General features: G+C 46.6%; 5 protein-coding genes and 2 non-coding genes across 17 annotated transcripts; 2 read left to right on the top strand and 5 right to left on the bottom strand.

Moving 5' to 3' along the window:
- Positions 1 to 6,716: 6,716 nt before the first annotated feature.
- RPS15 (ribosomal protein S15) lies at positions 6,717 to 9,062 on the bottom strand. The gene is made up of 4 exons (XM_013945255.2): positions 8,996 to 9,062; positions 8,466 to 8,551; positions 7,943 to 8,177; positions 6,717 to 6,886 (listed from the first exon to the last, which is right to left on the bottom strand). The coding sequence occupies exons 1-4, from the start codon at positions 8,996 to 8,998 to the stop codon at positions 6,773 to 6,775; spliced, it is 438 nt and encodes a 145-aa protein (XP_013800709.1). The 5' UTR covers positions 8,999 to 9,062; the 3' UTR covers positions 6,717 to 6,772.
- A 3,463-nt stretch (positions 9,063 to 12,525) lies between these two features.
- DAZAP1 (DAZ associated protein 1) lies at positions 12,526 to 40,215 on the bottom strand. 6 transcript variants are annotated; one of them, XM_067312866.1, is made up of 13 exons: positions 38,005 to 38,075; positions 33,701 to 33,741; positions 33,109 to 33,275; positions 32,702 to 32,767; positions 31,939 to 32,049; positions 28,900 to 28,948; positions 24,283 to 24,365; positions 20,791 to 20,944; positions 19,248 to 19,277; positions 18,712 to 18,852; positions 17,875 to 18,057; positions 15,788 to 15,876; positions 13,437 to 13,520 (listed from the first exon to the last, which is right to left on the bottom strand). In XM_067312866.1, the coding sequence occupies exons 1-12, from the start codon at positions 38,034 to 38,036 to the stop codon at positions 15,797 to 15,799; spliced, it is 1,137 nt and encodes a 378-aa protein (XP_067168967.1). In that variant the 5' UTR covers positions 38,037 to 38,075; the 3' UTR covers positions 13,437 to 13,520; positions 15,788 to 15,796. The 6 variants fall into 6 exon arrangements, with proteins under 6 accessions (XP_067168964.1, XP_067168965.1, XP_067168961.1 ...); XM_067312863.1 differs by lacking the exons at positions 15,788 to 15,876; positions 38,005 to 38,075 and adding an exon at positions 40,064 to 40,215 and having other exon boundaries at positions 12,526 to 13,520; XM_067312864.1 differs by lacking the exons at positions 15,788 to 15,876; positions 38,005 to 38,075 and adding an exon at positions 40,064 to 40,215 and having other exon boundaries at positions 12,526 to 13,520; positions 31,939 to 32,046.
- Positions 40,216 to 41,227: 1,012 nt separating this feature from the next.
- GAMT (guanidinoacetate N-methyltransferase) lies at positions 41,228 to 44,393 on the top strand. Its single transcript, XM_067312662.1, has 6 exons — positions 41,228 to 41,485; positions 41,686 to 41,831; positions 42,645 to 42,708; positions 42,938 to 43,005; positions 43,250 to 43,360; positions 43,465 to 44,393. The coding sequence occupies exons 1-6, from the start codon at positions 41,302 to 41,304 to the stop codon at positions 43,603 to 43,605; spliced, it is 714 nt and encodes a 237-aa protein (XP_067168763.1). The 5' UTR covers positions 41,228 to 41,301; the 3' UTR covers positions 43,606 to 44,393.
- An 826-nt stretch (positions 44,394 to 45,219) lies between these two features.
- Positions 45,220 to 49,295, bottom strand: NDUFS7 (NADH:ubiquinone oxidoreductase core subunit S7). The gene is made up of 8 exons (XM_067312917.1): positions 49,234 to 49,295; positions 49,093 to 49,129; positions 48,750 to 48,818; positions 48,164 to 48,281; positions 47,192 to 47,371; positions 47,063 to 47,109; positions 46,094 to 46,182; positions 45,220 to 45,430 (listed from the first exon to the last, which is right to left on the bottom strand). Exons 1-8 carry the CDS (start codon positions 49,247 to 49,249, stop codon positions 45,333 to 45,335), a joined length of 654 nt encoding a protein of 217 aa, XP_067169018.1. The 5' UTR covers positions 49,250 to 49,295; the 3' UTR covers positions 45,220 to 45,332.
- A 188-nt stretch (positions 49,296 to 49,483) lies between these two features.
- On the bottom strand, positions 49,484 to 49,557 carry TRNAN-GUU (transfer RNA asparagine (anticodon GUU)). Its single transcript has one exon. It is a non-coding gene; the product is annotated as a tRNA-Asn (tRNA).
- A 155-nt stretch (positions 49,558 to 49,712) lies between these two features.
- TRNAF-GAA (transfer RNA phenylalanine (anticodon GAA)) lies at positions 49,713 to 49,785 on the top strand. Its single transcript has one exon. It is a non-coding gene; the product is annotated as a tRNA-Phe (tRNA).
- Positions 49,786 to 50,228: 443 nt separating this feature from the next.
- On the bottom strand, positions 50,229 to 61,423 carry PWWP3A (PWWP domain containing 3A, DNA repair factor). Of its 6 annotated transcripts, XM_067312622.1 has the most exons (16): positions 61,359 to 61,423; positions 60,951 to 60,993; positions 60,340 to 60,435; positions 59,840 to 59,931; positions 59,422 to 59,492; positions 58,012 to 59,031; positions 57,059 to 57,181; positions 56,651 to 56,721; positions 56,039 to 56,115; positions 55,458 to 55,518; positions 54,859 to 54,934; positions 54,677 to 54,727; positions 53,817 to 54,247; positions 52,875 to 52,963; positions 52,536 to 52,620; positions 50,229 to 50,383 (listed from the first exon to the last, which is right to left on the bottom strand). In XM_067312622.1, the coding sequence occupies exons 3-15, from the start codon at positions 60,394 to 60,396 to the stop codon at positions 52,542 to 52,544; spliced, it is 2,298 nt and encodes a 765-aa protein (XP_067168723.1). In that variant the 5' UTR covers positions 60,397 to 60,435; positions 60,951 to 60,993; positions 61,359 to 61,423; the 3' UTR covers positions 50,229 to 50,383; positions 52,536 to 52,541. The 6 variants fall into 6 exon arrangements, with proteins under 6 accessions (XP_067168723.1, XP_067168725.1, XP_067168721.1 ...); XM_067312624.1 differs by lacking the exon at positions 52,536 to 52,620; XM_067312620.1 differs by lacking the exon at positions 50,229 to 50,383 and having other exon boundaries at positions 51,933 to 52,620.
- Positions 61,424 to 62,318: the final 895 nt, after the last annotated feature.

The raw sequence follows: 62,318 nt of genomic DNA, 5'->3' as shown, positions 1-62,318 counted from the left end.
GAGGCGTCCCCCGGCGCGGGGCCGGCGTCTCGCCCCACGGCCCCCGCCAGCCCCTGCCTCATCTCCATCCTCGCCAGCAGCTCCAGCCCTCCGCTCCCTTCCCCCTTTGTCTCGCTTTTGTCTTCTCCTCCCTTTCTAATTATCCCCCGCTTTGTTCCCTCCCGCAGCGGGGACGACCCCGGCCCCTTCCCAGCGGACCCCCGGCCCCAGCCCAGCCCTCGCCACCCCCCCGGCTCCCCGGCCCCCAAGCCCAGCGGCAGCTCCCGGCCGCAAACCTCCTCCGCGCCGCGCCGCGCCGGCGCCCGCAGCCGCCCCTCGCACCTGCGGGGGGGATGCGCACGGCGCCGGCACACGTGTGCGCGGGGGGGACGGGGACGGGGGGCCTGAGCGGGTGGCGGGGAGCGCCGCTGCCCCACGCTGCCTCCGCTGGAGCCAGGTGTGTGCGTGTGTGTGTGTGCATTCGTGTGCTGTGCATGCATGTGCATGTGTGCATGTGTGTGCAATGCATATGTCTGTGCGTGCAAGCATTCATGTGCATGCGTGTGTGCACGTGTGTGTGCACGTGTGTGTGTGCATGCATGGGTGCACGCGTGTGCAGGCACAGCAGGGCGCCTCCCCGTCACCTCCCTCCCGTCGCACCCCGCTGCCCGCACCGGCTCGCTTTGCTCAGTGTGAGCGAGCATCCAAGGGCTCATCCTGCCCTGTGTCCCGCAGCGCTGGGGCCGGCTCGGAGCCCCTTGCCCGCACGCAGTGTGGGCTCAGGGATGGTGGCGGCAGCCCCCTCCGCCACGGCCGCCCTGGGAGCGGCAGCAATTGAGTCCCACAGAATGCTGCCTTTGTCCGTTCCCAGGCAAAGTTTCTCAGGGGCTGCATCGGTGGCTTTTAAACAGCTCCCAGAATCCCTGATTTTCCCCTGGCCACTGCTGTCCCCCCCAACCCAGGAGACAGGGAGAAGGAATGCGGGATGAGGGATGGGGGATGCAGGATGAAGGATGCAGGATGAGGGATGAGGGATAAAGGATGCAGGATGAAGGATGCGGGATGCAGGATGCGGCCCGTCTCCATCTCCCGTTGCTATGGAGACAGCCAGCGTGGCCGCGGCAGGCGGGTGCCGAGCAGGGCGGCTCCGGGCCCTTCCCAGCGACCATCACCCATCACCAGGGCTCGCTAACGTGGCAAACGCGCCGGCAGCGATTGCATCAACGAGGCTGGGGAGGAGGGAGACCGGCCGCGGCAGCAGAGGGGAGCTGCCGGCGCCTGGACCGGCGCCTTTTGCCTGGCTCCTCCATCGCTCCCTGCCCTGGCTGGGGGTTAAATTGTGGTTTGGGGGGAGGAGGGAGGGTCCAAGCTCCCGGACTCCTGGGTCCCCTTGCAGGGAGGGCTCGATGCAGCGGCCGCAGCGGTGCTGTGAGCCTGCAGCCCGCGGGGGGGGGGCACTGGCGCTCCAGCACCTGCATTTGCCAAGCGTCTAGACAGCGCCAGGGAAGGGGGAGCCGGGGCTGCGGCTCGGGCGCCTGCCCCACGCTGCCCCACGCTGCTCCGGCCCCGCACCGGCCCCCCCGCAGCCAGCCCCTCCGCCGCGGTGGTTCAGGACCAGGTCCCAGCCAGGGCCGGGGGTGCAGCTGCCCCCGCTGCCCATCCACCCACCCGCGGGGTGCCATGAGGCTGCTCCAGGTCTGGTCAGGACCCTGGATCCAGCCGGCAAAGTCCCAGTGGGCCAGAAGCTGCAGGAGACCAGTGGGTGGAGAAGCAGCATCTGCACTGCCCGTTGCACTGCACTGTCCTCCGCACTGTCATCCTCTGCGCTGCCCGTTGCACCACACCGCCCACTGCACCGCGCTGCCCACTGCACCGCGCTGCCTGTTGTACTAGTCCTCTGCTCTGCACTGTCAACCTCTGCACTGCCCATTGCAGTGCCCAGTGCAGCGCCCATTGCAGTGCACTGCCTATTCCAGTGCCCATTGCTCTGTCTTTTGCACTGCCCATTACACTGCTCTGCCCGTTGCAGTGCCCATTGCAGTGCCCATCGCAGTGCCCTGCCCATGGCTCTGCCCATTGCCCTGTGCAGCCTGAGCCAGGGCTGGCCTGGCCGGGGAGAGCAGGGCAGAGCTGGGGGGCTGCGCACCCTGGGCAGCCTACGCGGGGCTCAGCTCCCCCCCCCCAGCCTGGCCTCAGCGCCAGGGAAGGGGCTCGCGGCCCCCAGGGCCCCGCCAGCGCCCCGGCAGCACCAGGGGAGCCAGGGGCCACGGCCAGTCCTGGCCCCGCAGCGTGAGCCCGGGGCCGCAGCCGTCCCGATGGCAGCAGCCACATCTGAGGCCCCCGCGCCGGCTGCGGCTGCCAGCCCCGCGCCCCCGGGGACATTAAACAAACAGCGTGTTGTCACCAGCGCCTCTAATTGACCCGGCGACACACGATGGCCCGGGGGAGCCACAGCCACAGCAAAGCCGCCCCGAGGGAGCGCGCGCTGGCGGCACGCATGGACACGCACGGACACACGCACGGACACACGCGTGAACGTGCACGAGCACATGCATGGACACACATGTGAATGCGCATGAGCACACGCATGGACACGCGTGAACGTGCACGAGCACATGCGTGGACACACATGTGGACACACGCGTGAGCACGCAGCCCCCTGCTACCTCCCCACACATGCCCTCCCCCCCCCCCCGGCTGCCGCGTGCACCCGCCCCGCGCACCCATGCGTGTGCACGCACGTCCCAGCGCCCGCAGACAAACCCGGGGCCGCGGCAGGGCCCCGGGGTGGTGATCTCCGGGGGGGGGTCTCCTGCGGATTCCCCCCCCCCAGCCCACGGCGGGACCCCAGCACCTGCAGCAGGACCCCCAGTGCCACCCGCGCCGGCCCCGGCCGTGGGAAGCCGGGCAGGATGCCGGGGGCGGCTGTGGGAAGGCACCAGGGCCGAGGGCAGGGACCCCCCCCCGGCCCCAGGGGCGAGAGTGGGGGCTTGGACAGGGGCAGCAGCCCCCAGGCACCGCGGCCGGGGGGGCAGCGATGGCCCAGCCGGAGCCGGGGGGGCGGCGGAAGGGGCTGCTGGTGCCGCGGGAGGCAGCGGCAGCGGCTCTGGGGGTGGGGGCAGGTTTTGGCGGGGGGGGGGGGGCACAGGGATGGAGACGGGCCCGGTGCATGACGGTAGACCCACCGCAGCCAGGTGCCACGGTGGGGGCCACACCGCCCCCGCCCCCCCCCCAACCACCGCCGTGGGGCCTGGCCCAGCCCAGCTGCATCCTGCACCCCCGGGGGTGCCAGCTCCGGCATCCATGCATCCCACCCCATCCCCATCCCCATCCCCATCCCCATCCCCATCCCCGGCTCGGCAGCACCCAGCACCCGCCGGCTGCAGCCCCCCCCGGGCTGCACCGAGCCCCCCAGCAGGGCCGCGGCCGCCCCTGCCCAGCGCCGCAGCCCCCACTCGCGATGCAGGGCACGTCGGCAGCACGCAGGCAGGGAGCCGCCAGCAGGGCAGGGAAGAAAGGAAGAAAGGCGGGGAGGGGAAAAAAAGGAAAAGCAGGGAAATAAAAATAACCCTGCTGCCAAGCGGCCCCGGCGCAGGTGCCTGGCCCCGGTACCTCATCGCCGAAGAAGGTGGAGTGGAGGAAGGAGAGGAGCCAGAGCAGCCCCATGCAGCCCGCATCCTGCACCGGCGCGCAGCCGCTGCGCCGCCTCGCGCGGCCCCTCCTCGCGCCGCTCCCGAGTGGGGTTTTTCCAGCCCAGCCGAGGCCGCAGCCGTTAGATGGCAGCAGCCGGGCCGCGGCGGCGGCGGCCCCCCAGGCCCGCGGGGTTCGCGCCCCAAAAGCCTCGCAGCACCCCGGGTTTGTGCCCCAAACCTTCGGGGTTTGCAGCGTCCGGCCCCTGCTAAGCACCACGCTCGGGGGGGGCCGCGGCCCCGTTAGCGGCGATTATCCGGCACCGACGAGCCCAGGCCCCGGCTGGGTGCTTTCCCGGTGCCGTAGGCAGTGGGTTTGGGGTCCCCCGTCTTGCACAAAGTCCCTGCATACGGCCGGGCTCGTCCCTGCCCTGCCCCGGTGGCTTTGCGGGGCTGCAGCCTCCCGTCCCCGTTCCCGGCGGTGTGCAAAGCCGCAGCGGCAGGTACCGGACCACCGCGCACCTCCCCAGCACCACGTCCTGCTCCGAGCCCCTTTCCCCCCACCCTGGGGCCAAACCTTCCCGGTGCCGGTCGGGGTTGTGGGTTGGGGCTGTCGCGGTGCTGGAGGGGGCTCAGCCCGGCGGGCGGCTGCACTCTGCCTGGTGCAGGGCACCCGCGGACGAGTGACACCCCCCGGCATGGCGATACCCCTGCACTGGGGACCAGCAGCCCAGGAGCATCCAGCAGGGTCCGGCCGGCTGCAAGCTCTGACTGTGGCGTCTCTGGGGCCAGGAGGAAGGTGCTGCCGGAGGGGGGTCTGCGAGGGCAGAGGGATGGACGGACAGACAGCTTGCTGCGCCATGCAGGGCTCCCCACAGCCCCTGGCTGCAGCACTGCCCACACCCCGGATCGCCTCCGCCGGCCGTGGCAGGAGCAGACCCGCTCACCTGGCTGCGGAGTGGGACGGACGGACGCGCTGGGGGCCAGGACGTGGGGGACCGAGGCAGACGCTGCTCTGGCAGCAGCTTCCCCAGGACCATGCGGATCGCAGTGCTCAAACCCCGGAGGCTGGGGAGAGGGGACCTTCCCTAAAGGACACACGGCCCTGGCTGTGCCATGACGTCTCCGAGGGAGGAGGCGAAGGGCTCGTGGGTATCCGCAGGCTGCAGCCGCGGGCTGCCCTTGCCGCTGGCCACTGGGGAAGCCCGAAGGTGGCGAGGCTTCGCTAGACCCCCTTGGGCAAACACCCCTCTCCGGGATGCCCGCTAGAGCCGTGCAAACGCACTGGGCTGGGATGTCTCTACTGGCGCAGGGGTGACCATGCTGCAGAGCCAGCGAGACCCACCACCGCCGAGGCGCCTTGGGACAGCGTCCGCCGGGGAGCCAAAGCAGAGGAGGGATGTGCCAGGAGCAGGGGGGGGTGACAAACAACTGCTCACCCGCCGCTGGCGGTCACTTTGCCGGAGACTGTCCCCGTGCAGCACTGCCAGACCCTCATTACGACTGCAGACATTTCTCGTGTTTATTCCCCGGCAGGCCGAGAGGCATCGCTCCGTACCTGGAGCACACGCTGCTGCCGGAGACGCTGCAACGGCAAACGCTGGTCCCTGTCCAGCCCTTGCCAACATCAAGGCTGGTGCAAAGCCTCAGCCTGGAACAAAGCCACGAAGTGCTCCGTACCCTGAGCTTCCCGACAAGCGAATCATTCAGGGCCGAGCGGGAGGGAGGGAGGGAGGGAGGGGGAGAAGCTCTCTGAATCCAGGATGCTGCCAAGAGAACAAAGCCTGAGGAGCCGCCTCGGAGCCGGGCCATGGAGGTTCCTCCCTGCGGGAGCGGCTGCAAAGCAGCTCTGCAAGACACCACCGCTAACAAAGGCGAGGGAGCGCGGGCGCCCGGTGCTGCTCACCGTGGGGCAGCAGCGACCACGAGCCCGGGAGGAGGCCGGCGGTGGAGGGGACGACACGGGCCCATACGGCTCCTCTGCTAACCGCAGCACAAGGCTCCCGTTCTCACAGCCGAGGACCGGCTCACGCAGGCTGCCAGCGCCCTCTTTTATTCCTGTTTTTCCTCCTCTGCTGTGCAGCAGGGAGGCTCCGGCAGCAAGGGCAGAACAGCCCCCAGCCCCGACTGCCGAATTCGCACGCTCCAGGGGCTGCGCCTGGCTGGGAGCAACCCGGGACGGGCTGATCTAAAAAGGCCAAGGTGGGTCACAGCCCGACAGGGGCGGGCGGAGGCGGGGGACACTGCCACCCCTCCGGCAGAGCCCCATGCCAGGCCCTCGCCCCAGGTGCTGGCAAAAGCTTTCAGCTGCCTCCTGTTCTGCACACTCAGGCGTTTCGCTTTTGTGTTTTACTGAGCTACGCCCAAGCCCGGGAGAACCTCCCGAACCGGACAGGATGGGCCGCTTATTCTTGAAAAGCGGCTTCCCCTCTGCTGGGAAACGTTCATCCCTCATCGCAACACCAAGCTTTTGCAAAAGGCGTTATCCAGACACAGGGACTGGGACTTGGCAGACTCCCACCACTTAACTTGAAATCCCCATTTTAAGGTCAGAAAACAATCTATTACAATCTCAGCATCCTCTGATCTGTCCTTTACAGCCTCTGCGCAGAAGAGAGGATGAGAGCTGCTGGCCCTGAAGCATGAGGGAGCTGCACCTCAGCCCTCCCTTCTACTCAATTCCCGGTTTTTAGTTGTGTTGATGTCTCAGCTAAGCCTCTCTTTGCATTTGCAGCAAGCTTCATGAAGCGATGGTAGCAGACACTTAGCTGCAATTCCCAGGTCTAAGTGTTGCCTGAAATATCATCAATAAAGTTAAATGTACAGAAGTACCATTCATCACCTGCCCATGAAGAATATGAAATGTCATGAATCTAAGGAACCCACTTAAAGAAAAGTGTTTATTAAACCTTGTGTGTTTACCAGAAGGGAGAGCTAAAAAAGGGAAATAATCTTTAGGAAAAGAGCAAATCAAGATCAGGACCGACGTGTTTTGCTTGCCGCTTTAAGTGACTCTACCCTGGCTACACACAACCCCCACCTGAGCTAGTGGCATCCGAGGCGCAAGAACGGGTATTTCACAACGACACATCTCCAAGACAGACCAAAGACAGGTGGGAGAAATTTCTTTATTTACACATAGAAAACATTTTCCCAAACTCTGTTTATTTTAGAGGAATGAACCTGGAAGAGTGAGTGGCACCGATACCAGGTCGGCCGTGCTTCACTGGCTTGTAAGTGATGGAAAATTCCCCCAGGTAGTGACCGATCATTTCAGGCTGGAAGAGGAGGGAGAGAGCTGTTAGTGACAGCGACGTGAGGGGCTGCGAGGGGGGCAAAGAGCAGCCTGGGGACACGGGAAGGACGCAGACGTCACATCGCTAAAACTATCGCCCCACACGGCTGCATTCGTTAGGAACAGTTATAACCCGCATCTCTGGGTGCTGGCAGAACTCCCAAACGCAGCCGTTTTTTCCGGCCGTGCCATAGCGTAGCTAATCTGGGAATGCTGCGTGTGAACAGGCTCTGCCTGCGGGGACCAGGCCTCCTGCAGCAGCCAGGGCCTTGGGGCAGCAGCCGCTGCCGCTTCCGTGGAGCCGAAGGAGGGTTCGGAGGGACGAGGACACCTTCCTCGGAGCTGGCTCTGCCTCCGCAGAGCGCTCCCGACAAGCACCACACTCCCATGAGGGAAGAGACACAAGTCTCGGGGTCCTTCAGCACGTTCTCAGGCTGGTCTAAGTGTCAGGTGCAAACAGAGCCCTCAGAGAAGATGCCATTTAATCCCGGCAGCAGGATCAGGTCACGCCACCCCACGCCCCATCACTGCTGGTTATTCCACTCCCAGGAAAGAGATCCTATTTCAGCTGAAACCCTGCTCCGGCGCGAGCGGGCAGTGAGCCAGGGTTAAGCGCGGTGAGCGCACACCTGCGTTGGCTCTCCCTGGCCCACCTCTGACGCAGCAGCACCTCGGCACGCATGCTCACAACGGCCAACGGCTCTTATTTTGTTACCTCAAAGCTGCGCTGAAGTTTTTTAAGGCCTAGAATAAACCTCCCTTGCAAACAGGCCACCTTCAGAAGCGCAGCACACTTTTACATGTGCTACCCAAGCACAAACTTCAACTCCCCCTTCCTCAAACACAGGGCTGGATTACAATTACGCAGGGCTTTAACGAGGTAACACAGCAGTGCTTAGGATGCCAACACGCTACCACAGCTCAGCTCGGAGCAGGAGAACACCAGCAGCTGTCCCAGACTCGCCACCTTCCCAGAGACCAGAGTTCAGAGGGGACGGGCCACCGCCCCGCTTCCAGGAACCCCCTCCCTGCGGCTCACCTTGATCTCCACCTGGTTGAAGGTCTTGCCGTTGTACACCCCGACCATGCTGCCCACCATCTCGGGCAGGATGATCATGTCACGCAAGTGGGTCTTCACGACCTCCGGCTTCTCCATGGGAGGCGCCTCCTTCTTGGCCTTGCGCAGGCGCTTCAGCAAGGAGTGCTGCTTGCGGCGCAGGCCCCGGTTGAGACGCCGGCGCTGGCGTGCGCTGTACAGCTGCATCAGCTGCTCACTGGAACGGAGAAAAGACTTATCCTACAGGCCTGCTCGCACGAAACTAACTGGGGGCCACTCAGAGCACTGACTGCATTACCTACTCGGGGGTTTCAAATGATTTATACCCACCCCAGCAAGAAACTACAGAATCACTCCAAAACACCCAGCTGAATTATTTCCGTTATGCTTAAACACAGCATCGCCAAAAGGCGACCCAGGATGCCCGCACAGCCCGCGGTCACGCACGACCAGCCGCTGGCGCGGGCTCCGAGCCGGCCCTCCGCCCCCCGGGAGCGGCTCTTACTAGGACATGTCGAGCAGCTGGTCCAGGTCCACCCCGCGGTAGGTGAACTTGCGGAAGGTTCGTTTCTTCTTCTGCTCCACTTCCGCCTGCAGCGCGGGTCGCGGCGGGGGAAGGAGGAGGAGGAGGAGGGAGGCGTCAGGAGAGCGGAGACCCCCGCACCGGCCCTTCCCACGCGGATAGGGCCGCTGCGGGCACCGAGCTCCATCGGGCGCCCCGCAGCGGAGCCCGCCCGGCGCTGCCCCGGCCCCTCGGCCTGCCACCCCCCAACCCCCCCCCCCGGCTCGGGCCCCGCAGCCGGCGGCGCCCCGCTAGGCCCGGCCCGGGGGAGGCTCGGCCCCGCCGAGGCCTAGCCCGGCCGGGGTATCCATGGCACCGGCGGACCCCAGGGGGGCCGGCCGCCCGCCGCCCCCCAGCCCCGCGGGGAAGGGGCGGCGCCGCCCCGGGTAGAGGTGTCGGCTCGGGCCGCGGGGAGCCGCCGCGGCGGAGGATGGAGGCGGATTAAAGCCGCCGGTCCCGCCGCCCGCACCCACCATCTTGGCCGCGTCTCCTCGGAAAAGGCGGAGCTTGCAGCGGAAGGGCCGGATCTCGCGAGACCGTGAGAAGGGGCGGAAGCGGCGGCAAGCCCCGCCCACCACAACCTCGGCGCGGCGCTTCCGCCCTCACTGCCATTTAAAGGGGCCACAGCCCCTCTGGCCCCGGGCCCTGGCTGGGGTGAAATAGGTCGGTTTAGTGGTGGGAGCAGCCTCTCGAGAGTGACAGGAGCTCCCCAGGGTGCCAGGGCTGCTGGGGAGTGCACAGTCACCTCATCCCCTCAGGGCAAGCACTATGTTATACACCAGCTACATCAACCCTTGCAGGGAGGCTGAAAGGCATTTCAGGAGGGGAAAAGAGCAGGATGGGAGAGGGCAGAGCTGCCCCAGGATGAAGGAGAGGCTACGGGGAGGCAGGCAGAAGATGCAACATGGGAGCACTGTTTACCAGGAGAAAGCCGCAGGGAAGGGGCAGGTGCAGGATGCACAGCAAACCCATGGAGCAGAGCAGCCTCCAAGGCTAATCCTCACCAGGGAGCTGACCCGCTTTAGGAAGCGGGCCTGTTTCAGGGCTGGGAGAAGACTAGGCTATTTCCTTGTTCCTCCTGGGACCAATTCCTGTCCAAGCCAGACCCTGGGCAATAAGACAAATCACAAACCTCTTATTCACAGCCCTTATCTTCCTCAATTTAAATGCAGAAGAGACAAGGAAAGGAGCATGAAAGTGAGACAGGCTTTGAGGAAGAGAAGCAGCCCGGGAACAGAAGAGCTGAGCCTACACAGGTTTCAGACCTGACCAGCTTCTCATTTTCCAAGGGGTGGCACTGTAAAACTGTTCCTTTTCTGCTGGTCCAAGGTGGGGCAGACACAGGACTAGCCCCAAAGTCACCTTCACCACACAGGTAACCTGGGCTCCAGCTCAGTAGGTGCCCCACCTGCTGCACACACAAACCTCACCCCTCCAACCTAGCAGCACCTTAAATGCCAGGCACCCAGCCCTGCTCAGACCAAAGTCCACATCTCGCAGCGAGGCAGCAGGCATCATCTTTCAGTGATCAATTTTCATCTGCCAGTACCTTCCCACATTAGACAGACATGCTTTTCCAGCTCGGAGAGAATCTGAGATGTTTCAAGCAAGGACAAACATAACACACATGGCCCCGTGTCCTAGTAGTCCTGCAGGACAGGAACAGCAGAAAGGACCACAGTCTTCAGCAGCTGCTCACCTGCAAGCTAGGCTCACCATAGCTAAGGCCGCAGCAGAGATACTCAGTGCTCTCACATAAGATGCTTCTACCCCATCACCAGGACACTGCTCTCTGCTGCAAGCTGCTGAAAAGCCTCCAAGCCATTCTATTCGCAATCCAATTCATATGCGAGCCTTAAGCCAAGGTGTGGCAGACAAGTGCTGGCTCATCTCTCTGCACAGGCTGATTCAGTTTGTTACTAGGCAGAGATGCATTTCCAAGGACCTAATGGTCTATGCTAACCTGGAAAAGCTGGTTCTGTACAAAAGGTATCATCAGTTTCCAAAGACCTTATAAAGACAAATTTGAAAGCAGGCAGGGTAGCAACTGCCTTTAGGTCTGCTTCCATTTTGCATGCCTTTAAAATGCCATGGCTTTGTATTTAAGCCATTGTCCATGGTATACTTCATATAGCAATAAATTAGAAAACAAACCTCAACTGGAAAGTCAAAGCAATCACACCACACTGAAGCAGAGCATGAACTGATAAAAAAATTACACCTCTGCAAAGAAAACATAAAATAATAAAATAAAGCTTCCATTTTGGCATGGAAGCACTGTGTACTTTGCACTCATGTAAATAACTAAACAAGGAGCAGAACCAAAAGGATTCACAGCAAGTGTAACTGGTATGATCCAGACAAACTTGTAACTATGGAAAAAAAAACCCCACCCACTAATCAAGGTTCTTCCAAGAGCAACTTACTGATTTCCATTGCCACACTGATAAATCCTAACAGATCCTGAATTTCAAGTAGCACTGAATAATTCCACTTTAAAAGAATTTTTTTTCCCCCTCCTGGGGCTAAACTTGAAACAATTAATGGGCTACACGTTCCTGTAGAGTTAAGCCCAACTACCAGTGATCCTTGACAGCAAAGAGGACTAACAAGCATTGAGGCATGTCCAGCAGTACACTGAATCCATGGGGCAATGCTCCTTGGACAAGGGTGCATTCAAAATAACTGCAAAACTAAGTTCAAATCTTTGAAAAACAAGCCAGTTCTGCAGTCCTTTCTCCACTCAAAGAAGCAGCGGCTGCACATGGCTGGCTGAACTCGTTACAGTTCATCTCCTGTTGACAGCTGTCATTTCGTGGAGTTGAAGCACCAATGACACCATATCCAACAAAGATGCATTTTCACTCCCAAGCCAAGAGCATCTAGACAGTTACCTGAACTAACGTTCAGAGAAGCACTTTCAAGCCCGATTTGTTAATTTTGACACTGGGGCTTGCCTCAGAATCATGTATAAAGCACAGACAACACGCAGTACGTTGCTTCCTGCTTGCACCTCTTGCTTTTGAACCAGTGACTAATTTCAGTACACAGTGCCCATTTATCACATTAGGATGGTTCACTTCTCATGAGTCTAACCCCACATTTAAATATGAGACAAATACTGAAGTGGTATTCCAGAAGACCCCAGGCCAAATAGAGTTATGGGCACTCTAAGCACAGGATTCAAATCTACACAGCAAGATGCTTGTAAACCCATGTGTTTTACCCATCTTATGGTAGCCTCAGCCATTAGAGACCATCCCAAAAGAGGAGTTACACAGTGGAAAGTTTTCTTAACTAGAACATGGATTTGAGGCGGTGAGAGTGCACTGTCTTACAAGATAGAGAAATTAAGAATGTGACTCTTGGGTAGACACCTTTAGATCATTTCAACAGCAAAATTACCTCTATTTCAAAGGTGAGGAAAATGGAAAGAAAAAGATGAGGGGCATTTTCCTGGAGGTGAACAAATTCTTCCATTAGATATCTGTAAGTGCCCCTTGTAGCTTGTAAGAATGCATTTTTAAGGTGCCTTGAAGATCCAAGGTCAGATGAACAGCAGCATTCAATCAAAGCCCATCCCTGATATCCACATGCAAATGACCCAATGCATACAGACCCACCTGCAGTTCTGATGACATGCAGGCCAATACATTTGGGAGACTCAACGCAAGTCTCACCAGGTCAAATCCAATCCAGGTTATAGCAAACAAAAGCTGTGACGGCTTCTCAGTCTCTGTGAAGTGAATTTGACAATGCCATTCCCAACCTTTCATCAGCACAAGTTACTCTCTTATCAACAGGCTACAAGTTGAGCAGGCATGAAGAATTACTGACTTAAATCCATGGCTAGTAGCTTAACAGTCCACTGAGGCACAGCATAAGCCTGTAATACTGACATTACAAGGATATGATTTTCAAGGCTGCCAATTGATTTCTCATGAAAACCAAAATTCAGAAGGAACTTTTTTGTAAAAAGAAAAAAAAAAAAATGGAGACAGGCTTGTGTTTCTAATCCAAATGTACTTCTCTTTATTCAAACCAGGGGTAATCACTGGTTAGTGCAAAATGCACCTAAACCTTTTGCCTGAGGGAAATCTACATCTTAACAAGGCCTCCGTTAACCCCTAATGAAATCCACAGAGGATTTTAAAGAGTTTGAAGCACAGATCTAACACTGCACTTCTTAAGTGACTCTGTGCGTCAACAAGTCTGCACCTGCCTTGTTACCAGTTCTATACCATCAGGTAACAAAAGCAAAATACACTCAGTAGATTTCTTTTAACTCCCAGAGTTTCTGAACCATCCGCCCCACCACTAATGTCAGGAGCAAGGGGGTTGCAACTTACCCTCACTTCCAACAGTGCTAACGGAAACCCTGTTTTAAATTAAAAAATAAGCCAGCATACATAGTAGAAAATTTCTCTTAAAAATTTCACAATCTGTAAATGTATATATTTTTTCTTTAAACATAAAAGTTTACAATATACGGTAAAACAAAGGCTCAGGAAAAATAATTTCAAAAAAAAGAAACCTGAAGTTTTGAATTAAAGCTGAAGACATTTTTAAAACCCTGTAGTTTGAACCAGTGACATTTTCTTTATTTGTGCTGATGGGTTAGAGAAAGGAAAATATTTAAAAACTGCAGTCCAAACACCCACAGCTTTGCCTTCAGAAGCCATCTCCCCCACCCCCCAAAAAAATGTTGTTAGGTTTTTCTTCCATCAAGTATGTGATTGTCACAAGTTCAGAAGTCTGGGATTCCTGGGTTCAGCTGGTACCAGATATCCCCATGTGGACAGAATTCCCTGATTGCCAGCACATGCTAGCGCCTGTAGGGGTGAAATCCTTGCACATTATGGTTCTGTCCTCGTCCAAAACCACTTCCTCCTGCAGGTGGGCCACTTGATGGTTGCACCGAGGGGCCTCCATAGGGAGGGGGTTGCTGGCTGGGATCAGAGAAACCTTGTCCAAAACCACTCAAGTCTTGTCCATATCCTGGGGAGAAGGGGAAAAAGGCAGCACAGTAAGCTTTCATTATCATCTACGCACGCACACACACAACAGCAGAGGCGCAAATTCAAAACCCAATGCCGCTCCCTCCCCACCATGCACAGCCTTAGGAAAAAAAAACACAAACACCTTGGTCTAACATGTTAAGATAAGCAGCTGCTTTCAGTTCTTGCACTTATCTGCATTCACATATAGAAGAAATAGGTAATAAACAGAAGTACTGAGCAGGTATAAAGAATGGTAGTTTTCGCTTTTGATAAAATCTTACCCAGGCTGGTAGTTAAACTATCATATTACTGCTGTTCAGATGTTTACGTAAAGTGGTTTGCTGGTTATCTGTCAATCCACTCCAAATAGCAGGTTCTTCTGCTAAAAACTAGCACTGGCAGTTTCAGCAGAGATGAAGATGTAACAGATGTTTTTCAGAAAATCTCACAGCTACTAAAACTGTAGCACCTCAGACTAACTGAACAGAGTTATTAGACTCAGACTTTCTACCGTCAATTTCACCATCTTCCCTGGGAAGCCAAAAACTTCCTTTGCTGAAGAGACACACTGGAGAAGGCATTCTTAAACTCCCTTTTAAAAAGTACTGCTTCCTGAATATATATTTTAATTAACTAGTCAGCCTCTCTTTCAAGAAAGACTCAGTTTCCAAAATTTGAACTGAAATACAATGGGGTAAAATTGGTAGAGCAGAATCCAGAAGACTGCGAACACTGCACCCATTAAATACTTTATAATGGAACCTTTGATCCAAAGTTGCCATTAAAAAGAACCAATGTGCTTCCCCTGAAACTTATTACACAGAACAGGCTAAAGCTTATTTGCGGCAAGTTCAAAGAAACTCCATGTCAAAATCTGACCCCTCTATTGCTACTGCAGAAAGTGGCCAGTACTTCTAACCTAGCAAAAGATAAGCAGCAATAAATAAGCAACAATAAATAAGCAACGGTATTGCCATTCTCCCAGATGTCCACTACCATGACAAACTGCATAAGGTTCTGTCAGTTTTAAATCTGAAAGGGAACCATATCTCAAAGTTTATGCTAATGTATGCTGTAAATCAACAATTCTCTCATTTTCCTCCCTCTACAGAATTAGAAGACTTCTACTCTCCTGTCAAACTGTCCTTCTGCCTATTCAGTGAGGCTGGGACTAACATTCTGCAACACAATCCGTATCAAAGATCAGATTTAGAATAGGTTTAGAGTAACAGTTGGGGGATAGGGAAAAAGGACGAAGATGAAAGACTTGCTGGAATTCTTGCTGCCAATATGAAAGACAACTAGATGTGCATTAAGAACACTGAGGAATTCAGAAATTTAATAAAACTACCTTTAATTAAATACAACTCTTAATTATAATAGTGGCATCAGTGCAGGCTGCTTTTATAAAAGATGGTATTAAGAATCCTAATTACTAAGTACATTTCTGCAGTTCTGCTTCTCTCTGTGCAGGCTTAAGCAGGTTTAACTCTCTTAATCCAAAACAAAGTCTCTTAGCATGTCTTCAGTATTTCAATTTCAAGCTCTGCCTGTCTCTCAGGACTTGCTACCACTAATGAGCCTTAAAGCACATCTATCACAGGCTTCTTCTATTAGCTCAAAATGCTAATCCAGTCATTTTTTCATACAAAGATAAGAAAGTAACCAAAAATACAATTTAATTGTATAGCAAGGGGTGGGGCTCGGAGTGAAGAGAAAAATCAAGTTATTCTCACTGTACACTATAGTGCTATGGCATATTGTAGTAGAAACCAGAGCTTTCAAATTGCTTATCACAAAGGAAGCCTACAGCATAAATCTGTACAAGTAAAGTACGTATTCTCTTGCTCCGTTTTCGTAATTCCTCTTACAGCTCTTAGATTGCACCAGCACTTCCCCACAGTGAAGCACAGTTCACCTGCTGTCACAGAGCACTCGCCTTTCTAAATAAGCTGTGCCAACCATTACAGTTACACTTTATTGCTTATGGAAACTGAATTCAGTTTGATTACACAGGATAAAACCTTGCTAATGCAACAACTGAGGAAGTAAACAGCAGCATCATTTGCATTTTAGTCATAAGTTTTCACTTCAGCCAGCTAACAAATATATAGAACTATATCGCCCTTACTGGCAAAAGTAAACATTTTTGAACCACATTACTTCCCCCCACCCTCTTAAAAGAAGAGACCCTGCAAGAAACACAAGTTAATTTCCCAAATGCAGATATATTAAGAGCATTGGTTGTAAATAGGCACCACCTACCTAGATCTCTCACTGCTCAGCCTGACCATAAGAGTGTAAACAAAGTATTGGCGCGTAGCCTGAAGGGTCTTGAGAATAGGTACCCAGCCCTAGTAAGAAATGAGGAGACCAGGGTGACGAACCCCAAGAGAGCCCTGTACAGAGATAATTTTTTAGGGTGAGGGAGACACACCCATGTTAGTGTTTAATTTACTAGTGTTTACATTCATCCTAGCTGTAAACATAGCAGCATTTAAGATGCTGTCAAGCCAGGACAAATCTGAAAATGCCACGACGATTAGATAACTCAGTGCCTGTTTAAAGTCTCTAAGTTTTATGCATTTATGTAAATACATGCAGATAAGCTAGACTGCCATTTGTACAGCAATGCTGCTAACTAATTTGCAAACACATGAGGTGCTGAAGCTCTTTTAAAAAAGTTTAGAAGATTTTACACGCAGCTTTATAAACACGTTGACAATTCTGTTGCAATATAGAATATTAAATACCCCTATCCCTGTTAGCACTCTTGTTCATAAGCAGTTTTCAGGCTAGGAAAGCACTCCTGAAGTGAGAAACTAACTCCACTTACAGTATTAACAACTAACCTTCTAAACCTCCTCACTCAAAATGCAGTACTACATACCTCTTCTTCCCTCCCCCCTCCCTCCCCACCCAATACTAAGAGTGTAACTAAAAACACTTGAAATGTTTCACTGGGAAATATGGTTTCTAAAATACGCAAAGGCAAGTGGTACTACACACGCCATATATTGGAACCCAAAAATTTTTTTACAATGTTGAAAAACAGATCCTTTTTAAACTTCAATCACATCCAGAATCTTGGCTACCTGCTGAGTATAAACAATTGTGTACGGGTTCGTATTTTATTTATAGGGTCCACCCTCCTTCAAAAAAAAGTCTGCAAAGAGACATGTTCTGGCAAAACAAGAAAAACTTCCTCTTGAGTCACAATGGCAAAACTTTCTATGACAGCAACTGTGTTTATAACATAACCAAATTTAAAAACATTTCAAATCCATCAACATAAGAACATATGCTTGCTTTATAAATACTTCTGTAAGGCTAACCTTTCTTTAAAGTCTTCTATTTTATGTTTTTTGGAATTATGAATAATATATATTCAAATAACTTTATGAAGTGTTCATTTCATAACAGTTTCTGCAGGCACTTTAAATGAAACAATAAGGCATGCACTAACATAACTGGAGAACTCATTCAGGTGCAGGAACAGTAGAGTCTTAAACCATGGGCCTTTTGCATGCTAGAAGTCAACTTCATAAAAATGACCAATTACAATGCCTTCAAAAAAGGGAGTATACCACAAACAGCTATTTGGACAACACTGCTTAAAGGAGGACTGGGTGGAAGAGCAAAATAAAAACTCCCAATTTTTATAGAGAGGAAGCAGAAATTTTAGTCAGGAGCACAAACACCTGTCTTGTAACTTTTTTTTTCAGTACAGTCTGCCTAGCTTAAAACATGCTGTATCAATGTCTTCTGTCAGCTATCTGAAACCGTTATCTGTACAGCACAATTAAGTACTGCCTAAACATTATATACTTCTGACAAAACTACAACTTGAGGTAGACAGGTAAGCAACAGGGGGCAAGGGAGGAAAAAGCATGCAGCTTGGATTCTTACCAGTTTTTACAGTCACCCTGTACTGCTTTCCTCTCAATCAATTCTATTCTACTCTTCAAAAGTTATTCTCCAATCTGTACAAACTCAGTTAAGTGGAAAAGTTGACTACTAGCTCCATGAAGCTATTACAGAAAATAGTTTTAAGTACAGACTCAGGGAGAGTGCAAATCAGTGACTTATCCTACCACCGCACAAGTCTCTGAAGACCTTTTCACAGGAAACAAGCAATGCCTTATAGTTAAGAAAATACCCTCTGGCCAGAATACTGGATGATTTGAGGATCACTTGAGAGCTGGCAGCTGGCATTCTCATCCTTTATAAAAGTGCCTTCAGTGTTAGTAAACTGTTTCTAAACACTGACTTTTTACCCAAGTATTATGATAAAAGAAAAGCAGGAAGGGGAGAGGGATCAAGCTGAGTTTATTTTACATGCAGTTACTTACCAAACTGACTATAAGGGAATTCTGGCTGAGCAGTTGGGGGTTTGCTCATGTCCTGAGTTGCCTGAGATGGTGGCGGTGGTGGTGGAAAAGCTAGTGGTGTTGCCCCTGGAGTGGCAGGTGGAGGGGGTACTCCAGGTGGGGCAAACTGGTCAGGTGGAGGAGGTGGAGCACCGTAACCAAAACCTGAAGCAGGAGAAAACAGAATGTGATAAAGTAGCACCAGGTACCAAATTTTGTGCATGTGAGAGAGATGGACAGACATGACCAGGAATCCACAGAGATCCAAGATCTTGGCCTTGGCAGCAGGGGGGAGATATCCTAAACAAATGGTTTCCTTACAGCAGAACAAGCAACTCCGGATAGCTTGGTGATATTTTCTGCTTTCTTTTTTTAAACCAGGTTTGTGACTAGCCTTTTCAAAAGGCAGCCTGAGGGGGTAGGTGCTCAAATCCTATTTACATTTCCAATGCCAGTTGTGACCTTAATTCCTTAAGCTTCTCTGAAAATCCCAGCCTGTGTCTAGCCCAGGTCACTATGCAGTAATCTCAACTTCTCTCACAGATGTCACAATAGGAGTACATAATAAATCTGAATTCTTTTAGCAATGCAGATTTAAACTAGAAAGCATAACATAAATTATTATTGCATCCAAGAAAAAAGTAACCCAAGTAACCGACAAAAACACTGATATTTGGTTATAGCTCAGAACACCCAGTCTAGCCAAAGCATCTAAGGGTAGATAAAACACAGAGGAAAAAGCTCAGCCGAGAGAAAGATGAGCAAAGGACAAACTGAATTCAGTAATGGATTGTACTCAAACTCCTGACCGTCACTTACTAAATGGTGGAGGGGTGCCATAGCCCTGTGGAAATCCTTGTGGAGGCGGGAATCCTCCAGGAGGTGTAGAGACTATGTATGAGGTAAATGGTGGTGGTGGTGGTGGAGCTCCTCTTCCTGGAGGAGGTGGTCCATATCCACCTAGAAAATTAAGAGAAACCAAGAACTAAAGCAGCTTAATAACAAAAAGTTGTTAAGTCAGCATTCTCCAGATGAGGTAAAGCTGTTTGGTAAATTTCAGACACAGTCTGGGCCTTCTATGAATTCTTACTTTGGGAAATACGTGTCTTCTGAGTATCCCTACTGCAAATAATTTCAGTTTAGAACGTAATTCCTGGACACCAAATTAACGCAGTTGGCAACAACGGGACGTATTTCAGCTCCCACTACTGATTTGTTAAGAAAAAACTCCGTCTTTTCCTGATTCTTTCAGGACAAATTACAGAAATCCACAAATCGCTATGAATTCTTAAAGGAACTGCACCCTCACTCAGTAGGATTTTGTCTATTAAACCAGTCCTGCATAGCCTACTTACCAATTGCCTGTCCAGCTGGCACCCACATCCCTAAAACAAAACAAAAAATTGATTTATACATGCACTGACACTGTATTACGAATCAGGAATGGTTTAGCAAAAGTTGAGCTTGCTCTGGGCAGAGGAATAGACTGGATAACCTCCCAGTGTCCCTTACATATTTATTTTTTATGGTCCCAGAAATGGTGTGTATGCAATTCTGAAAAGACTCTTAATCATTCAACAAAATGCATAAAACACGCAGCAATCCCCAAACTCAAATTAGATTCAGTGTTCAAGAACTGAGAGCACACCACATGTAAAACTGTAATAACATAAAAAATACCAAAAGACTAAGAATTGCAACAGGCTATACATCCAAAGCATTTTTAATACATCGGCTTTATCATTCAGTTATTTTTGAATTTTTTGAACCATAAACATCTCCTTTTGTATTTGTTGCAGCATTAAGATAGATAAATGCATTTAAGTTTTACATTAATCTTTCCCATAGATTGCGTATCACTTTCTCTACAAATAACCACACTGAAAAATCTAGTTTCTCAATTTGTGCAGTTGCAGATTAGCACATCTGTGCAGAATGTCAAAGCCTCAGCTGCAGCTTTCAAGTTAATAAGCACCATGGGGAAACAAGCAAGCCCTCTGCTGGGGTATCATCTATTGTAGCAATAGATGAAGCGGTGACACTCCCTTTCCCCCGACGGCTGAAAATTTCTCATGCATCAGCGCAAGCAAGTTCTAGTCTGTCAAACGTAACTCATTTATACCACTTTATTTCTCCATAAGTTATCAAAACAGTCTTTGGATGAACTCAGCATAGTTATCCTGTCTTCAAAATCTTGGGGGGGGGGGCCCCCCAGTGGAGATGGGGGGGGGTTATGGTAATCAAAACCAAAACAAGCAGCTGCTCCTTTTAGCCCTGAAGGGTTCAAGCTAAATCAAGAAAATTATATGCAGTAAGTGCTCCCCTGCACCACTGCTATCCCCATAGCTGCTTGTTATTTTTCCAGGCTACATTAAGCAATAAAATTCAAAGACAAGACATCCATTTTTCTCCCATCCTTTTCAAATTTTACTTATAATGTCCTCTGAAACTCACTTTAGACCTCATCACTGAAACCCCATGTTTCATAAAAAAAGTTTAATTACGGTCCCAGGAGGGTCCCTTTCCCACAGCTGCAGAGTCACAGCTTTCTCAACACCTTCTCCATATTACTGAAAAACACGCAGATTACATTTGGGGAAGGCAGAACCAAACGGAACAGGTAAAGCACTTTCTGGGACATTTGCTAGACTCGGCACAACCCACTGACTTCTGCCCTGTGTAACAAAGTTTTTTGGGGAAAAAAGTGAAGGAACAATCTCAGCAGTCCTTGGAAGGACTGATGCACAGAATTTTAGTGCTGCACCCAGTAATCCAGCACAGAGATAGCATTGATAAAATTGGAGATACTATCATTTGCTAGTAAAACCAAATTATCATTAGGTTTTAAAAGATGAGAATCTCATAGGACAGCGGTTCTGAGATGCCTAAAGAAAGTACCTTGAGGGCCATATCCTTGCTGCCAGGTAGGAGGGGGTTGACCTGCCCAGCCATTGGCAGCACTTGGCATGATCCTGCTTCCCCACTGACTGGCACCTGGTGGCCCTGGAGTTTGGCTTTTGCTATCACGAGGTTCTGCACGTTTCACCTCCACCTAAACAAACAGAGTTACCATTTAGGAGAAATGGTGTAGGTTAATATACCCCCCTTCCCCTCACACACACCCTTAATTACACTTAAGACTACACTTAGCATCTTATGACTTATGTCTAAGTACTTAATAATTAAACTTAAGGCCAGTAATTTAAAATGTTTCTCAGGTACAATATATATGATGGTAAGACATTATAAATCCTACTATTGAGGTATTTCAAACAAAACACATCCTACAAATCATTTATGTTCCATCATAGTACAGTATTCATTTGCTTTAATCTTAAAACAGCAGTACCCTCTTACAACGGCTCTTCAGTAAAAAAAGCATAATCTTTTAAATTTGTAGACTATTTTAACATTTAAGGCAGGAATTGCAAAGATGATATTTTCCATTAAAAAAAAACTGAGTAAAGAGTACGCTCTGAAAAAGGGTACTAATGCTTTAACCATTCAAAAGATGTTTGGGGTTCATTTGAAAGTTACAGTTTAAACCCACCCCATCTAACTACAATTTCAGTTCTGCTCATACCTGAGAAACACACATTTGTTTTTTCTTTTTTTCTTTTACTTAGATTTTATTTAAATGTCTAATGGAAGATAAAGACTTACCTTCCCCAGGCTAACGCTTAAAGAATCTCAGTTAACTCAAACAATGTCAGAGGGAATGGATGTGATAAGAGAATCTTACATTACATCTAACAAAAAAGTAAACAAACATGCAAGTAATAAAAATGGACAGTTGAGTCAATAAGAAGCAAATCTTCATACTGTGTTAAGTCAGTGACAAAAGCCTTCCTGTTTTTAAAATTAGTAAGCCACAGTGCTTAACTTATTTTATTCAAAGATAAAATGTCCTAGTGTTCCAAGCCATCGAGTAAGTGCATTTGACCTACTTAAAATAAGCTGCACATTCAATATAAACCTCTCAAAAAAATCCAGTTTCTGATTTAATGAAACACTCTCAGCACTCATGCATGCTGAATTAAAGTCTTTTTTATTTTATGATTAATTTTAATGGGTGCCAGAGTACAAAGAAAATAAATCTCAGTCATCAATGGGCCTGAGTAGTATGGAAAAATAAAGTATTCAGAATTCTTCCTGCCATGTCTTAAAAACCATTCATGTCAGAGAACAAACAGGAAATAGGCACAAGGCAAGGACAAAGCCCCCCACCCCCACCCTACTGCAGATGCCCCAAGGACATTACACATGACAGTAACCAAATCTCTGTCAGCTGAAGGCCCTTCTAGAGAGGAACCAAGGGAATTTTTCAAAGGACTCAAATTAATGAGTCTTAACACATTTGCCTTGAGGGAATTCAGTTATTGCTTACAAAAGCAGAGTCCTCCTTGCAATTTTAATTTTTTTTTTCCTTTTAACAACATACGGATTCATTTCAGCAATACCTTTTTAATTACCAAAAAGAAAGAGATAGCATTTTTAAAGCAGACAGTATTAGTCAATGAAGAGAGTGGAATATCAGAAGTTCATTAATCTATGCGGAAGAATTCCATTAATTTTTCAGTGCACATTTGGAAGCGGTGAACTGCCAAACTGAAGACTGGAAAATCCTTGTGCAATATTCATAGCATTGAGGCTAAAATTCTACACCTGCCTAAAATCCAGTTTACCCCCCAAAATGAGATGTTCTCCATTACTCCTATCTGAGGAAACACTGCATATTTCTGCTTTTGTTTGTCATTAAAAGGAAGAATAAAAGCAACAAAAAAAGCTGTTTCACTTTGGTACTGAGATTGTTTGGGAAACACTGGAGAACTCTGAAGTAGCACTGATACATTCTGAGAACTGGCAGCTTAAGAGGTGACATTTTGAAGGCTTACAAAGAGGTCTCCGTACTTTCCCAGAACCATTACGCTATCCTTTGTTCCTGTGTATTTTTAGCACGCTTTCTGGTATGACCTCTCATTTAAGTGGTTCTTGTAAGTTTGAGGAAATTTCAAGAAAAGATCAGAGGACGTACACAAGATATATTCATACACATACAAATGTAAATTTACTCTTGTCAGTACATCTACACACAAATGGGAGTGCTCAGCTGCTCAAAAGAGGAAAACACTAGTAATCAAGAACACACACACTGTGTTCTTGATTACATAAGCACACTGCTTCCTTTGCTTTATTTCCATTTACTAAGAAATTAGCCCACCCCTCAACCCCAAGACATGTTCTTAGGAATAAAAAGCAATCTGTTTTGAATAATTAACCATACAAATTGCATTGATATGCAAAAACATTTCATCTGCCAGCTAAATAAATGCTTATGAAATACCAAAATATAAAGACTTTAACAGACAATGCAAAATTTTACATTGCAAGAATTTAAGAAAAAATGACAGTATTCTTGGGTTTCCTTGAAATATCTTCACTCTAAGTTTAACAGTTTTAATGCTTATTTTAAAAATTCTGGATAAGCTGTAAAGCTACAAGGACTTATCTTTTACCAGAATTTCCTGCGGTTAACTTTTTTTTCAGAAGTTATGATTTTCCCTATATAAAACTTACGTGTCCTCCAACAATTTACTTTTGCTTTTATTTTTTTTCCACAGGTATAAGCATGTTCCTTGCTGAGTAACATCAAAGCAAGCCTAAATGCCTCCCTATCAAACATCCATTTGCTGACAACACAGTATGAAGATGAAACAACCAGAGGTCACTTAACTGCATTGTGGTTAAATACTATATAGAGTACGTGGGTTTGTATCAAAGTTTCACAGTAAGTGACCCAATTTTTTTTTAAAAAACCAATCCTTCATGATGTTTTTCTCTTTTGAAGTACAAGATTATATAAGTAGATTGTCTCAAATAGCCTCGAAATTTGAATATCAAACACACATCTGAAGGAGTGGTATCTTAAACCAAGCCTTGAACAACTCAGATTTCACTGGGATTCAGAGTTTCGAACAGCTGGGAACAACAACTAACTTCTATCCTTGCACGTAAGCAGCACATGGCAGTGCTCAAAACGTGAGCAAGTTGTGCTCAATCAGAGCAACCCCCAGGTCTGTAGCACAAGGCCTCCCCAATTTGTCAAGGGAAAAAAAACAAAACCCCAAAACAAAAACCCCAAAACCTACCAGCCTAAGTTCTCAGGCTTTCAAGATCTAGGTCCCTTCTATGGGCTAAGGCACAAGCTAACTGCTTCTCTTACCTGTTTTAAGCAAACTCAGAAGACTTTCCCCATCTTCACAGGCAAAGCCTTGAATTTGGATTTACACTCTCTCCTGCTTAACTAAACAAACTTTGTTTGCCAGTGAAATTGTCAGTTGCCCAAGACTTGGTTCTTTCTTAAGGTAAAATAAAACTACAACTACACACTTTTTTGCCCATGATGTCGTGAAAATGCATGTTGACAGCCTGGTCCACTGATTGTTCGTCCTCGAAAGTAATAAATCCAAAACCTAGCCAACGACGAAGAGTGAATCAAGGTAGCAGGGTGTTGTGACACAAAACAGGATGATGAACAGTATTAGGGGCGGACCAAGGGTTCAAGCAGGGGTTTCAGATAACCAAGACTTGTGTTAAATTTTCAAAAAAAAAAGTCAGTCTGAGAAAATTTAATGGATACTGTCTATAATTAGGCAAATAATGCCCCATCTTGGTTTCACACATGCAACCTACAAACTGAGCTAGTTAACTGTTTTTTAGCTTGATTTTATTCCTAACCCACCTGTCAGGAGATGGAAAAAAAATGCTAGTAGTCCTAAGTGTAACTGTGCCACATGATTAAAAACAAGGTATTTGTGGACAGCAGATTAAAGTCAAGCAACTTTGCTGCTCCTGTCTTTGAATCAGAATTAGGATACCAAGGAAAAAACCTATCCTATCCGTTACCCAAAGCTGCAAAGCAACTTCCTCCCATCCCTCAACACACTCTTTCAAATTAGGGAATATTGCCTTGGAAAATAAGAGTTACTTTTGAAATGGAGTTGTTAAAGCATGAAAAATTTTACCACTCCATGGATGAATGAGAAGCTTCAGAAACTAACAACCTAGATCAGAGGTTCTCAAGTTTTTCCACATCTTATTATAGAAAGCACTTAAGGACATTACTCCTTCCAAACATGGCATCCTCTGGCAAATAAAGAAGAGTTGCTTATATAGAGCACAAGACTTACTGTTATGTCTCTCAATCTAATTTATTTCTCATCCCTCTTGCTGCTTTTCTCTTCAATACGTATGTATACTTTCCAGCCCCTCTTTTTGCTCAAGACCTTGCTATGAACTGCTCCAGATCCCCAAGGGTGTTTCACTCCCTTGTCATTTATGAGTAGCCCTAGTGATGGCAACTCAGCTGGTTCCTATCTCCAAGTGGCTTTTTACAAGACAGTGGGGGAGGGGGGTGTGATGCCTGTAGAGGATGCTGGAAATAAGACAAAGCCACGTGATTAGATCACTTTTTGCAGTCACCCTTTGAGAACCACTGCATTAGGTTGTAGCTGCTGACACTGCCGAGAGAGTGGCAAAATAGTGGTTAATTTCACAGAACACTGAGGCTGGTTCATGCCATCAACCACTCATTGCTGGTGTAATAACCAAATCCCAGGAAAGGTAGGAATACATGCAGTACATAAATTGTGCCATTCTTTAGATTAGCTAAGGGTAGAGCAATAAAATTAGAAAGAAAAGAGGTGCGGCATCAAAAGCATATGGAACATGGGTGCATTTCTGCTTTTCTGAAACCCAAGATTTCCCCCTTGGTTTGCATTTTGCTTTGCAGCTAGTGCTGACAGCAGCCATATATTGCTCTAAAGCGTTAAACAGAAATACATTATCTATAACAGTTAGTGTCTCTCTAAGCTTATCCAACTGGGTTGGGTAAGCCCAAAGAGCCTATTGTAGAGAAGGTTTATATATAAAAAATACACAAAGATACAGGCCAAAATAGATTCCAGCAGGTCAAATTCTGCTGTCAGCAACAAGAGCAAAAGACATCACTAAAATAAAATAAAAAGGAAAAAACTTAGCATTTCCCACACACAAGAGACTGGCAGTATAAACGAAGTTTTGTTGATCTGTGATGAAAGCAGCCTCACAACTGAGGGCAGCATTTCATCACAATATATTTGTCTGAGGTTAACTAGAATTCTAAGTATTAGAGCAAAAAGAAAAGTATTAATATTAAAACACACATTTAGTATTACAGCATTCTATCTAAAAAGACATGGGAAAGAAAACTGATGGATATCATCTGCACATGAAGGTTGCTCCTTTAGCTTTTTGCAGAGAAAATTCAAGGAGGGGAGTAGACTGAGGTATTGGGACGTGGTTTGGAAAGGGAGAAGGAAGGAGAAGAGGTCATTGAGGAAGCCAGTAAAGAAAAAAAAAAGCATAAAAAAGGGCCAAGCACCACAAGATAAGGAGCAGTGAAGAAATTAGAATACAATACACAGTAAAATTCCAGGAGCATGAAACTTGACAAATTTTAAATACTGTAAAAGTGACAAAGTATATCATACAGTAGCTTTATTTTTTGAAGAACTTTATTGAAGACTAGAGTAACAAATTGCATTTAGAAGGAATCCAAGTGGACTAAAGAATAGAACAATAAAACTGGATTGGAGCTAACAGGAGGAACAGAACACAGTAAGAACCTGTAAATTACTTCACTGTTGTTGGTTTAGCCAAGAATAGAAAACATGAAAAGCAAAGACTGCAACAAACAAAGCTAATATTTTTTTTAAGGTGCAACAAGTTTGGCTGTGCTTTCACTTGGACTCAGAAAGAATTCTGATGAAATATAGCTTGCAGGAGAGCTAACCTGAGTAGGTGAGGGATTGTGAGCAAGCAGAAACAAGGCTTGGGTACTGAAGATACAAAATCACCTCAAGTGTATCACTGTAGCTCAGACAGTAGCTGAGGATCTGGTTCCCAGTGTCCTGGTAAGAAGCTGAAGGTAGAAGAAGATTGCTACCAGGGATTAGTAAACAGGGCTAATTTTGCCCTCCTCCTATCAGCAAACTAGTAAAATGGCATGCAGTAAATCTGTTCAAAATGTAAGGATGGTAAAGTTAACAGGAGGAGGCAAAAATCAGAATGATACGAGTGGAAAATGGCAGTGAAGTGGCCTTTTAAAATTTAATATGTAGTCATTGAAGGCATCACATTCAAAGGACAAGTGTACAGACTGAACAGCATTCTACCTATAACAGAAGGCAGAGTAGAAAGAGAAGGCAAGATAAAATGTGTTCTGGGATGCACAAACAGGAGTACTGAGTATAAACTGAGAAATTTTTTCCTAGCTTTCTCTGAGAGACTAGCAAAGCCTTTTTGGAGATGATGGCTAGTTACCACATGATGAAAAGTAATCTAATAGAACAAAAATGAAAGAACAGGATTCAAGACCACTGTTTAAGAAGTCAGAGGAATAAAAGAAGAATATTCTGCAGTACATTGCACCCTTCAATGACTGAAGACAGGCAGGTTTTCAAACCTGAACACATCTGTCATTTCTGCTTTAAACTACAATTTTGTGAGTGGACCAGAAGCCTTCTAGTACATATACGCTTTTTTTTTTTTAGTAAAGCTTTAAGCAGGAGAAGCCATTAATCCAGACCACGCATGACGTTTTAGTACCTTTTTCTCAGAGGCTGCAAGGCTGGGATAAGTATTACAAAGATACAGATGATGCAACAATTACTGAAGTATTTCAAAACCTTAGCCACAAATTATACTCAGATGCACTTATCTTGGTCTCCACTACCTCCCCTATTTAAAATGAGATGCTCTAGAACATTTAAATGGATGAATTTATGTTCTGCTTAAATAGAAGACATCTGTTGAAAGAGGATTAAGATAGCTAAGGCAAGAAAACAAAAAACAAATATATTGAAACTTCGTTTACACTCCAATAAAAGACAAAGCCCGTCCCTCCTCTGACTGTGGAACTGGCCTGTACCTCTGTGATAAATTATCACCTAGAGAGAAGAAATCTAAAGAGATATCGTTAATCACAGTCAAACAATTCACAGAGAGAAAAGAAAAAAAAAAAGAAAAAGAGAACTTACTTAACATTACCATACTTTACTATGAAACACTTAAATATGTCACTAAGGATGTATGTCTAAATTAAAAATAAAACTAAGACTTAACAGCTTAATAAATATGAAGTGAAGAATATATTCTTAATAATGAGTCAGAGGAGAAATGAAAGTTCAGATGGCAAACTATTCTCTAGCATGTAGAACATGCTACAAGGTGGTCAGTGCAACTAAGCTTCATGTACTTTTAAAAATATTGCCTCTTAATTGTCAAACAGATGACTGATGCAATGAAAGGTGGATGACATGAAACTTGCTTCATATTTTGACCAAAGGTTACAGACTTGATTAAATAGCCTAGTGAAACTTCCAGCTGATTATTTTTTTTCCCCTTTAAAAAAAAGCAGTCTAGCATACAGGCACTACATGCCCCATTCAAAATACACATTTCAAAAGCAATTTTATGTAATTTTAAGAAGTGCTTTTCTTGAATTTCAGGTGAAGCCATTTAACCAAAACAAAAAGCATTATGGATGGATTCTGTTCTAATCTTATGTTCAGAAATACTCTGAACTGGAACACCATCACCCCCCATGCAATTACAGACATCAACATACCTTTAACAGGAGGAAAGTCAGTTTGCTGATTTCCCCCCCACCCCCGCCAATAGTACCTTAAACCACAGGAGTGGCTCAAGTATCAAATTTCATTCAACTAAGAACCAGCAAAGAAACAAAAATGAACATGAAACATCTGACTTTAAATGCACAGATACCAACTGAAGCTGTAGATGAAGTGTCTATACTTAAAGTGGTATTTGCCCAGTGAAGTATTTTTTTTCCTGAGGCAACACAGAAAAAAAAAAATCTACCTTTTCTGATGGTGTGAAATAGTTTGCCATCTGACTATAGGAGAGTATGAAGAAATTTCAAGGACAAACTAGATCAGCCTTTACCTCGGGGCCTCTGTTTCTCTGCGTCATAGATCATTACAACTTCAGTGACCTGGAAGAAAGAAGAGAAATTCTACTAACTATGCTACCAGGGGAGTGTTACAAGTAGTTACTACAGGCTGGTTTCCCACACTCTGTCCACAAAGTGCAATTAAATGCTCAATGTAGCCATCGATACCAGTCTGTCATAGCACAGTGCAAATAAATTGGAAATGTTGCTCTCTGAGTTCATCTGTTCTAAAAAGCCCCAAACACTGCTACATTTTTGCTTTTTTAAGGTCTCATCACACTTCAGATTTTAATCTAGCATTAAGGTTGTTAAACTGTTTATACTCACACTATAGCCCATAGAAAACCCCAAAGGTATGTTATTCAACACTCTATTCATCAGTGTAACTTCTTAAAAGACTACTTTTTCAATTTTCATACATTTTTACCCTCACCCTGAAAAGCAGCTTTTACTACAAGCACATTAAAAAATTTGCCCAGCTTTTCTGAATTGCTTACTTGCAAAACAGTGTGGGGCAGAGTACCAATTAGAAACTGATGCCTTAGAACATTTTTTGTAATGCTATTTAAGCTACAGATGATCAGTATCAGCATGTATTTAACTATATTAAAGAACCACAAACACAAAAAATAGGAACTGCAAGTTTTTCAAGGACTTAGTACAGCTCAAGACTTGAACAACTACTTTATGTGACAAACGGCCCATACTCAAGTTTTAAGTCAAAAATGAGCAAGTATCCAGTACAGAGAACAGGTGCACAGCAGACCAATACTTCAGTGATGTACGCTTGAATCTGTCTCCTCAGTGGGCTCTCAAGCCAACAGACTTCTTGATTCGTGAGCCAGGGTCTACTCTCCAAGACAGAGACAAAAGCATGAGCAACGCAAGAGGACAGCTTCCCAAAAGTGTCCCCCACAAACTTAAATGTGTCAATAGTAACTCAAAAAAAAAAATCCAATTAAACTCTGCAGAGTTATCATGCAAAATTCAAGCAGAATGCATGGAGTCCCCACTTCGCACTGAATGCAAAGCCTAGGACAACTGTACTCTACTGATAAGACTGCTCTATTTTGCAATTTATAAAAAAATACTGGAGTTTAAAAGATATTCCAGGGATGCACAACAAGTCCAGTTAGCTAGTTCTGTATTGTCTTGTGTCTAATATTTAACAAAACTGCTTCTTTCTCAAAAATGTTTTCAGAATAAGTATGACTATGAGCTATAATGTAAACAAAAACAGAGATGCAGTGTTTATTTCAAAGGCAATCTTAAAATAGCTCAAAGACCTTTAAAGTTTACAGATGCAGAAAAGCTGTCATAAAATGCATATGATCTCATAGAATCATATCTTCACCTTAAAGTCAATTTCTCTTTGAATATTTTTACATGAATCCCCTGAATTACCTTAAAATCTGATGCAAATCCACGTTTTACTGACAACTGAAAAACATACTTTTCAAGTTCTTACACCACACATACTCACTTGAATAGATGCTACTGGATGCTAAGGACTGAGATTTATCCCCATTTGGGGCTTAACTGAGTTGTTAAACCATGTGGCAGTGCTAGACTTCCCCCCCTCCCCCCTTTGGATCCCCCTCCTCACATAGGTCTTATTTATCAAACAATTCCCATCTCTGAGAATCAGAAGCTGCTTTTGTCTCTTCACTGGGGTGGCCACATAACATCTAAGATCTCCTGCTTCAGAGAGACTTGAATGAACACAACTCATTAAGAACGCTAAATTGACTTCCCAATTTCTATACTATTGTTAAAGTTCTACTACTTACTTTTAAAGGCACTTACACTTAATGGCTGCTGCCTTCTATAATTGGTGGAACTTAACCCTGTATCTCCCAAGCCATCCAGAGGTCAGAATTGGAAAGCCATAAGTCTGTGAGGAAGAGCCTTTAGAAATTATGCTCCACAACTGTGGAACATGCTCCCCATTTTTATTTATAACACTCAGTCTGTTGCAGCTTTTCAAACTAAAGAAACAGTTGTTAGCCATTGCCTTTTATAGGGTTTTTGTTTTTTTTTTTTAAGATCTTAATCAAATTGTAAGTACAGTACTGTTGATATCCACTTGAAACAGAATCAACAAATCCTTTGCTACTGCTAAGAAGAGATCATAATGGTGATTTTTTTGACTTTTAAACTCAAAAGAAAATACCAAAAGCCACTCAAAAGATGGCAAGCTCACTCCCATTGTATAGTAAGATTGTCTGAGTTAAATTCAAGATCGCCAATCTAAGTATTTGAATTTTCTTTTTATTCACAGCCGAGTTCAGCAATTTCGTTTAGCAATTTACCTTCTTAAAGGAAAAAGGGGAACAATAGTAGGGATAAATGGGAAACTAAGACTAACCAGAAAAAAATCTGAAGATATACTTCTCTCAGCCTGAGGTTATAAAATGAATTAAAGACAGTTATATGAAGAGCAATAACATGAGTAGTTTATCATTTGTTTGAATGAAGATTGTAGGGACAGAACAGAACTCAGCTGATTTCAGATGATGTTTTAAAAGCAACCAGTGTTATCAAAACAATGGCAGGAGACTGCAAAATTTAGCTTATCTGCACACTTAAAGAAAAGGATCTTAGACATAAGCTCAGTGAAGTATTTACTGTTCCAAGGATTCAACAAAAAGTTTTCATAATCACAGAGCTGTAAGTTAGGTAACAATTCAAAAGAGTAATAACTATTCTCAAAGGCAACTGAACTAAGGAGGGTTCTTCCTTCACAAGATGGGGACAGAGTAATGTAGCATCAGGTAGACTTAAACTAGAGGAGACAGAAGATGTAAAGTAAGTTACGTGCATCAGAGCAATAGATTTTGACAAACAGCAAGAGATACTTCAAGATGATGAATGGTTACTACGCTTTATCACAAAACACTTCGCTATGTCACTGTAGTAGCTTGTATAAATTAAACCAAAATTTGACAGCTCGACAAAGTCTGAGAAAAGGCAGTGGGGAGGGAAAGCCTCTTGTAACCAATTGATAAATGCCATCCTTCTGAATGACTCACCACTCCGAATTTCTTGAAGTATTCCCTGAGCTCAGTCTCGCCACAGTTATGAGGAATCCCACCAACAAAAATTTTATTTGATTTATTGTTATCGCTCCTGGATCCTTTCTGCTAAATCAAAGAGGAAAAAAAAAAAACAATCAGAAGGACAATTAAGTTGGCTACTTTATTCATTTTACACTTAAATTGACTTGGGGGGGGGGGGGAGAGCAATCTCCAGGCTTGAAACCTACTACTTGTTAAAGTGAAGGAACTGCATGTTCTAAGTTTAGAAATTTAGTGTTTCCAGCTATAACCCACTCTTTTCTTGGGAAGGTCAGAGAACTAGGAACAATATTCTGAGGCCATTTACTCACTTTCTAATGAACTCATATTAACCTGCAGGGTGCAAAGTAGGCTAAAAGAGGATCTCAGTCCTGTGAGTGGACTTCCAGACACTTGTTTCAGAATTTGAGGAACTCAGCCAAAAGTATTGATGATAGAAAACAAAAACAAACAAAAAACCCACCCCACACATCACCCTGAGTTTTGATCAGCCATCATTAACCCAAAATGTTCATGAACAATTGTATTATACTTGCAGTCTTACAACATCTAAATAAGAGTTATTTTTCAGAATGACAGTTTACATTTGAGGCCTGCACACTGACTCTCAATTTTAAGATAAGGATATAATCCAGATGAATTCACTTCAACTGCTGGAAGCCTAGCCAAAACTTGGGAAAGAGGTACATATCAATGCAACAAAAGTTTCTTTCCTTACCCATCCTTCCTTCGGTCGTGTCCTTTCTGGTTGCATCCCCCTAGGTGTACATGGCTTTGGATCAATCTGGAAGAAGTTGCAGTTTGGTAAGTTCTGAGCTTGCAGAACATTTTGTTCTATAAAGTTATGTTTAAGGCAGCCAAAGACAGCTCTGCTAAAATTCAACTCCTCTGATAAAAGCCATCCCCATACATTGCCTTACAATGTGATACAAATCACTGAGTTAAAGCTGTCTTACAATAAATAATTAAAACTAACAGCCAGATAACTTTTACATTATCCAGCCTGCAAATAAGAAGTTACAATTTAAAACAGATCTTTGAAGCAGTTACAAAACAAAAAAACAAAACCAAACAAACATCACCACACACAACCAAACAAAAACCAAACAACAACAAACAACTTACATTTCGGCCATCTAACGTATGAGGTCTACTGGCCAGTACTGTTCCAACACAGTTGGGGTCTTTAAATTTGACAAATCCAAATCCTCGAGATTGGTTTGTCGTTTTGTCTTTCATTATTACACAGTCTACAACTTCTCCATACTGGGAGAAGTAGCTCCGAAGAGTTTCTGTTAGAAAAAAAAAAAAAAGATATATTAAACAGAACCAGATATTAACTTTACCAGGCTATGTTCCTAATTATCTTTTAAAAAAAGATTCAATTTTACTTCCTCTAAACAAATGGTATATACTTCTTTAATTCCATTCAGGCAAGAGAAAAGTAGCATCCTAGTAAATCAATGCCCTAATAGTTGTCATTTTCTAATGAGCTGACAAAAACTTCAATACAAACACTAGTAGAAAATATAAAAAAGTAATTAACATACTTTCCCATTCTGTACAGAAAATTTTATGATTTAACACAGAACAGCAATAATCTCATCCAAATTTTCTTTTTCCTACAACAGCATTATCTGATGAAAAGCTAAATACACATACAATATTTTGTTCTTCATAAAGGATTGGCTCAATGACTGTAGAATACATAGCTTACCTTGCGTTGTACTCCAGTCCAAGCCACCCACAAACAGTTTTCTGCAATTGAAGGTTGAATAGGGTGAATAGGGTGCTACACAGAAGATGCATCATTTTATGTAACAAAGTCAGCTATTCTGAATAGCTCTGGCAGTCCTGAAGCCTCCAAAATATACTGTAAGGCCTATTCTTCACTAGAAAGACACTATTCTTTGCCACAACTACCTTCTGTTTCATGAAGATTCACATAAAACTCAGGCATTCATTTTATGTACCACAAGCATGAACAGAGGATTGTACGCTTATTACAAGAATACATTTTATTATTTTATGAAAAGAGATGACAAAGACATCAGAAAAGCAGAAGTTCCTCAAAGTTCTTATTTCTAGGTATTTGAGGAAGCAGGGTTTAAGAAATCATTATAGCAGCCAAAAAAAACCCCAACATACAACATCATCCTAAGTACATTTACCTGCTCTTTTGGGGCAGAAGCGAGTTCCCGCACAGAACACTTCACAGTTCAGAATGTACTATGTATCACTGAAATTTATTGAAAAATGATCCAAGAACAACTTTATAATGAAGTGGCTTTACTGGGTTAATTTTTTTTTTCCTATCCCTCTTCCCTCAAATCCAAAATGAGATGCCTGGACTCCTGACAAGGCTTGGATCATTAGCTCCAAGTTACTTTCCCAACTTCTCTTAGCAACAGAACAAACAAGCAGCTGCAGAGTCCACGCAGTTCCAATTCAAGGACCAAAACAAAACTCATGACTTCCGATAAAGCAAATTCACAGAAAACCAGATAGTTTAAGTAACTAGTTCCATTCACTATTTGAATCCCAGATTAATGATCAAGAGGTGTGTATGTGTTAGGCTCTGAAACTGAGTTCAAAGAATAGCAGTTTGGGCCCTCCTACATCCGTTTGCTACCAAACATTGAACATTATAAGAAAGATAACCGACAACCTAATTAAGTGAAAAATTATTTTGCTGTTCGGGCATACACCAGCAGTGCAGTTACTAAAGCCCTTTGTAACATGTATTGTAGCAAAAACAATGCCAAATGCTAAAATGTACACGTTTGCTGTTTTCATCTCCTACATTTAGAGGTACCAGCATACAAAAAATAATGTTAACAGTTATTAAACTTATTTTATACCAACTTGAAAGCACTAAGCAATCAAATGTATCTGCCCTAGAATATGATTTGGCAAATTTTCATGTGCCTTATGGTCAAAGCCCAATGAGAATCACAACTAAAAGAAATTAAGACTCCACAGTAAAGGATGCTGAACTAGATGCAGTAATTAAAGATTCAGGCATATACTATACTTTCTATACTTCCTTTTCTACCCAATTATACAGTTAGAGAATATTGAATTTCTTCCATCCTCAGATGAAAAAAAAAAAGCTTAAATTAGCCCTCAGGCTTCCTTCCCCCTGCATTCTCCAACAAAGTAGTGACCTGGTAAAGAAAAGTTCTCAAATTGCTAATTAAAACAAAAACAAAACTTCATCCATTCCTTTTATGTGTTACTTCTTCACTCATCTAGAAAGACAAGTCAGATTTACTTTTGTTTACCATCATCTTCTAGTTAAATGAAAGCAAAACTACCAAGTCCAAGCCTAAGATGGCAGGAAAACTTGTGAGGCAGGCACTAAGTAACAGAATAGCATTAATTCAGTAACTATTTGTGAAACCATCTTACAATCACTAGTTCAGAGATATCTCTAAATATACTAGAAAGTCATGGATAAGCCTGAAACACACACCACACTTAGGACAAATCTGAGTCAATACAATCTTCTTTAAAAAAAGGAGTCTAAATCTGCACCCCATATCATGTTAGAGCATGCCAAAGTACTTGGATAAGCGTACAGAAGACAAGCGGTAAAATGCTAGACTGCCTGCTTTGCAATTCTTTATCAACTTTATTTTGCATGGAAGTTTTGTCCCACCCTAATTTACTCTATAATTAAAAGTTATTTCAAAGCCAACTCAACATTAGGCCCTTTTTAGTAAGAAGCACCAACTTAAGAGCTCTTCTCTTAATAGTTTTACAGGTCTGTATATAAAAATGCTGAGATAGTTTATCTTTGTAGGATGCCCTCTATTGCTTTTCTTCTGCTTTTGTCTTCTACTCTCCTTCAGACAGAGTATAACTGCAACTGAGCTGAGGGTGAGAAAACATGTACCTTAGAAGGGGTAATTAAGGTGCTCCCTTTTTCATTCACAGCTAAGAAAAACACTGTCTCAATGAAAAATAAACTTAACTTCTTCTCACCTGGCTTTTTTCAGAAGCACCTAACTGCAGTAAGAAAATAGCCGCTCCCTAACAGCAGTGGTCATCTTAACTATGGCTAATTCACAGAACATCAGTCAAGTGAAAGCCTTGCAACTAGGAGCTCCTGGGTAGCAGGGCAGCTTAAAGAAGAAACCAGTAGTCCTTTTTCACTTTGATTCATTTTTCTGTGACATTTCATCATATAATGACTGTAATGCAACAATCAACAATGAATAAAACAATGTCTTAAGAGTGCAGGTTTACTACATATGAAAATAATGGATGACTAGATTTAATATTACATGCTACATACAAGTCTTGCTCTATCTAGGCAAATTTTATTTCTAAGTCACTACTTGATAGATGACATAAGCCTCATCCTTCCAAAAAAAGGACCAACTGTTAAGCACAGATCATCAGAAGGTCCTCTTAAGCAGTGCAGAAAATAATTTAAGTGATAATATGCAATGGACAGTACAATTTTTGTATTGTTGTAGAAGACATTGGCTGCATCTACTCTTACATTATCACAATGCATCTGATAATAGCACAAGCAGAACATAAAAGCCATTATCACCCAACACTTTCTGGAAGCAGGACTACTTAATACAGATCAAGATGTCCAGTCCCCACACAACCATTTCCATTCCCAAACTGCAACAGAAACTGAACAAGTTACATGAAAGTCTTTTCTACTTGCATGTTTCACAACGAGAAGTTTTTCATAAGGTAGGAAAACTCCCCCTCACCTCCTGTCTACTGGCAACGATCTTGTTTGCGACATGGGTTTGAGAGAGCCTATTCAGTACCAATACATTTTCAGCAACAGGTCGTTTTCTAGCAACAGCAAAACAGAAGACTGCTCTTCATCCAACACAGACATCACCACACTTCCTGGTAGCCTCCACAACTGTCCCTTTCTTATATTTCATCCCTGCATACAGGACACACACAAAGTCTGTTCTTTCTTGTGCTATCAGTTTTAGGGAATGGTAAGTTCTGCAAAAAATAGCTTTGTTTCCTAATAACACAGAAAACCTTAAACTCAATATAGCATTAAATTAGCTATTTTTTCATGCAGCTCATGACTATGGGTTAGCTGTTTTCTTGATCAACCACAGGTTGGGATTTTTTTTTTTTTTAACTATATTTGACAGTTTGGTACATAAGATCAATTTAAAATACCAGCTGCAGTTCTGACAGAACATCAAGCTGTCTGCAACGAAGAAAGATTCCCTGCAGTTAATGGTCATTGAAACCTCCCAATTCCATTATTAATTATTTGTAGTCACCCTACCTACATTTAAACAAACAAAAAAACAGGGTTTCCTAAGGTCAACTACTGCAGCTGTATGTAAATACATCGCTTCTATTTATATGCATACTATAGAATGCCAAAAGTCAGGACCATCCTGGCCTTCAACTCCATGATGGATTGGTTTGAATCCCCTGAGCAAATGCAAAATAGTTAACTAATCCACCTGCCTAATACAAAAACCTAGAAGCAATATTATGGAAGATAGTTGTCCGAAGCAAGACAGTTGTATGAAGTAATAATGCTAGATGACTGCTCGTTTTCCTCTGTTCAGCTTATATCACCAACCTGCTCTTAAGGTCTTAGGTACGCTGCCTCCTGACCTTCTACAAAACCTTTTGTTCAAGAAGTGTACAGGCTGGTAGTTATTAAAATTATGCCATCAGCTTGAGTCTGCCGAGATCACTGTCCTCATACCTACTTATACCACCCTCAGAAACGCACACCTCCACAAAGCTACATATTTATAGAAAATGTCAGAAGGATGCTACTGTCCATCCTCAACTGAATTTAAAGCAATTCCTCAGTATGAGCCCGATGAGAATACAAAACACTAGCCAGTTCCTTTGGACAGAGCTTTCTGAGATTTTACACGCTATTTTATCCAAAGAGGGCATGCATGGTAAAACATGTGAAAAGAAACCAATAAACAGAGTTTATCTGAAGAAGCAGCTTTCATCACAAGTGCTCAGTTCTACAGTGCAAACTGGAATAATTACTTTTCAGAAGTTGCAGTACATAGAGCAGGCATTAATGAAGTCTCATCAACCCATGTTTTCCACTTCAACAAGTTTCCTGTCAAAAGTTTGCTTGCCAATTTATTCTTTTTTCCCATAAACACATCTGTCACCGAAACAGTTAATTTCAGAATCAGTAAGAAAGCAGGCAAAGATATTCAAAAGGAGCTGAAACTCACAGAAGCACAAACTCTTTGCCTAGGTAAAATTGCCTGCTGATTAATATCTATCATTTTTCTTAGCACAGTTCCAGTGAACTACGTCCTGTAGCATATAACAATCTCGAAAGCAGCATTTTCTTTAATTCACAATAGGTCAGTACTAATTACAGTGAACAATGTTCATAAGTCCCTACATACTCATCTTAACAAGACAGCAAGGCTTATAGCCCAGGTAGATTTTTTAATTTTACTAGCTTATAATTTATGCCTAGAAAAGAAGTTAAATTTACAACTACTTATCAAGTTTAAGACTTATATCTTACTGCAGCTTTCAAAACAGAACTTTCCTCACAAGTACTGGCAGCTGCCTAAAACTGCAGCTTATTCTACGCTTTCCGCTTTCCTTCTGAGCACTTTTAAAGGAGAAAAAAATTAACATCACTGCTTAAGATCTAGTCCCTTCAAACCAGATAACAACTCAGAAGGATCAAAATCCAAGCAGTCCGCAACTCGGAACAAGCCTTGTAACAAGGCTCGTCCAGGATGAAAGCTAACAATATTTCATTCAATATCCTGCAGTCTGCACTCACCTTCAAATCTAGAACACAAGTATACAGGAGCGTACCTATGGTGTATCGCATAAGATAGTAATTAAGGCCCAGGTCAAAAAGTAATAATACTTTCTGAACAAAAACTACTTTATTTAACATGTCCCATGGTATATTCATTGCCTAAAGTAACAAGTTATTTTCAAACCAGCTATCTCACATCTTGCATTTTTAAGATTGTACAGAATTAAAAGCAAGCACAGTAAACAGCTTACCGTTTGATATACTAGACAGCATACAAACAAGACTAGTACATATATACCGTAGTTTCAAAAAAGGTGACCCGTTATGATGCCCCTATTCAGTGCCAAAACTTATTTCTTTGTAGATAAACAGCCAGTACTGTTTTTAAAAGGGTTTTTCTTTTGCTCTTTTGAGTTTTACAGAGCCAAGTCTACAGTCTTGTAATTTAAATACTATTAGGTTTTGGAATACGTCACTGAAGTACAATAATACCAATTACATCCTAGAAGAACTAGGACTATACCAGGGTTATCTGCTTAAATAACTCACAAAATCTCAGGAAGGCCTTCAAAGTAAAATCAGAAGGTTTTTTTTTTTTTCCCCGTTTGAAATTTAGCTTCATCCCAAGGACAGCTAATAAGGGTGTTATCTCTCAGGGAATGGGAAGTTTAAGAGAGCAGCTGTGCGCAGCACAATGGCTCCTCTCTGCAGGGCAGGGCAGGGAGGGAAGAGACAAGACTTTTCGTTTCAGTCTTTGTCCTGCCGCTCTTCCCCCGAGGAGCGAAGGTCCCTGGCCCCGGCCGGGAGCAGCTGGCCCTCAGCCCGCTCCTTCGGACAGGCGGAGGTTACGGGGAAACCCTGATGAGTCACCCCCCCCCTCCGCCGTTGGGGCAAAGTCACTCGCGGGTTTTCACCCCCTTTTCCACATCAATGGAGGGGGGGGAGCCCCCCACGAGGAACGGGGCCCGGCTCCGGGGGGCGCCGGCGGGGAAAAGGGCCGCGCCCCGGGAGCGCCGCGCCGGTGACCTTGGGCCGCGCGCACCTGCCGCCGCCGCCGCCGCCGCAGCAGCCCGCGCGGGCCGCCCGCCGGTCACGTGGGGACCGCTCCCGGTCCGCAGGGACCCAGCATGGCGGCCGGGCCGGCGCGGGGCGGCGGGGGGGGGGGAGAGCTCCGCCCCGCCGGGCCCGCCGCAGCCTTCACCCCGGGGGTGCGGGGGGAGGGGGGGAAGGAGGGAGCCGGACCCCCGCCCCTCCCCCCGCCTCGCGCCTCCTCACGAGGCCGCCTCCCCCCCCACACACACTCCTCACCCGATCTCGTCGGCGCCTCCCACGCTGTTCATGGCGGCGGCTCCTCAGCGGGATCCGGGGCCGCGCCCGGCTCTTCCTCCGGCGGCGGCGGCGGCACCCGCGGAAGGTCGCGGGCTGCGGGCGGGCGCTCGTCGCCGTCCAGCCGTCCCCCGCCCCCCCCCCCCGGCGCTCCCCGAGCTGCGCAACGGCCGCCCCCGGCCCCCCCCGCCTCCCGCCGCGCGCTCGCGCTCCCCTCGGCGCCGCCAACCGCCGCTGCGCGCGCACCTGCCCTCGCTACGGGGTCTCCGGGGCCGCGCCCAGGGAGGGGCGGGGCCTCGGGGGCGCGCGGGGCACGACGGGAAAGGCAGTCCGCGGCGCGGCGGGGCGCGGCGGCCCCGCGGTCCTATCGCCCGCCGGTCCGCCCGCCTGCCCACGCGGCGCGGCCTTCCCGCCCCGGTCGTGCGCAGCGCTGTGCACAGCACCGGGCGAGCTGTCCTGGCCGTTCACAGCGCCATGCACAGCACCATGCATGTGTCCTGGCCGTGCACAGCGCCGGGGATGCTATCCTCGCTGTGCACACCACCGTGCAAGCTGTTGCAGCCTTGCACAGAATAGTGCAAGCTGTCCTGGCCGAGCACAGCACCGGGCACAGCTCCAGGCAAGCTGTCCTTGTGCGCAGCACCGTGCACGCTGCCCTCGCCATGCACAGCAGTGTGCAAGCTGTCCTGGCCATGCACAGCACTTTGCAGAGCACCGTGCATGTGTTCTGGCCATGCACAGCCCCGTGCGTGCTCTCCCGGCTGTGCACAGCACCATGCATGCTTGCCCTGGCTGTGCACAGCGCCGTGCACACTGCTGCTCACAGCCAGGGAGCAGAGTCCCTCTCCTTGCAGCACCCTTGCAGTGCTGCAGCCCCTTGCAGCACGCAGGGCCCCCATATTTGTGCCCCACCGCGCACAGCACGGTGCATGGTGCCGTGCTCAGCCCCAAAGGCAGGGGCCGGACGTGCATGTCCACAGGGAATGTCCCTGTCCCTTGCACCGTGCGTGTCTGCAGGGAATGTCCCTGTCCCCTGCCCCCTCCCGGCACAGCCGAAATGGGATCCAGTTCCCCCTGATGGGGCCCCTGCACGGCTGCACACTCAGCGCTTTTCCTGGCCGGGCTATATAAAGCGGCGGGGAGGAGGGAAGCTCCTTCTCCCTGTCCCAGCACCGCGGCGCCCCTTGGACTTTTCCCCCCGTGAAGGCACAAGCGCGGCCATGAGCTCCCCGGCGGCCGCCGCTCCGCTCTTTGCCGAGGGCGAGGACTGCACGGCGGCCTGGACGGCGGCGGCGGCCGGCTACGACGCGCCAGACACCCACCTGGAGATCCTGGGCAAGCCGGTGATGGAGCGCTGGGAGACCCCCTACATGCACGCGCTGGCGGCCGCCGCCGCCGCCAAAGGTGAACCGCGGAAAGCGGCGGGAAAAACCTGCCGGGGCGGGGGGCTGAGCACTCACACGCTCGTGTCACCGGTGGCGCATTACCCAGGCGTCTCCTGAAATTTGGGAGAGCAGCCGGGGTGGGTGGGGGGGGAACTGGGGCTCTGGTGATGGTGGACGGGGGGCGGCGGGCGGCGGGCCCCACGTGCGGTGTGGCGGCAGGCGGCCGCGTGCTGGAGGTGGGCTTCGGCATGGCCATCGCCGCCTCCAAGCTGGAGGAGCTGGACATCGCCGAGCACTGGATCATCGAGTGCAACGAGGGCGTTTTCCGGCGGCTGCAGGACTGGGCCCCGGCGCAGCCGCACAAGGTAGGAGGCCCCGGCGCCCGGCCCCCCCTTCCTTCCCTCGATGGGCGCCCGGTGCCACTGTGTCCCCTTGCCTCGCCCGTCCCCTCGCCTCACCATGTCCCCTCGCCTCACCTGTCCCCTCGCCGCGTCCCCTCACCATGTCCCCTCACCTCACTGTGTCCCCTTGCCTCACCATGTCCCCTCACCGCGTCCCCTCACCATGTCCCCTCACCATGTCCCCTCACCTCACTGTGTCCCCTTGCCTTGCCACATCCCCTCGCTGTGTCCCCTTGCCTCACCAGGTCCCCTTGCCTCACCTGTCCCCTCGCCGCGTCCCCTCGCCGCGTCCCCTCACTGTGTCCCCTCACCTCAGCGTGTCCCCTCACCTTGCCATGTCCCCTCACCGTGTCTCCTCACCTCACTATGTCCCCTTGCCTCGCCATGTCCCCTCACCACATCCCCTCGCTGTGTCCCCTCGCCTCACCAGGTCCCCTTGCCATGTCCCCTCGCCGCGTCCCCTCGCCTCACCAGGTCCCCTCGCCTCACCGCGTCCCCTCGCCTTGCCACATCACCTTGCCTCGCCCGTCCCCTCACCATGTCCCCTCACCATGTCCCCTTGCTGCATCCCCTCACCTTGACCGTCCTCTCACTGTGTACCCTCGCCTCGCCGCTTCCCCTCGCCGCTTCCCCTCACCTCACCGTGTCCTCTCACCATGTCCTCTTACCTCGCCGCGTCCCCTTGCTGTGTCCCCTCACCTCACTGTGTCCCCTCGCCTTGCCGCATCCCCTCGCCTTACCGCGTCCCCTCGCCTCGCCATGTCCCTCCCGCCGCAGGTCGTGGCCCTGAAGGGGATGTGGGAAGAGGTGGCGCCGACGCTGCCGGACGGACATTTCAGCGGTGAGCCCCGGGGGCGGCGGCGAGGGGCCGGAGCGGCCGGGCGGCGCGTCCCCGCCTCGGGGAGCGCGTGACACCCGCACGGCGCCGGGCGCCCGCTCGCGCACAGGCCTGTCCCGGTCATGGCCCCGAGACGCGTGTCGCAAACTTAAATAGCGCAAAACCAGCGACGCCGGCGGCACCGCGGGCTCTGCCGCCGCTGACGCCGCTCCCCCGGGGTTTCTCCCCGCAGGGATCCTCTACGACACCTACCCGCTCTCGGCCGAGACCTGGCACACGCACCAGTTCGCCTTCATCAAGGTAAAGCGTGGCAGCGGGGCCGCCCCCATTCGCGTCGGAAGGGGGAGGATTGGGGGCTCCCAGCGGGTGGAACGGGGGAAAAAAACCCGAGAGGATCGAAACTTCCCGAGCTCGGGGACCCAAGACAGAGACTTTGTTCTCTGAAACCGAGCGTCACCGCGGCATTTTGCAACGAGGGCATCGGCCGCGCTGCCGGTCCTCGGCGGGGAGCGAGGCGCCTTCACCGGCCCCGGCTCCCCGGCAGGACCACGGCTTCCGCCTGCTGCGGCCCGGCGGCGTCCTCACCTACTGCAACCTCACCTCCTGGGGCGAGCTGCTCAAGACCAAGTACAGCGACATCGAGGAGATGTTCGAGGTGAGGGCCGGAGGGGCGGCGCGCGGCGGCCACGGCGACGGCAAAGCCGGGGGGGGGTCCCGCGGCTGGCGCTCACCGCTCCCTTCTGCCTCCCCTCTCCGTAGGAGACCCAGGTCGCCCACCTGCTGGAAGCCGGGTTCAGGAGGGAGAACATAAGCACGGCGGTCATGGACCTGGTCCCCCCGAAGGACTGCAGGTACTACTCCTTCCCCAAGATGATCACGCCCTCCGTCGTTAAACACTGAGGGCCCTCGCCCTGCCCGAAACCTCCAGAAGCAAACACGGGCAGACGGAAGTTGATCATTTACACCGCGAGGAGGAGAAAAAGCTCTCATCTCCCTGGATGCTAATGAGAGAAGATTCAAACTGATTTATCTAGCGGCGGGGAGACCGCTGGAGGCGTGGGACTGAAGCGCCCGGCCTTCAGGGGACCTCCTGAGCAAAAGGACTCCAACAAATCGGGCAGTGCTGTGGCACCCGGGACTCCCTGCCCCACCACGGGAGCCCCGGGGCCGCTGCACGTCCCCCTTCGTCGCAGGGACCTTCTGGGCTCCCTGGGTGAAGACCACACGGTTTTGGAAGCGGCCTGTCCCAAAGGCAGGGCCCCGAGAGCGCCTGGCTGCACGCAGACCTGGCGCAGCCCTCGGGCCTTGCGCTAGTCTCCCTCTACATCAGTTAAAGCGCGATTGCAGAGAGCGTGACTCAGAGCAATCAGCCAAAGGGGTTCAAGAACTAGTGATTTCCTACAAAAACCAGATCACTTTTAAAACTTGAGGGTTGGCTTTCCCCACAAAAGCCAAATAATCTAAACCAGGCGGGAGGAACAGGGAGAGAAAGAAGGGGGCAGTTTGAGACACTGTTGTTGGAGTCCGATGTTCCTGGAGCAACTCCCACCTGGAGTTTCCTGGAAGTTTTTGGCTAATGTCCATTTTAACAATTTCTAAATCTAATGTAGTCTAATAGTGTATAAAAGATGTTTCCCCCCTGTACCCAGAAGAGATAAAGTGCTATTAAAATGGAATAGAATACACAACCGCTATTTCAGTGCCGCTTATTTCTGCCTTTCGAAAGTGCATGTGATTTTGCAGCAACTGTTCCTTGTTCTGGGCGGTGCGGAGTACAATACACCAGTCTTCTGTGACACATACAGCCCGTGTCAAGCTTTGGTACTGATTTATTCTTACTGTACTATGGAGTTCTACAGCATTTATACTTATTGGTGATATTCTGATTTTTAAGCATTAAAATTTTACTTAATTACATATCTAAAATGTAATTAAATTCAGGCTGCTGTACACACAGATATAAAGGATTTATTAGATCTTTTGTAGGCATTATAAACAAAAAAGCAGGTGGAGGTAAGAAATGAGCTCAGGGAAACCTCGGGGTTCATCTGGATGCATTGGTCTCAAAGCTTCCCTCGTAAACAAGCCAGGCTCTAATGAACAGCCTGGTTTTAGCAGACCGCACTTCATGATCCAGAGGGGGAAGGATCCCTCACTTGCATTGCCTTTATTGTGAAAAGCAAAATAAATCCTGGGTTCTCCAGCTACTAGAACAGAGCTGTCTGATCTACTGAGTGCCTTGTTACTAGAGAAATGGCAAAAGTACAGGTCTCTTACACAGTTAACACCTTCATACTTCTGCGAGTCTAGTCTTGAGGAGTTCAGCAGCCTACAATTCCTAACAAAGCCAAAGAGCAAGTCTTTCTCTTCTCCCCTTCTCTCACAGGCTATTTGGGCCAGAAAGTAACACACCAAATGCTATCAAATTCAACTCCTGCTTTTCATAACTCAGTTTTCAAACAAGTTAAAACACTTCTTTATGCAAGAGCACTATATTAAAGACAAAAGAGCATCTTAACCAGATAGAGTTTTATTGGAAGGCTTGTGAAGAATACAGATTTATTGTGCGTAAGACTTCAAGCAGGTGCCCCAGGTGGACAGTCAGTGAGCAGGTCATAAATAAGTTGCTATTTCCTGTACCAGATCTGAATCTTCTTCTCCCGCTTAATCTTCTTCTGAAGCTGCAGGATTCCGTACAGCAAAGCTTCAGCAGTAGGTGGGCAACCTAAGAGGAAAAAAAAGAAAAAAAGGAAGCCTGTAAGGCTGCCAGCTGTACTGAATCATAGTCACCAGAAGTAGAACTGACAAGTTACGGATTTTAACCCAAAGCAGGCTGTGATCTTTCTCTGGCTTCCTGTATGTCACAGCTGCCAAGTTCATAAGCAAGAGGGCTACAATTTTAAAGATATTGAAGTGACAATGTTTTTTGAAAAGGTCTTTATAAAACATAGAAATGCTTTGTTTTTAAGCAAGATGGTATCCTGCAGGAGACAGGAAAAAGTCTCTCTGGTTGACTAAACTATAGACCTACACTATATACAACAGTTACCTGCTATCAATATCACTAAAAGAACTTCACTTGCTTACCGGAAACCTCAGGCAGAACTTACTGAAACATCTGCAATTTAAGCAAAACAGTTTGAAACAAAAAGGATCTTTAAAAACTACTCCAAACAGGACCAAATCCATCTGTTAATTCACACTCTACCAGGAGGTTCTGCTTAGGAGCTCCTGCACCCTAAATCCCCACCTGCACAGGACAGGACACAGAGAAGTAGCTCATGTTCTCCCTCTGCTTTTCAGAGCCCCAGTCCAAACATGCAAAGTCAACTTCACTCCGGGTCTGCTCTGAGTTGGTGTCCTGGCACCCAGAAGTCATCCTTCATACCTGGCACATAGATGTCCACTGGTACAATGCGATCACATCCCCTCACCACGGAGTAGGAGTAGTGGTAGTAACCTCCGCCGTTGGCACAGCTGCAAGAGACAGACAGACAGACATTTCAGTGCAGGTGCATTTAAACACAGCTCAGCAGCCTGAGGTGAAAGATTAGCAGGAGCCAAAGGAAACGTTAACGCAACATCCAAGATGCTGTGAGAAAAGAAGCCACCTGACAGTTAGAGATTTTACAGTAACAGATGAATTGAATGCCAAAATTTACTTTGTGGCCACTCAACCCGAATGCAGAGCTGCATCCTCTTACTGATACCTGGCTGGAAGACAGATTCTAGACTCACAGTTACATTTCAAGCTGAATCAAACCAAACTGAACCATTTTCATGCCTCTCAGGAAACACAAATTCAGAGGGTCCTTCCTCCCCCCTGCAAAAACAGTTCTTTTGCCACATCTGCACAGAGTGTTTCTGGAATTGGGTATGTCCCTGCCAGGCCCTGGTGACACAGCTGTCCTCTGCCCAATGGCACCATGAGACGAACAAGATGTCAGTTCCACCATGCAAACACCACGGCTTCAAAGAGCCAGAGCTCCATGGAGCTCAGATTTTATGCACCACAGCAGAAACAGTTTGAAAGCTTTAGCCTGAACGCAAATCCTGAGATTCTGGGAATATTTGATTGTCTAGACTCTGATAGCTGCAAAAAACCCAGAATCTTTCACTGGGAAGAATTTACAGTTTGAAGAAAAGCACCAATGTGACAGACATTATTCTTGTATCCACCTCACCCTTATCAAGGGTGAATCTTTACACCTTAGTTATCAGAAGGCCTCTTTATACAATTTAAGGGGTTGGAAATACAAACGGGAAATGAGTTCGCCTCCCTCCATCTCCCCACTCAAGTGGAGACACCAGTTTTCTCCCACGGAGCATAAGGCAATAGGGATGTCCGGGCACTTACCTTCCCATGGAGACGACATAGCGAGGTTCAGGCATCTGGTCATAGACCTGCAGAACAGACATTTCAGACCGCTTTCCATTTGCATCCAGTCTGTGCAGCCGCGCTCAAAGAGTCCACCCCAACCCCTACCTTCCGAAGAGCTGGAGCCATTTTGTTTGTCAGGGTGCCAGCCACGATCATGACATCGGCTTGCCGGGGACTAGCTCGAAACACTACCCCAAAGCGGTCCATATCGTAGCGAGGAGCTGCCATGTGCATCATTTCCACTGCGCAGCATGCCAAGCCAAACGTCATTGGCCACAAGGAGCTCTGGAGCAGGAGAGAGCCGGGTTACGGGTAAGAACGCTCAAAGCGGGAGCTGAGACCCTGTGCAGGTAACTCACAGAACAAATTGCTTTCAGCTTTGATCAGACAGGAAAGGAAACAAAACAAGAGAGAGAAGTTTTAAGGTCTGTTTAATCAAAGCACCATAAATGAAAATGGTGTTTACCATTAAACGGGAGAGTAAAAACCATGGCTTCAGGGAGCAGATCCTAACAGGAAATAGGTGAGTGAAGAGATCTGTGCGTCTGCAGCCTCAGAGATGCTGAGCACACACAAAACCGCAGACTCTCTTCTTTACCTCTGACAATACTAAGAGACAGCCACCTCAGAAGCACTGCACAAGGACAGCAGTGACAGGAGAAGGCAAAACTCAGCTCAGCCAAAGCATTACTTTCCTCTTGACTCTCCAGAGCACACTGGATTCAGTGCAGTGTCACTTGTTCAACCTTCGCCACTGCACAGAGCAGCTGCTTATGACAAGAACTACGTAAAACTGAGAAGCGACATTTGCTTATTACCAAAGGACTACTCTGTTTAGACAGGCAGCATGCACTGCTTTGCACCATCATCAAATTAATTATTTCTCTCTCACTCTGATATACTACGCCCAAACGTCAACCTCTGGCCAAGAAACTCTGGCTATTTCCCTGCAGAGCTTGAAGAATTTTGAACCTATTTTTATCCTTAGGAGGAGGAGGCACATATCCATTTCCCGCAAGCACCTCAAACACCAGATACCATTTCTTCTTCGCGATCAAGACAGTTTCAGTGACTTACTCTTCGTGCCCAGTTGATGAGGTCATCGAGTTTGGTGACAATATACTCGCCCCTGCTAGAAGGGACGTAGGATTTTTTCTGGACCACAGCTGAGCTTTTTTGCTGGACCTGCGCAGGGCTGAAAACAAGCAAACAACATTCACAGCGTTATCAGTCTGCAATCATTAAGCGTGGCCATAGAATGCAATGCAGGAGCCTCAAGGAGCTACGATCCCATAAGGAATCGGTGGTGCGCTGCTTGTGAACAACCCAACACCCTCCGCTAGTACTGTAGGCTGTGCTTACGGCAGGGTTTTTTCCCCACTGTGGGGATATCTGTGCAATCTGCTGCCGTGGAAGAGGCCCTTTTCACCGCAGCCGCCTTACAGGCGGCGCCTGGCGGGTTCACCTCCAGGGCTCGCAGGCTGGCGACAGCCAGGTAACCCTGGTTTTTAACGAGTGACGTCAGGAGAGGATTTTCCCGCGTACCCAGAAGGAGCTGCAGCAAACGGAGCGTTTCCTCCCCGCCCCGCCCGGGCTCTCACCCCCAAGGGGGGGGGGGGGAGAGGAGGCAGCTGAAGGACCTGCCGCGAGGTGCCGGCGTTACCTGTCGGCACGATCAGCCGCCGCCGTCCCGTGGAGCAGCCGAGCGGGAGCGGGAGCCGCCGCGCCGGGCCTGCGAGAAACAAAGCGCCGCTGCGCTGGGTGCCGCCGGCCGCGGGGCCCCCCCGCTCCCCCCCGGCCGCGGGGCGAACAGCGAGCGCAACGTCCCGCCAGCGCGGAGAGAGAGGGCGGAGGGGAGCGTTTCACCGAGCAGGGAACAGAAACCCGCTTCGCCCCCCTCCCTCCTCCCCGAGGGTGCAGCTCGCTCCCGCCTCGCCGGCGCGGGGGCCCCGGGGGCGCTGGACACCGGCGCTCACACGCGGCCGCCACCCTCGGCCCGGCCTCACCGCACGGCCAGCGTCCCGCGCCGGGCGAGGCGAAGACCTGCAACGAGAGCGCGGGGCAGCTCAGCACCGGCCCGGCCCGTCCCGGCCCCCCTCAGAGCCGCGGCCCGGCCCCGTTCGCCCGGCCCCCCCGCCGCCACTCACAGCCCAGCGCCGCCATGTCGCTTCCAGCCCTTCAGGCAACCTCTGGGCCGCGGTGCGCCCGCTCAGCGGTCCGGGCGCCGCGGTGCGCCGCCTCCGCGCGCCGGCGGGGAACGCGGGCGCGGCGCGGCGGGTTCCGCCGCAAAAACGGCGGTGCAGTGTGTGGGGGGGAAGGGGGCGTCGGCTCGGGGGAAAACGGGAGAGCGCTCGGGGTCCGCTGCGCCCCGCGGGAAAAAGGGAGAAGCAGGGCCGTCGTCCCTGGGTGGGCTCGAACCACCAACCTTTCGGTTAACAGCCGAACGCGCTAACCGATTGCGCCACAGAGACCGCGCTGCCCGCGCCGCCCGGCCCCGCGCTCCGGCCTCCGCCGCCCGCCGCCGCCGCGCTCGGGAAGTGGCGCCGGAGCGCGGTCGGGACCGGGGCGGCCCGGCGGGGCCGGGCACAACGCTCAGCTGAAAGGGGGAGGAACCCCAACACAAGCGGCCGAAATAGCTCAGTTGGGAGAGCGTTAGACTGAAGATCTAAAGGTCCCTGGTTCGATCCCGGGTTTCGGCAGAAACTTATTTTCCCCCCCCGGCCGCAGCAGGAGGGAATCAATCAAGGCTCTCGGTGACGCTGGGAGCATTTACAAACTTCATTTATTCCCGTTGGTCTTTGCCCAGGAAACCGTCACTTCTCTCTTTCAAACTGGTGCAGCCACAAGCACACGGCACACGCTTCTGCAAACTCTTACCCCATTCGACTAAAATGAAAGAAAGCTTTATACAGGAGTAAAATGTGCTTTTGGATGCTCTTGCAGAGAGCACTATTGCCCCTAGAAATAGCTGGGAGCTGCAGCTAGCAAACCCCACCCCGGCCCTGGGAAAGAGCAATAAAACACACTGCTTTAGTCTGCTGTGGTAGAGAGAGGCAGCAAGAAGTCGTGCTTCTGTTAACTCCCCGCCGCCAAGGCTCAAGGGCTTCAGGTTTAGATAAATGCATCACACACTCCTCCCATCTTGCTCCAGATTGTTTTAATATGCTAGAAACAAACACAGGCAGGCTGATTAACACTGTTACAGGTACGCAGTTCAGTTAAGGGAATCTACATCTATCAAAACGAAACAACCTTAATCAGTAGCTTGTCCTTGACACGGATGATGCATTTGAATACCTGTTTTAAATAAAGCACAACAGAAAACAGTGAGTCTGCTTTCTCCTTAATTTCTCACTAAATCTTCAATTTTACTACCTGTAAATCGTCACTCTTCATTTAATAACATGAAACTGTGATACTGTTTAAAAACATGATGCTAGGGTTCTATCTGACATAGAAACTAAACCCAGCCTTCGGGCAATACAAAAATTCAGGTGCAAGACACTCTTTCTTTGTGCAGTTAAGGCCACAGATCAAAACCAGTATTTGAAATACATACATACATTTCAGGAAAAGTAACACTAAACCTTGGAGAGTTCCCATCTTTCATGTGCCAGTTTAAACTGATTTAAGAAATCAGTTCTGTACAGCACCACAGCAGTAAAAATTGTACATTGCAACACTGAATTTGGTCTTGAGATACTAATATTACTGTAAGTAATTTTTAAACATGCTGATTCAAAAGTTGAATGGGCTTTTAAAGATGTAAACATTTTAAAGTGCTTCAACATAGTGTATATTCTTAGTCACTCCCTGGTGAAATAGTACAATTTGATTCAACAGACCAGTTCTCATTTTAAAAATAAGAACTAAGATACTAAGAGGAGAAAGGTATGAAAAGCAAATATTTGGATAAAGAAGGCAGCAGAATTTGGAGGTTAACTCCTGTGCAATAGCTTGGAAAAATAAGATCTTAACACTATTAGAAGTTTTTTTTTTATAGTGCCATAAATATTATGGTAATTGTGAAAAGTGTACAGATAATTAGGTTTTAAAGGAGAGGGAACCTTTAGGGGCAGGAAACTTTATACACTTTGAAATCTCCATCTTTAAGTGTCACTCATGTCTCCACAGTTAATTCTATAAGTGTGTAATCAAAAGCGTTATATTACAACAGGAGATGCATCACCCCTCATCACAAAAACTAGTGAAAACTAAAAAAAAAAAAAAAGAGATTTACTATATTCTTATCATTTAGGTACTCATGAATGTCACTGTTCCATGTGAATAAGGATTCCAAGTGAGTACTGAGACTCAATACACACTACAGTGTAATTAAGATTAAATGATATTCAATTAGTATTATACCCAAGATAACACAGAATCAATATACCATTTTATATTTAAGTTTCTCACTTAATTTCTCACTAAATCTTCAGTTTTACTACTTGTAAATCAAATCACGTTCCTGTTGGACAAGTAAACAGATCAGATTTTGACTGTAGTATATGCAAATATCAATCATTGGCTCTTTTCCATTAAGTAATTATTAATTGTGCTGCAGGTTTGCCAGAAGTAATTATCTGCAATATACCACACTTCTAGCAAAAGCCTGGGGAGGGAACAATGCATGGTTAAATCAGACAAAAAAAAAAAAGGTAGAATAAGTCAAAAGAGTTCCTAAAATCATGATATCAGTGTTTTTAAAACGGCATTCAAAATGGTTTAACTTTTAAGTGGAAATATGAAGCTTTTTGTTTGTTTTAAGTAGGCATTGGATTCCTTCTCCACCAAATTTCACAGTTGTCCTACCAAAACAAAAACAAAACACGAAAGCCTCTGTGACTTGGGTTTCATCACTAGGTACCAGTTTTATTTCCCATTTTTAAACACAGGTAGAGTAAGAATAGTCAACCCTTTGGAAAGGTTCTTAGATAGTATATTCAGTAGCAGTACAGTTACCAAGCAATACGTGGCTACATAATTTACCAGTACATGTTTTTCTGAGGACAGTCGACCTTCGTTTGTCAGAGATATTTGGCCACAATAATTAATGCAAAAAACTTAATACAAGAGTTACATCAAGCAGCTTTGCAAAACCTTTGCTGTTCTCCTGTGGACTCCATTCCAAGCACACTGAGTGGATGAAGATAACTGGCTGGCAGTACACTTGTAATAGTGTTACTACATATTTATACATTGTCTTTTACAGGAAGTTCAGCATGGCAAGACTGAGGAAAGTAATACGTAGCTCCATTACGCAGAACTTAGAGCAAGGACTGAAGATACAATTGTATCTTAAGGTAATACAGCATTATAATGATTTGTTACATCTTTTGAAGACTATTTACATACTGATTAAAAAAAGTAAAAATTACACATTTTATACAGGTGACCACTTCTCCATTATATACATTCAGTGCCACTATAGACTTGGGAAAGTTCCTACCACTATTTATTTGCTGTCTTCAGATGCTAGTTCAGTCTTCCACCTCTTTCTTTCTAGAATTTCTTCATCAAATATTTCTCTCTCCCTGAAAAAGAGATACGTTGAAGTTCTGCAGTAAAAATAACCCTACTGTGTTAAGAAGAGTGTAGTGTTAGTATAACTCAGCAAGAATCTTCCCATGTTTAATCATTTCATTATTTAGACAAAGAGAATGTTGGTCTTGCAGAGAAAGGGAGGATACTGACCCCTAAGTGCACCTCTTTCTCTCATACTTGTACTTTTCTTTATGAACAGTAAGCTGGTACGTAAAAATTCAGAGAAAACACTAAAAAAAGATACCTTTTGCTCACAGATGGTCCTTTTATGTATTTCTCTTCTGCCTTCTTGTAATCTATGTCATCCACAGCAGAAATCGCATAAATGATGGCCTATAAAAGGACTTTTAGTTAATTGATACTAGTGAAACAAAGACTAAATTACAACTACAATTATTTGAAATGGTCTCAGCAGGTGAGCACATTTTTGGAGTGAGATTCTTCATCCACTTAGAAAACCTGGAGGAAACTGCTCACTGTGCATTTAAAGCTCTCCAACACAAAGTACAAACTTTTCTTTTAACATATTCAGGAGAACATTTTTACAACCAGATTAATATTCTTAATAATTCTGTTTCTCCAAAAAATAAGTGTTCACCTAGGTCCTAACAAAGACAATAAAAGTCTGCAAAAGTATAACTAAAAGAAAAAACAACCCACAAACCCCACAGACATAACTTGACAAAGAAAAGAACTATACAAAGTTTCAGAAATAACAATCAAAATATACTAAAAAGCAATCATTCTCTCTTTAAAACATCATACTACCTAAAGCTTCTCCATTCTGTGCTAATGGCTTAAAATCAACGTTTAGAATTACACTGGTGCATATACAATTTATCTCACTTATAAATTTACTATTTTATTAAAACTAACATATGCAGCACCACCAGGAAGCCTGTAGCTACTAAAATTGGGGCTTCCCCCACCTCCTTCAACATATTTATTCTCTGATTACCAACACATGCACATAGTTTAAAAACCTCCAGCCCCAATATTTTAATACTCTTTGCTCAAGATGTTTATAGAGATTAAGCACAGTGTCAGACCCTTGAGCTTAATAGTCCATGCCTCAAATTGGTGGGTAGGCCGCAATATACCTGTCCTGCTCAAACGTCACTCAATACCTGGAGAACACGGGAAGTCAGTAAATGAGAATCACAAAACACTAATGTTATTTACTTACTTCAGGCAAAAGGACATCTGAAATAAACTTTATTCCATCTCCATTTATTCGATGCAGATTTCTGGTGCCTCTTTCATGATACACTTGCCTCAAGTAGTTTACTACGAGGTCTAATTGTTCTTCATCCTCTAAATAAGTTTCAACGCAGGTCACGTACTGACTTGAATTCAGGAATTCTTTCAGCCACCGGGATTGTTTTCTGCTTTTCAAAATAGCCAAAAGATGCTCTTCTGCCCCCTTGGTCTTCACTATAAACTCCACTATCTTTTCATTAGCTTTATCTCTAGCAGCCCTTGTTCTGTCAGGAAGGAGTTTCTTGGAGGGCTTGCTAGGCGAAGTTTCTGATGAAGATTCTTCAAGCTCTTCCTCTGCTACATTTGTAAAGGTCATTTGGACTAAGCCTTGAATACCTTCCTTTCTAACTGGATAGCCTGAAAGAAAAGCCACAATCATACATATTTACATACATGTAAAATAAGGGGCCTTCTTGATAGGGGGAGAGGTTTTTTTTCCTCCCTCCACTATAGAGGAGAAAAAAATTTTCATTTTGCTTAAGAAGCAATAGGGAGTTGAAATTGTGAAAGGAGCTCTGAAATGAACTCACTAGTGACCAATAGTGACCAATTACTTGATTTAATCCAGCATCTCATCTTTAACAATCAATATTTACCTAACTTTTTTCCATGTGTTTTTTTGTTGTGGAATGAAAGTTCTATAGTATAATAATGACATGTAGTAATTTGAACAGTATCCACTCACTGGGTCTAATGTGTAACTCAACACACATTCATCAACATTAGAGCTCAGTTTATCTACTGAAAGGAGAACACAAAAGATAACCTCACCACGAATTCACTTACTGATATCATCAGCAAAATATTCCAAGAAGGATCCCGTAAAAGAATGACAACCTAAAAAGCCCAAAACAGGGTTATTTATCAGTTTAACTAAGTCCTTGAAACAAAGTTGACAGCCTTAATGTTACCATCTTTTTTTCTGATCTATATCAGAATGGATGATGTTGCCTGACCCATGTGCTTACCTACTCTGATCCGATAGTCAGAAATCAATCGAATACACCACTCAATTTCTCGGCAGTAAGCTTCTTTGGCTCGGTCCTACAATACAAAAGTCATTTGCATTAAAATAAAGTAACCTACTGAAGTTTTTAGTTCTAGGACACTAACTAGTTAACAAAAATGTTTAATAATAATGAATCAAAGTTTATGTGCAAGTCTTCTGCATTTTCTTGAAATTCAGCCTCTGTAACCACATTGTCATGCAGTGCGAGGGGGGCTCTGGTCTATGTAGACCACCCACAAATGAAAACATAGCAAGAGTTCTGCGCAGCAGGCTACTTTCCAAATATGCATGCAGCTTTAGCCTCACTTTGAGGAGGACAAAAAGGTGTCACATGGATCCCATTCTCACCTTATTCTTCATTTTGCAGAGAACAAATTACAGTACATTTAACTACTTTGTTCAATAGGAGAGCATCTCTCTTCACAAAACTGGAAACAGACGTGTTAACTACAATACGCTCCTCTGGTGGTGAAAGTTGTATATTATATAAACATTTCCCTCCCCCCTGCCTCCAACGTTTGTATACACTTGTATGTGTATCATACTGGCAGTACTTACTATTAAGTCCTGCTTTTCTTCACAATCAAAGTGCTTTAGATTCCTAAGAGATACTGAAAAACTTGATGGAACAAAGAAATACAGTTAGTGAATAAACACAGACATACAACTTAACTGCCTTCATTTCCTGCAATTCTACATCTCCCTGAAAATTAGGTTTCACAAGCAATTCAACAGTGGAGTTTCTAGTAGTTTTAGTTTTCATGACAAGCTAAAACTTAGGAATTTATATGGAATGAGAAACACCTGGTTTTAAAACAAAACTAAAGGCAGGTCCACATTTCCTGAAATACTGTTTTCAGGAAGTTTGGCCACCACACACAGAAAAGTATCCAGATCCCCAGCCCTTTTGTTATTCCTCACATAGGCTGGCATTCAGGCTAAATGATATCACTTATCTCAATTAGCAGCATGATAAAGCAAGTGGCCCATACCTGCAAGTCCTAGCTTTAACTGCTTCCCTGCTTTGAGACGAACATTAGTTTTAACTCATATTGCAATCGCGCCATACTAGGAAGACAGTATAGAAGACTGCCCAATAGAAACCCAAGATTCAGAACCTAACCAAAACCCACATTTACCCTTTTGTCTTGTCATTCGTATTCCCTTCTATTAACAGCACATTTGCCTTTTTGTGTTTCCGCTTCACTTTCTTTACCTGTTGAAGGGATAAAGTCTCATTAGCATTCTAGAAGCTTAACAGCTTTATAAAGCAGGAACGTTGTTTTCATTAATACTATATAATGCACCCTGTACATAAGTTATACAAAGATGAAAAATTAACTTTGAACTGACATGTATTGCAAACTATAGCAACACCCCGATAGAGTGTCCTCATTAATCCATATGGACCTGTCCTTTTTTAGTTAGTAACCGGATATAACTGCTCTAATGATAAAGGATTTATCAAGCCAAAGATTGCTCCTGTAAGGAGCAATCCTCCACTTCAATATGTGAATCAACTACATTTATTTTTAATGTGCTTTTGTCACGTGCAAATTTACTTCTCTTATCTTTGGTTTTGCTTCAGTTTCTGCTTAGGAAACAAGTATGTTAGAAATTAGGAAAAGCTCTATTGGAAGTTGTTGAACATTTCCAACTCCATATGAGTCAAAAAAGACACTCAGGTACTTAGTAAGCTGTTCCTTATCAGACCTCTTACATTTTCTGAGAAGGCAGAGAGTTGTTCTTACCACTGCTGGCCAATATGGATATCTTCGCAATTTGCACCAGACCAAAATCCCTTCTTCAATTGACTGTGGCTCTATAACAAAACAAAACGGTGGTATTTTTTTTTTTTAAATGAAGAGAAAAACAAACACACACACAAGACAGTTAACTTCCCCTGACTTGTCAGCCTCCCTTCACACAAGAAGTATTCCACAGATTTCACTCTAACACATTTCAAGTACAGCAAACCCACCCTGCCTCGCCCCACCCCCAATGATTTGTTTCAAGTTTGGATTCACTTTCTAGAAAGTGTTAGGTTTCATTAATGGAAGTTACCAGGGCTTACCAACAAATTAGAAGCATATGTTCTCTAAAAGCACACACACAGATCTTGGGTGATTAGGTCTCAGACAGGTACACTCATGCCTTACCTTGATGCGATAGAATACTAGGAAGTTCTTCATCTTCCTCCTCCTCCTCATCTACCAGAGCCGAGAGGAGAGAGAGATTCTCTGAGGAACTTATCTTTGAAGATGTATCAGAAGATTCCAATCCTGCCAACAGCAGCAAACATCAGTCACGATAAGCAAAGGTATAAACGATTAAAAGAATCAGCTTCAGACTACCTGAGATATATAAATATGAAAGTTAACCCATTAAAGTGTGAATTACTGTAACACAAGGCTGTTAGACGATACAGACCCTCAAGATTCTTTGCCTAGGTAAAGGCTAATATTTTGAATTCAGTTGTGCTACTACAGATTCTGCTTCCTAGAAGATCAGAAGGTAGACAGTCCCTGAGATTATGATGGGAAGTAGCAAATTCATGGAAACAGCTAGAAATGAAACAAGACACCTACAAATAAATTCATCATATAATACTATTAAGCCAAAGCAGGAGAAGCTCCCCAGCTTAAGCCATGACTGAGATCATACTTATGTATCAATAAAAAAAGGAAAGGAGCAAGAACAGGCTTGCTTCAGGGCTCTGTAACAGTCTGATCCTTTATATAACATCACTTCATCTTAATACTGTCCTGCACACTAACTAGAGAGCAGTAAAGACAAATTCCATGTGAAATTAGTAAGTCATCCAGTGACAGACATAAAACACTGATAAGTATGATTTTTCAGTGCAAAACACTAAACAGCTCCAGATGACCTAAATATGACTTTAGTCTTTTAGCCCCTATTAAAGCAATCACATTTTTTGTTTCCTTAAAACTTAAATAAAGAAAAGAAGAATAAAATATTTTAGCATAAAATTAGCAACTTAAGAACCTCATCGACAACAATAACCCCTGCAATATTTCAGGAAGATAAAAAACAGTGCTCGGGAATCAAAAAGACATGAAGTTTTTTCTTCCCCAAGAGGTATGCTCACCTTCATCTTCCTCAAAGTCAGGCAGCTGAAAGTCCTTTACTTTATTCCTAAGCATGTGTGAAGTATTCTTGTTTTCCTCCTCTTTAAGCTTAGACAGGAAACTATCAGAGATATTTCCATGGTTCGAAGGCCCAGGTGAAGATTCAAGGCAATTTCTGCATTTCCTTTTCCTGCATGAAGACAGAGTTGCATTGGTCTCCTGTTTTCTGTGTTTTAAATCCACCGGCTTTTTTCTTTCATCTAGTTTCTTTGCTAAATTTTCACTCTCATTACTGATGCTGCTCTCCAAGTCATCCAAGGCACATTCACAAGAAGAATCCAGTATTGGCCTTCTAGGTTGACCTTTGGTGTTTGCCCTTCTTCTGACAGATACTACTGTGTCAGACTTGCAGGAAATAGACACAGGATTACTTTCTTCAGTAAGAGGATGCACTTGATCTTCCGGGAAATCATTAATACATGATATGGGTGATCCTGCACCTCTTGGTCTTTTTCTTCCTTGCTTACTTTTCTCCTCCTTTGGCTTAAGTGAGGATTTATTTTTTGTCTGGGACTTTACCAGCAGTCTGGGCTTGACTTTTTTCTGCCTTGTTAGTGATTTTGATTCTGTCATTTTGCAATTTTTACTTTCTGAGTTTGATGCATTACACAAGTCCCTAATCCTACATTCTGAAGGTTTTGTTCTATCTTCACGTGCTTTAGCGCCCTCTTCCAAAATGAAAGAATGTTTCAACTTTTGTTTTTTTGTATCAGTTTTCAGGTTGGGGTTATTTTTTTGTTCTCCTTTCTTCTTGGGAGTCTCAAACTCCTCTTTAGTTAGGAGCGATCGACAAGTAGTTAAGGGGGTAGATGAGAGAGATCTTACATTGTTCTTCTGGGATAACTGAGTACTTGGTTCCTCTTCTGAGGGTGTTACTTCTCTGGGTGAGTCATTTTGATTCAAAATATCTAGGGCAATTTTAAGAGAACGGCGATATTTCAGTTCTTCTACAGCCTCGCTAGAATTCTTCCCCTGATCTGCTGGAAAGGAATAAACAATAACCCTTCTTTGTATACAAGGCATAACAAATCATATTTATAGTATATTTTTTGTCATAAGACAGAACTTAATATTTAAAGCATCAACAATTTTTAAGGTTTAATATATAGAAAGACAAAAAGTACAAGCTTCTAATGCATTTTTCTCTTATTTTGATGCAAGGACTCGTAACTTTCTTCACCGTTCCTTCCAATGCACAAAGAGAAAGAGTACAAGTAGCTTTGATAATGTTTACTCTTTCCAAAATTGATGGATGGAATGGAAAAGCAAAAACCCAAGAAATACACAAGTGAGGTATACGAATGTTATCCATCAGGTCCTTTGTGTACGTTTTACACAAAAACAAAGCAAACATTTTGACACAGCCTCACCTAAGTTAGAGGCGATGTTTTGTATACATTCTTCCTTCAGTGGTTCAGTATCTGCACAGTTGACACTAGCCCTGAAAATACAATAATGCTGATTAACATTTTAATGCCATGACAGTTTCTTTAAAAGCATAGTATTGCTTTCTTCTGGCAATAAAACTACTTCTTCTCCAAAACCAATATATATATTTTTAAAAAACAATCCAAGATGAGTAATGTCTGAGCTAACAGAATATCGTTTATGGATGTCCCACTAGACAAAATATGTTCAGTTCTAAAAAGGCAGTGGGTTTTGGGTTAGCCATCTAATCATTTTGTTAGTCAGCAATCTCATTTCACACATATCTTCAGACTCAGGGGTTACAGTATCTTTTTTTATATCTAACAACACAAGCATGAGACAATGACAATGATACTTAACTGTTCTTCCAAGCCAAGTATTTCGACTTTAAAAGATATCTCCTTTGCATTAGTAACAGATGGTTTTCCAGGAACTCCAGTCTTGGACAAAATCTACATTAAAGAGGAGACATGCATTTAAAATCCTTGATCAAGTCTGTTAGATTACAGGATAGATCTGACTTAAGGTTTTTAATATAAACAGCATATAATGGATTAACACTCCATAACATCTGTTTTCATTATTAGCAACTCTACAGGTTAACCCTTGTTTAGAAATACATATATATTTACTTAGAGCAGTTGCTTTCAAAAAATTAATGTCTATCATTTGGGTAACTCATTTAAGCTGTTAACACCAACTGTGCAGCTTTAAGGAGATCAGCATCTTTGTTTCAGTTTACATACAAAATCATCAATAGATTAGCTTCTTCTCACAAGCATAACTTTTCTGTTCTTATTCTGTTTCATCCTTTTCTAAGTTACCTCCGCAAAACCTTTCTTCATTTGTACATCTATTACCTTTGCTGGCCATAAACGCTTCTTCCACTTGCAAAGAACATATTCTTGATCTGTCATGACTGTGTTTCATGTAGAAAAGGAAAGTCCCAGCACGCTCTGAAGAGAAAGACAAAAGACTGAAGTCACCCCAAACTTGCCAAAAGTTTTCTTTTTAAAGTAATTCAGGACTGAAATGGGATATATATGATTATATGTATTGTTTTACTTTTGAACTAGCTGGTCTTTACCAGCATGTACCATGAATATTACCATGCACGTACATTCTCCAGAAATAAATTCTGGTAGAGCAGCCTTCTATACCCATCCAACCCAAGAAGGTCTTACTGAACTATCAAGTATAGATAACACAGCCACAAATGAATAAACCATACTGTGGAAGTCCCACACACTCTGCAGGAGGGCAAAGCACGTTTCTTTTGTCCATTGAGGTAACAGGAAAAAGAAATTCACTATTATCAAATTCTGACAACTGAAGCCAGTTGTCGTAACCTACAGTTCACACCATGCCGTGCAAACTTTGTTATTACACTCTGAGCACCTCCACCACACCTTTCTCACAAGTTTCTTAACGAGATTCGGCCTTTCAGAAGCAAAGACCTTCCTGTACTTACAGGGCCGGAGACCGCGGTTTCCCCGGCGCCCCGTCTGGCGGTCCTGCCAACGAAAGACGGCAAAAAGCAAGCGTTATCACCGCGTTTCAGGCGCAAAACTCCCCGGGGGAGGGGCCGGGGCACGAGGCCTGCCTGAGGCCTCCCCGCTGCTCACGGCGGCCCGCGCCCCCCCCATCCCGGTGGCGGGGCTCGGGCGGCCATTTCCCCTCCCCTCCCGGCCCCGTGGGGGGGGGGGGGTCGCTCCCGCCCAGCCCCGGTGTGAGGGGCCTCCCCACCGCGGTACGGCGGGGCGGAGGGTCCCGGCCGCCCCCGTTCCCCCCCCTACCACCACCCCGGTGCGGGGGCCGCGCCGCCCCTCCCCCATCACCTCACGGCCCGGGGGGAGGGGCGGCCCCGCCCCTTGTTTACCGAGCGCGAGCGCGAGGCGGACGCCGCCGCCCCGCCGCCTCCCTCCATATCACTCCCGCCGGCCCCGCCCTCCGCCTGCGCCTGCGCCTGCGCCTGCGCCGCCCGCCCCCCAGCGACGGCGCAGCCAATCAGCGGCCCCCGCCCCAGCACCGCACGCCGCCGGCCACCCCCGCCCTTCCCGAGCCAGAACACACCTCCGCCGAGCGAGCCAATCGGAGCGCCCGCTCCGCGCAGCGCCCCGCCCTCTCCTCCCATTGGAGGCGGCGGGCACGCCCCGCCCCCCGCCCCCGCGCGGAGGCTTCCTCCTCACTGCTCTTCCCCGGGGGAGGGGTCAGCGCTGGCGTCACGCTCCTCGGGCGGGGGGGGGAGGAGGATCAGCGTGGCGTCACTTCCTGAGGCGGTGACGTCATGGCGCGGCGTGCCGGCAGCGCGCAGCAAGGCCGCCCCGTGATGTCACGCGGGGGCGTGATGCAAGCGTGACGTGGGCAGCGCCTGGGCCGCGCTGCTCCCCTGGGCGGTCGCGCCAGGCTCTTCCGATGCACCCAAACCAAGGGTTTCTCCTTTATTTCTCCTTTTTCAGGCGGAATCGCCCTGCAGGCCCCAGCGTCCTGCTGCGTCGGAGACCCCGCTCGAAGGCCCTGACGCTCGGTGTTGACACGAGGGGACCGAAGGCAAAGCGGGCCGGAGGCCTCCCTCAGCCCTGCTGCACAACAGAAACCCCTGGATGGAGCGTTTGGTTGCCCAGACCCTGAAAACGCCGTGGGAATATAGGGTCGAATTTCAGAGGAAAACGGCCTTCGGCAAGCTGTTGTTCGGCCCCGTCGATTTTCAGCCCTTCTCCTCCGACACCAACAGGAAAAACGAAGAATACGCGTTACGACGTTCGACGTTTTATTAGCTGTACTTCTTTATAAACACCGCTCATCCGGCGGCCGTGCCCGAAGCGCTGACTCCTGCAGC

Source organism: Apteryx mantelli, chromosome 30 (genome assembly GCF_036417845.1).
Source record: "Apteryx mantelli isolate bAptMan1 chromosome 30, bAptMan1.hap1, whole genome shotgun sequence".
Classification (NCBI taxonomy): Eukaryota; Metazoa; Chordata; class Aves; order Apterygiformes; family Apterygidae; genus Apteryx; species Apteryx mantelli.
Note: the sequence above shows the minus strand (reverse complement) of the source record. Positions and strands in the feature narration are given on the sequence as shown.

Coding starts and splice junctions, on each gene's coding strand:
- RPS15 (XM_013945255.2), bottom strand. Junction 8,178..8,465: donor CAGCTGCTCGACATGTCCTA/GTAAGAGCCGCT, acceptor TCTCCGTTCCAG/TGAGCAGCTGATGCAGCTGT. Junction 6,887..7,942: donor TCAACCAGGTGGAGATCAAG/GTGAGCCGCAGG, acceptor CTCCTCTTCCAG/CCTGAAATGATCGGTCACTA.
- DAZAP1 (XM_067312863.1), bottom strand. CDS start 40,095: ATGAACAGCGTGGGAGGCGCCGACGAGATCGG. Junction 32,050..32,701: donor CACGACCGAAGGAAGGATGG/GTAAGGAAAGAA, acceptor TCTTTGATTTAG/CAGAAAGGATCCAGGAGCGA. Junction 18,058..18,711: donor TGGCACCCCTCCACCATTTA/GTAAGTGACGGT, acceptor CTCCTGCTTCAG/GTTTTGGTTACGGTGCTCCA.
- GAMT (XM_067312662.1), top strand. CDS start 41,302: ATGAGCTCCCCGGCGGCCGCCGCTCCGCTCTTTGCCGAGGGCGAGGAC. Junction 42,709..42,937: donor GCCGGACGGACATTTCAGCG/GTGAGCCCCGGG, acceptor TTCTCCCCGCAG/GGATCCTCTACGACACCTAC. Junction 43,361..43,464: donor ACATCGAGGAGATGTTCGAG/GTGAGGGCCGGA, acceptor CCCTCTCCGTAG/GAGACCCAGGTCGCCCACCT.
- NDUFS7 (XM_067312917.1), bottom strand. Junction 48,282..48,749: donor GCGGCTGATCGTGCCGACAG/GTAACGCCGGCA, acceptor GCTTGTTTTCAG/CCCTGCGCAGGTCCAGCAAA. Junction 46,183..47,062: donor TATGTCGTCTCCATGGGAAG/GTAAGTGCCCGG, acceptor TGTCTCTTGCAG/CTGTGCCAACGGCGGAGGTT.
- PWWP3A (XM_067312622.1), bottom strand. CDS start 60,396: ATGACAGATCAAGAATATGTTCTTTGCAAGTGGAAGAAGCGTTTATGG. Junction 59,493..59,839: donor ATACTTGGCTTGGAAGAACA/GTTAAGTATCAT, acceptor TTGTATTTTCAG/GGCTAGTGTCAACTGTGCAG. Junction 54,935..55,457: donor AAGAAAAGCAGGACTTAATA/GTAAGTACTGCC, acceptor TTTGTATTGTAG/GACCGAGCCAAAGAAGCTTA.